The 70,989-nt window shown below is 39.1% G+C and overlaps 7 protein-coding genes across 7 annotated transcripts; 3 read left to right on the forward strand and 4 right to left on the reverse strand.

Annotated features, from left to right (window-relative positions):
- Positions 1-1,623: 1,623 nt before the first annotated feature.
- LOC128744290 (nucleolin-like) lies at positions 1,624-2,926 on the forward strand. Its single transcript, XM_053841157.1, has 2 exons — positions 1,624-1,915; positions 1,980-2,926. The coding sequence occupies exons 1-2, from the start codon at positions 1,624-1,626 to the stop codon at positions 2,924-2,926; spliced, it is 1,239 nt and encodes a 412-aa protein (XP_053697132.1).
- Positions 2,927-3,596: 670 nt separating this feature from the next.
- On the forward strand, positions 3,597-5,722 carry LOC128743864 (uncharacterized). Its single transcript, XM_053840546.1, has 4 exons — positions 3,597-3,770; positions 3,837-3,959; positions 5,089-5,225; positions 5,299-5,722. The coding sequence occupies exons 1-4, from the start codon at positions 3,597-3,599 to the stop codon at positions 5,720-5,722; spliced, it is 858 nt and encodes a 285-aa protein (XP_053696521.1).
- Positions 5,723-5,756: 34 nt separating this feature from the next.
- LOC128743520 (uncharacterized) lies at positions 5,757-7,545 on the reverse strand. The gene is made up of 3 exons (XM_053840116.1): positions 7,425-7,545; positions 6,469-7,361; positions 5,757-6,407 (listed from the first exon to the last, which is right to left on the reverse strand). Exons 1-3 carry the CDS (start codon positions 7,456-7,458, stop codon positions 5,757-5,759), a joined length of 1,578 nt encoding a protein of 525 aa, XP_053696091.1. The 5' UTR covers positions 7,459-7,545.
- Positions 7,546-14,118: 6,573 nt separating this feature from the next.
- On the reverse strand, positions 14,119-15,042 carry LOC128744652 (3-oxoacyl-[acyl-carrier-protein] reductase FabG-like). The gene is made up of 2 exons (XM_053841810.1): positions 14,481-15,042; positions 14,119-14,417 (listed from the first exon to the last, which is right to left on the reverse strand). Exons 1-2 carry the CDS (start codon positions 15,031-15,033, stop codon positions 14,200-14,202), a joined length of 771 nt encoding a protein of 256 aa, XP_053697785.1. The 5' UTR covers positions 15,034-15,042; the 3' UTR covers positions 14,119-14,199.
- A 176-nt stretch (positions 15,043-15,218) lies between these two features.
- On the reverse strand, positions 15,219-16,051 carry LOC128742069 (3-oxoacyl-[acyl-carrier-protein] reductase FabG-like). Its single transcript, XM_053838268.1, has 2 exons — positions 15,496-16,051; positions 15,219-15,436 (listed from the first exon to the last, which is right to left on the reverse strand). The coding sequence occupies exons 1-2, from the start codon at positions 16,046-16,048 to the stop codon at positions 15,219-15,221; spliced, it is 771 nt and encodes a 256-aa protein (XP_053694243.1). The 5' UTR covers positions 16,049-16,051.
- A 6,569-nt stretch (positions 16,052-22,620) lies between these two features.
- LOC128743850 (3-oxoacyl-[acyl-carrier-protein] reductase FabG-like) lies at positions 22,621-23,786 on the forward strand. The gene is made up of 2 exons (XM_053840532.1): positions 22,621-23,182; positions 23,241-23,786. Exons 1-2 carry the CDS (start codon positions 22,630-22,632, stop codon positions 23,456-23,458), a joined length of 771 nt encoding a protein of 256 aa, XP_053696507.1. The 5' UTR covers positions 22,621-22,629; the 3' UTR covers positions 23,459-23,786.
- A 61-nt stretch (positions 23,787-23,847) lies between these two features.
- LOC128743849 (uncharacterized oxidoreductase TM_0325-like) lies at positions 23,848-24,819 on the reverse strand. The gene has a single exon (XM_053840531.1). It carries the CDS (start codon positions 24,784-24,786, stop codon positions 24,016-24,018), a length of 771 nt encoding a protein of 256 aa, XP_053696506.1. The 5' UTR covers positions 24,787-24,819; the 3' UTR covers positions 23,848-24,015.
- Between the last annotated feature and the right edge of the window lie 46,170 nt (positions 24,820-70,989).

The following is a 70,989-nucleotide window of genomic DNA, read 5'->3' on the forward strand; positions in this document are numbered from 1 at the left end:
CAACTACACAATATAGAGCACAGGGTACAGCTCAGAGTGAAAAAACTTCTGAAGCACAAAACAAATTACTGTTATGACGGAACTATCATTTTAATGTACTTAGGTTAAAATGAACCTGCACATAAAATTTGCTAACTATTGAGATAACCGTGGAACTTACTGTTACTAACCATAATTAATCATTCAGTTGCATATTTAAAATTATGTGTCCAGAGCTGAAAAAAATGTAAAACTTGTTTTTCGAAATTTGATCTTCTGTCTCATTCAACAGTTTTCATAGCTAACTGGTTTACAAGTTAGGTACAGATTAGGCACCGCACCATATTAATTTGGGATTATGGAGTACACGTAAAATATGAATTTTTTGCTAATTTAGGTCTTTCAACATAGAATTGGCTATCAGTTTAGCTTGGCAGAATTACCCAAGCTACAATCTGGTCATTAATAGTACAGTATCTGAAGCATTATATTTGAACAGCTTAAGGTTAACCCTACCTGGGAGATTCAAACCCTGCTAATGGTTAGGTTTTTGGTATCAACTCATAGGCTGTAGGTTAACGGATCGAAAAGAACGTTTCAGATAAAAGTGAAATCCCTCTGCCTGTTCAAGGTCGTTCGAAACCTTCTGAACCAACCAAGACGATTCGGGTGCAATGAACTTCGCGCTCGGCGCACTTGCTTAGACGGGTGGAACCTGTTTTTTTAACTTTCCATTTTTCCCTTCATCTGATCGCTTCATCTTCGCTGCCTGCCTTACTAACAACACCTTTTATTGTAGGCCTTGAAATGGCCCTGTACGCGTAACACTTTCTTTTTTTATTTCCCACCCGTGGCTGCTAATCGGTTTAATCTGCATTTTTTACGCCCTTATACAACAAGTTAGTCCACGTGTTGGACACGACTCTGGGTGAAATTTAGTAATTATGAAAGCTGCTGAGCAATGCAAATGCAATAATTACTGTTTAATGATCACACGCCGTGAATGGTCAGCGGCTGTCCATATGTGATACCGAACTAAATGGGGCCAACCAAAGCAAACGAGTCATTTTTGGTGAAAATCCTAAAATAGTCGCTTAAATAAATCATTAATTATGTATTTAAATTTTATTGCTTGAGGTCGGCACCGCCAAACAAGTTACTCGAATATATCTTGCAAACAGGTTTATCTGACTTTTTTTGCGGCAATGGAATGCCATAACGACGACTGCCGGAAAGAAAGTTTACTTTCTTGCAGACAGACGAATAAATATTCGCTATTTGGTTAAATAGGCGGCTTTCTCGGTGCGATTTTTTACGGATTGAGTCGATCTCCTTCTTCTCCTCCCCCTCGTAGTTTATAAGCATGTTAAGAGCTTTGTAATAGTCCGGATGAATGAGCAATTAGCACTTCGCTTTTCACCGATCGTGACGGCATCTACGGCACCTACCGTTTGTGCAGTTTGACCGATGCCACATTTATGATAACAAGTATGGTTGCATGGCGATGCAAGCGTTCCTTGTTTGTTATCTGTTCTTAATGAAGGAGGATTAGCTCTGCAGATGAATGATCTGACCGAAGATGAGATGAGGTAAAATGCGGACTTACAATGTTCTCTCTTGTGTTTTTTCCTCAGATAATTTAAAATGAAAGTCACATTTCTGTTAGAGTTGCTGCTAATTCTGATAATAATTGCATTTGCTGCCTCGAGCCCCGTGCGGAAAGGAACGCTGATCCATCGGCAAGCAGAAGATGAGGTAGCAGATGCAGCAGCAGTAGCAGCAGAAGCCGCCCCAGTACCCGTAGCGCCCGTTTCCGGTGGCGATGATGACGATGACGATGATGATTCTGATGAATTTGATCTGGGAGATGACGACTCAGCCGAGGATGATGATGGCGATGACGATGATGACGATGACGATGACGACGATTTGATTGGTATTGGTGGTAAATCTGTTTAGCAAGCGTGAAACGCTTTTGATGCTATTCTCCGTACTTGCAGGATCTGTTGAAGATGAAATCGATGATGATGACGACGATGACGATGATGACGATGAAGAGGCGGTCGCTCCAGCCGCAGTGGCCCCAGTTGTGCCTTCGGTCGTAGATCAACAGAAACAGTCGGCCGTCAGTCAACCCGCAGTCCCCGTTCCTGCTGTTGAAGAAGAGGAGGACGAAGAAGACGATGATGACGACGAGGATGATGAGGACGATGATGGATTGGGGTTTTTCGGTGAAGACATTCTAGGTGCTTTCGATGACGATGATGATGATGACGATGACGACGATGATGATGATGATGAAGATGAGCCTGTTCCAGTTCCAGTGGAAGCTCCCGTCGCCCCTGTTGCCCCATCGAAGAAGCAGAAGAAAAAACCTGTACCAGTGAAGGAACCAGTGGCCAGCGTACAAAATACCCAGGCTCTTCTAGATTTGGCCGATGCAGCTGCTGCTCAGAATGAGATTGAAGCTCCACCAAAGCCAAAACCGGAAGGTATCGACGTAAATAATGAGGTTAACAAGATTGTTGAATCTCTTGCAGCACAGAAGGCTGATCAGAATGCTCAGCCAGCGACGGAACCAGCGACCGAGGAGGAAGAGGAAGTCAAATACGACGAGAGTTCCCCAGAAAAGGTACAATCCATATCCTCTGATAATAATAAAGTTGACGATGTTGCCGCTCCTGCAGCCGTGACCGCCACCAAGCCGACCAGTGACGATGACGACATCTTTGAAGGTATTACATCGTTAGTGGACGACGACGACGATGACGATGACGACGACGATAGCGATGAGACGACGGCACAGAAAGTTGACCAAACCGGCACGAATAGCGAAACTGAGACGCAAGGCGATGACCCCGAGGACGATGACGAAGACGACGAGGACAGCGATGAGGACCTGATCGACGAAAGTGCCGTGGAAGAAATTGCCGAATCCGACGTGTGAGTGTAGTTATTTTCCTAACCAACTCCCAGCCTAGAGTAGAAGTAAATTAGGAAGAAGAAGGAAAGCAAACAGGATAAAAGCAATTGAGAGTGAAAGAGAGAAAGAAGTATCGCGAAGAGAGAGAAAGACTCTTATGACCAAGGCCAACGAAAATACTTACTCATTTTCATGTGTGGCCGAGCTCCCACCCCTAAAACATTCCAGCATCTTCCTAATCTTCGATTTACGAAGATTTTTCTACAAATGAATCTACACTTCGATTTTTTCAAAGAAAAGAAAGAAAACGGAAAATTTAAATTTTCACGAGCCATTAACAATGAAGATGAAAAGCGAGGAAGGAAGACGACCAACAAAGACTAGAACATGACACAGCGAGACACCTTCAAACCTTACGCCTGACCCTGTAGCGTTAAGTTAATTTATTTATTTATTTATTTAAATTATTTATTTAATTTATTGAGCGTGTAAAAAGACAAACCAGACTAAAAACCAGAAAAATAAACGCAAACAGAAGGGTACGTCTCGACTATGACGAAATTGTGAAAAGAAACGATGGAAAAGTAACTATTATTGCGTGTGTTGTTTGTCTGTTAATTGTTGAATATCACAGCCCATTGTAGGCGGCGTAGTAGGCTCTGCGTAAATTGCTATTTGACAATCAAATCACAGCATGGTCTATCAAAAACGATTGGTTTCTCCGAGAATCGACACAAGGCCGCCGATTCTTTTCGTAGACAATGTTCTACGATCGACCAAGCTGGTGCATGACATCCGACGGCAGCGAGAAGTTGCCAAGGCCAATAAGGAACTATTGAAGCGAATAAATCTAATCAATCGTACCCAGGTGTGATTTAATTTAATTTTGATTTTGCGTTAAAAAGGGAAAAACTAACCGTACCGTAATTCGCAGGGATTTCTTGGTGTGAACTACGATTACAAGGCGAAAAGGTTCCTGAACTGGGAGGCCCGAGCACGCGAAGCAAGAAGAATCCAGCGGGCTAATTTGGTTCTCCTGGAGCGGATAATCGATGTCGTAAGTTACGCTGGGAGTAAGATATTTCACCTTTCGAATGATTAGCATAATGTGCCATTTAGTTTTTGCACTGGTTATTGTGCATAATCTTTGAATATCTCATTAAATTACGAGATCTTAATCGTATGACATGTATGAAGGTTGGGGGGGAGTGGAAACCACCCTCAGTTCAAGGTTCTGCCAGTGAGACTTACTACAGTAGAAAGTTTGGTTGTCAAATGAACTAAAGCTTTTGTAGACGGACTACAAGGGGTTAGACGGACACACAAGTAGAAACACTTGTGCGCATTTCCAAATTATAAGAGTCTCCAGCATCAGTGAAACATAAATATTGTTTCAAACCTGCAGGAGTTTCCTCGTAGTGATTTCGGTTGACTCCATTCCCCAGTCTTCCGATCAAATGATGCCCTTGTATTCTGACCCTCCATTGAATTTATCATATAATGCATATAATGAATTTATAATGAAGTGAAGTAAATATGGATAAAAATAGAACGAGCTCACCAGCAGTCCTTTGAATCGAATATAGTTGCGTCACTCGAGTTTCCATCATTACATCTAATATCCATGTACATTATTAAAAAATGTTACGGTCGATATTGCCACTGTACAGTAGGTTGTTGGAAGAGCTAGAACGGAAAAAAATACCTAATTAAAATATATATTTTATGGTTTTAACAACAAGGCCGAGTGGATTATTAGTCTGCCCAATGCTACAAATTGGATATTAGGCACCTCCTAGCTTGGCTACTCAATTTTAAGGATAGAGCATGATCACGTGGAGGCGCTAGGTAGAAGCTTGGGATGACTAGACTAGAGCTATGTTGATTGCCTTACCCATTTTATACCCTGGAGAGCTCCATGATATCTAACCTATGAATTTTTTGTTTAGAGAAAAACAGAAAACTCAGTTTTAAGGTTTTAAGAGTTAACGCATAGACACATTTGCAAAATTTCTATATGATTTTTACAGTCATAACACTTAGTGGGTATATTTGAAATCAAATCAGAAACGATAGTTTTGGAAAAATTAGTTCTTTTTTTGTCATTTGCCTTACACAATTCTGTTTTTTGAATAAACTTTTCTGATTCCTTTACTGGCCTCAACCTGAAAAAATAAACCCTCTAGCATCCGGCCTATCCCACATTGGACTTTGAGAAATTCTACCGGCAATTTTCTAAGTATGGTAAAATTGTTTCAAAACAAGCCGTGGCAAAACGAGATGAACAGCGCCAGAAGGTCAAAGACTTACCAGATTGCCACAGGTAAGCTGTTTATCTTCAATTCCAACAACACCGTATTTGGTTGACGCGCCGCCATTCTTTCGTTCCTTCGCAGTGTCAGAATTCAATTTTGTGAACGAAACGATCGTAAACTAGGTTCGTTGAAAATCAACATGTTCAAGACCGACGTTCTGAAGTATCTACTCAATGAGGGCATCGTGGCCATTCGTGGTCGAATCTATCGGATTTACAGGGACCAGTATGTTGTCATTCGAGGACACGTAAGCATTCCGGACGCAAGCGGTACACAGAAAAGGCAATTGATTGAGAACGTTGAACGGGGATCGTTGCTTCGTGCGATCATAAACGATCAACCGGCCTTGTTGCTGACTCTGGGTTCGTTCCAACGGTTAGCAAACTGTCAACTCTTAGGACTGGTAGATGCGCCCAATGAAGAAATGTTGAATTTGCTAAATTATTACGGTACAACTTGGGGGAGAATGTTAGAGCCTCTCTGTTTTCGAATTGAAATAAAATAATAACTTATACTGGAAAAGTAAACACTTATATTCTCTAACTATCCTCTGGGTCGGAGTTCTCCGCGAGGACCGGTGCTGCCAGAGCTGCCGTTCGAGGATCGATTGTTTCTTCGAAGCATTTTTGGAATATGTACCTAACTTTGGCTTGTTTTCTTTTGCGTTCGGCAACGGCCTCTGGAGACTCCAGTACAGTCTCGGGAATGCTGATTCTGCTAGGCGAAGCAAACGCATTGGACATTGGGGAAGTTCTAAACATTGCTTCAGATTCAGTTTGACCGAGATTTGAACGTTTTTCTGACGCGTGCACACTCACGCCACTGCAGCCCGGCAATGGGCGTTTGTTGTTGAGTTGTTCGCATTGCAGCTGGGACTGACTTTCTGAGTTGGGATCGTCACTGTTACCGGCGAATACAATATCGTAAGATTCGGCTTCAGGGACTTTTGGTTTGCAAACTTTACTCGTATTTAATTGTCCAGCACGTGGGGATGAGAAGTCACGGGACGTAATCCTATCTATGAATGATTGTTTATCTTTCCTCGCGTTTATCTTTGAATGCGATAAATCTTCGCGAGATTGCGTGCCCGCCTCCAACGATGGAACTAAATCCACTCTCTGACTAGCGTCTACATTTCTTAAATGACCTCTAGTTCGACTAGTTTCCTCCGGTTCCGAAATATCGGTGTCCTAAAATAAATTAAAAAAGAATCAAATTTTTTTGCCATTTGTGATTCATCAAGCAACAAACCGTAGAATCCGGGGTGTAACAAGCCTCTATTCTTTGACTACCCGACTCTTCCAAGGGCGTCGTGTGTTTGTCCGATTCCCAACTACTAGCAAGCTTTCTGTGGGCTCTCTGAACGCTTCGGTTTTGCTTCTCTAGCTTAGGTATCATCGTGCCCATAATTAAATGAATGTGCACAACCGAATCTTTCTGCATTCGAATAACTAACGGTGTTCCCGCGCGGTTGAAGTTAATTTCTACCACAATTTGATTAGCCCGCGCATAATGGGCCATTGCTTTAAATTCTTTGTAGCAAAAGGTCAGTTTCGTAGGCTCTGATACATCGAACTTGTTGAAATAAGAACTTTCGATCACACACTGTGAACGCATTGTTGTGCGATCTTTAGAAGCGTTCTCAATGTAATTAGTGATGATAGTTTTCTCGGGGTTTATGTCAAAAGTAATTTCATGTATCGAAGCATGAAAGTGAACTAGAATATTACTTATTATTTTAAAGTCTCCAACGATTTTGTTCGTAAACTCCTTCGGCAGCCGAAGAGAATTCGTGTTGTCGTGTTCCAGTAAGGATATGGTGTGTGTTTTTGTGATTTGTGACTTACACTTGAATTGAAAAATTATTTTCATTCGACCTATATCTAACCACATCCTACAATCCAATATTGTAGAAAGACTTTTGAATATTCTGAGCAACGGCTTGATTGAAACTTTACAATTATTCTCTTCGAACCGATCGTTTGTACCTTGCCGGAATTTCTTAAAATACTCCATACTGAAGATAGCCACCGCACAAGCCGTACTGGTTGAGTTAATCACTTTCACCGAGAGCCCAGTGGGAAGCGCTTCCAGCTCCAATTCTCGGCCAATTTTCGAGAAAAAGTTAACCGTCCTCGCCAAAACTAAAAGAGCATAAGTTTATGAGTTCGCAAGTTGCACAACACTGTTGCTTTTAAATCAAATACTTCTGACGTTCTTCCCTTCGATGGAGCAATTCATTTTAAAGAGATACTTAAAAACCAATATTCAAATCCGGTTTGAATTATTTAAAGTTGAGAATTTAAACATTTAATGAAAATAAAAACGAATAACTGAGAAGCTCAGACGCTCAGAAATGATAAACACAAATTTGACGATCGAAATCGAAATCCTCCCTCCGGCCGGCTTCTTGACAGATTTCGATATTTTGTCGATATTTTTGACATCGATATATTTTTGCAAAACATCTTATGCACGCTTAAACGTACCCGCTTATGCTTAGGTTTAAACAACCTAAATTCGATCAACGTTACCTAAAAATATACAAAATAAAACTGGGAGAAGACTGAATAAAAATACTGTTTTCTTTTGTGATTTTGGATATTAATATCCAAAAATTTTTTGTTTGCTTGTTGGGATAAACGGAATTCATTCATTCATTCGGGAATGTGCAATCATGGTGTATTTTTCACATGCGTACTTACTTACTTACTTACTTATCCTGGTTCGCTGTCCCTCAGCATTTGAACTGCAAAATAATGTTTCGCCAACTAACTCGGCCCATGGCTGTGCGTCTCCAATTTCTGGAATGCGCCACACTTTCCAGGTCCTGCTTCACTTGGTCTAACCATCGAGCACGCTGCGCACCTCTGCGTCTAGTACCAACCGGATTCGAGGCGAAAACCATTTTTTACGGGGTTGTTGTCCGGCATTCTCACAACATGTCCCGCCCATTGTAACCTTCCCGCTTTAGCAACTTTCTGGATACTGGGTTCGCCGAAGAGTTGCGCCAGCTCGTGGTTCATTCTTCTCCTCCATACACCGCCAAAGATAGTCCTAAGCACACGACGTTCAAAAACGGCCAGTGTTTTCAACAACACACGTAGTCGTAATGCTGGACAGTTTTAACCTGTGCTTCAAACTAAATGCTGTCAGTTTGAACGGGATGAAATCTCGGTTAATTGTGGCTTTAGCTTTCAAAAGGTCGCATACTCGGTTGCATGTCCCATGTAAAAGGGTTTATTAGGCGACCTTTTGGAAACTAATGCTAGAATTTATGAAAGCTGTGAAAGCAGTTCGCTTAAAACCAAGTGCTAATCGACCTGAGTCAGGTAATTTATCAATTTGCTACATGTGTAGCTGTTATATAAACAGAGAGACTTTGAAGTGTGAACAACAGGTTAATAAAAAGTTAGATATAAGCACAAGTTTATGGTAAAAGTGCTTCATTGAGTGCTAACTGTTTACTTGGGTTCTTACAATATAGAAAATTTGGAAATTTGAAAAACAGATCAGTTAAAACACACAAAAATTAAGGTATATAATATTGCTGATTGCAAGGAAATTTGTACCATCCAAAAGGCGAAATCATTTATAAAAGTGCGATCCTGCATTAAATCGTTTCGGTATCTTCGGCGCACTTTTTCGTTACATTCCAAGCAATAAGTGCGCCGAATAGACCGAAACGATTTAAGCCTAAATAGCACTTTTATGAGCGATCGCGCATTTATTGATTGGACAATCTTCCTTGCAATCAGCAATAAATAAAAATAACGAAAATCATCTTCCGGCGAATCATATCGAGTTTTAATGGAAACTAGACTTGAATTTGACGTAAAATTTGGTTCGAAATGATTTGAAATTTGATTTGAAATGGTACTTAAAATTGGAATTGAACTAGAAACAATAGCGTGCCCAGACCGTCCACACATAAACTAATAAACTAATCGGAACAATCGGCAAAGACACAGGCGACGAAAACGGACTAACGATTGGAAATTAGGAACATGGAACTGTCGCTCTCTAAATTTCCTCGGAAGTACCCACGTGCTTTCTAAAGAAGTCATCGTAGCGCTGCAGTAAGTATGCTGGAAAGGAACGATGGTACGTACATATAGAGATGGTCATACCATCTACCAGAGCTGCGGCAATACTCACGAGCTGGGCACAGCTTTTATAGTGATGGGGGAGATGCAGAAGCGGGTGATCGGGTGATGACCGATCAACCCCCGAATGTGCAGATTAAGAATCAAGGACCGATCCTTTTATATTAGCATAATTAACGTGCACAGCCTTCACCTCGGAAGTACCGATGATGACAAAGACGAATTCTACGCGCAGTTGGAGCGTGAATACGACCGCTGCCCAAGACATGATGTCAAAATTAAGACTTGTCGATTTCGCCGCCTCCAAGAACATGGCCATACGTAGTACCTTCTTCCAGCATAACCTCCACCATCGGTATACCTGGAGGTCACCTAACCAGACAGAGTCACAAATCGACCACGTTCTGATAGATGGTCGGCACTTTGCAGACATTATCGACGTCAGAACCTATCCGGGCGCTAACATTGATTCCGATCACTACCTAGTGATGGTAAAGTTACGTCAAAAACTATCTGCTGTAAACAACATACGATACTGGCGCCCGCCATGGTATAATCTAGCGCGACTGAAGCAACCGGAGGTCGCCGAAAACTACACGTTATCTCTCGAAACCGCGCTGCCGAAAGAGGGTGAGCTGGATGAAACCGCTCTTGAGGACTGTTAGAATGTCGTAAGATCAGCCATTAACAGCGTAGCGGAGAACGTCCTAGGCAGTGTGGCACCGAATCGACGTAACGTATGGTTTGACGAGGAATGCCAGTAGATATTGGCTGAGAAGAACGCAGCGCGGGTACAAATGCTGCGTAGAGCCACCCGTCAGAATGTGGAGCGATACAAACAGAAGCGGAGGCAGCAAACTCGACTCTTCAAGGAGAAGAAGCGCCACCAAGAGGAGAAGGAGTGCGAAGAACTCGAACAGCTGTACTGCGTTCACGACACACGGAAGTTCTATCAGAGACTCAACGGAAATCGCAAAGCTTTGTGCCGTGGGCCGAAATGTGCAGAGATAAAGATGGAGGTATCTTGACTGACGACCGCGCGGTGATCGAAAGATGGAAGCAGCACTACGATGAACACCTGAATGGCGTGCAGGCGGAAGATCATGATAGTGGAGGAAGTGGCCACATTGGTGTAGCAAGCAACGAAGGCCACCCCCATCAATAAGGGAAGTTAGAGAAGCCATCCAGCGGCTGAAGAACAACAAAGCAGCGGGAAAGGATCTAGCCTTCGATTGTTTGGAGTCTAGCTTCGATTGTTTGAAACCTTCGATTGTTGATTGTTTGGAGTCTAGCTTCGATTGTTTGAAACCTTTAAAGTGTGTTAGTAACTCTATCTTTCTGAGACCCGCTAGCGTGAACGAAGTCACAATTCTGATAAATCAACTTGATGTGAAAAAAGTAGAGGGCATGATAATCTCCCAGCAGACTTGATAAAAGCCAACGTACGTCCATTTTCCGAGATAATCGCGAAGCTCTTCAACAGAATAAGAGAAACCGGGGCTTATCCTGACATCTTTAAAATTGCAAAAGTCTCGCCTGTATTTAAATCTGGTGATACTTCTGGGGTCACGCTGCTAAATCAAAACTTAAAAAGATTCAAACCTTGCAAAACAGATGTATAAAAATAATTTTCAATTTACCGCATTTATTCTCGACGTATTCGCTTTATACAAGCTTAGATCATAAAATTATACCCATCTTAGGATTGCGCGACTCTCAAACTATCATGTTTGTACATAATGCCTCACATGACCGAACTTTCCGTAGTAATTTACGACCAGGCGAAACTATCCCTATACTAGACATTCGAATGAGTTATTAAGAAGCAGAGCATCTACCAACTTGGGTCTACAACGTATCACTAATTATGGTCCATCAAAGTACAATTTGCTTTCAAATGAAATAAAAACAATAAGAACTAGTGTCCTTATGAAAAGCAAGCTAAAACAGTATATAATAAGGAAGGTAAATGAGTATATTATTTAACGTGTCAACCATTTATACATGTAGGTTTTTTCTGGCTTCTGCTATTTTTTTCCCTGCATCTCGATTGTATAGTAGTTTAAGTAACTTATCTGTCCCACAAACGACTTCACTATAAAGCTATATGCTTTTTTTCTTTTTTTTTGTTTTACAGTTTTACGTGAATCCCTTCGAAGGAACTAAGTTCCATTGGGATCTCACTTTGTTTTTTGTTTAGCTAAATACTTCGCGTTGTTATTTTCCTATATTTTATTTTTTTGTATGTGTCCACTACCAGGGGGTTCTCATTGAGAGCTCTTTGGTGTGGGGGTCAGAGGAGGGTATTAAAAAAAAAAAGAATGGCATTGCAGCGGAACTTATCAAAATGGGCCCGGACAAGTTGGCCGGCTGTCTGCATCAACTGATTGTCAAAATTTGGGATACGGAACGACTACCGGAGGAGTGGAAAGACGGGGTTATCTGCCCTATCTACAAGTCATCTTCCATCGACTATCGCTCAAAGCCAAAAGATTTGTGGGAAGTTACCAGGCCGGCTTCATGGAGGGTCGGTCTACAACGGACCAAATCTTCACCCTGCTGCAGATCCTCCAGAAGTGCCGCGAATTCCGAGTCCCCACGCCCCACCTGTTCATCGATTTCAGTCGCATATGAGAGCTATGGAAAATTTTGGACGAAAACGGCTTTCCGGGTAAGCTTACCGGACTTATCATGGCTACGATGGATGGGATTCAGTACTGTGTGAGAATCTCGGGTGGTTTGTCGGACCCATTCGAATCTCGCAGGGGACTTCGACAAGGAGATGGTCTTTCCTGCATGTTATTCAACATTGCGCTTGAAGGTGTTATAAGACGAGCGGCGATCGAAATGCGGGGCACGATTTTCAATAAATCCAGTCAATTTATCTGCTTTGCTGACGACGTGGATACTGTCCGCAGAACATTTTTGGCGTTGGAAGATCAGTACACCAGACTAAAACGCGAAGCAGAAAAGATTGGATTGAAGATAAATACGTCTAAAACGAAGTATATGCTGGCGGGCGGGATCAAGCGCGACAGGGCGCGCTTGGGCAGTACCGTGGTAATCGACGGGGATGAGTTCAAAGTAGTCCACGAGTTCGTATACCTTGGCTCACTTGCCACAGAGGATACCAATACCAGCCGTGAGATTAAAAGACGTATTATCAGCGGAAGTCGGGCCTACTACGCACTCCACAAACAATTGCGGTCGAACAATTTGAGCCCCCGTACAAAGTGCACACTGTACAAAACGCTAATTAGACCGGTTGTCCTCTACGGGCACGAAACGTGGACACTGATAGAAGAGGACCTACGAGCACTCGGAGTTTTCGAACGGCGGGTACTAAGAATTATCCTGCAAAACTGGTTTTCGCATCAAATCCGGTAGGAACAAGACGAAGAGGGGCACAGCGAGCGAGGTGGCAAGACCAGGTGGAGCGAGATCTGGCGAGCACTGGGTGCCCGCGGAACTGGAGACCAGCTGCCATGGACCGAAATCGATGGAGAAATTATACTGCGCCGGCCTTGTCGTAAGACGTTAAGCCAATTAAGTAAGTAGTAAAATCAAACTTGAAATTAGACCTAAAGCTGTACACCCAATTCTTTTCTTGCACGGTTTCTCGAAATAACACGGTTTATTTTTGCACGGTTTTTTTACACGGTACGTATCCCCTGTGTAAAAGTAGAATTTGGTGTACTTTAAATTACAGTTGAAGTTAGACTTGAAATCGGACGTGGCATCATTGTCGTCGTTGACGTCAGTAGCATAGAGGCGTTCGTGCTGTTCCAAGCAGTCGTCTTCAGTCAAGGCGGTCTTGGTCCTCCCATCGTCAATTTCCCAGTCGTCTTAAATTGATATTTTTATTGTATTTTGTATCCTATTTTGTAGGATTATTGTAACATCCTTGCCTTCGTGTTAGGACTATTTTTTCCGGGTTGATTAGCGAATGATCGTGAGTGAAATCAAGGTCATTGGATGAGTTTGTTCTAAGGCTCCTCACTGCCTTTTCTTCATGCTAAGCTCTATATTACTCCTATAACAATTCTTATAATTTGTGTACCGGACGGAACACCTGTCTAGAGGGGACAAAACCTGAAAAGATCACGCCTGGATCATCTATAACAAGGCGAAGCTGGTTAGTAGAGCAAGCTTCATTGAAGGGTTAAGGGAAGGGTTAAAAACTCTCCTATCACTTAACAAGAAATGAGCAGTCATTTGCCCTTATTCTGCGAGTCACGTGACTCAATACGACAATTGTCACTCGCCGTGACTCGCCACGGCGAGTCGAGTCACCTAGGTGACTCGGTTGTCACCTAGGTAAGAAACCCCTGTCACCTAAGTGACAGACCGTGTCACCTAGGTGACATATGGCACCAGATTCGTGGTAACTCCAAATAGTCACGTCACTCGCCTCGCAGAATAAGGGTGATTAACATTTCGTCGGAGAGCCCAATTTCGGAAGCAGTTTATCAGCCCAAAACGGGGGTTCTATATTTAAAAATGTGTTCACTGCATTCTTCTTGCCAATCTGAACACATCGAATATATTTTTATGAACAGAATTTTTGTTTTGAACAAAAAAAACTATTTTTGGTATGTACAAAATGAATGATGACTCATTTCACCTTAAACACGCATAAAAAGTGATAATAATCAGCATATTACTCCCTGAATAGCGATTGTAGCAAAAAAAAAAAACACTGGCGTACCGTGTTCACTCATTTTTGTCACAATGAGTTTTTGATGCGAGATTTTTTTTTATTTTAACTATGCTTGATGCTGTAGTTGCACGAGTTTTAGATTTTGGATTAGTGATTGGCAATGTGCCATTTTATTTTCCTAGAGCATTTTTATTGTAGTCAAAACAAGGTGCCTATCTAGCGTGGACACATAACGTTTTTTCCACCATCAACACACAGTGTCGTACCAGTGATAAAACTAGCCGTGTCACCGGCCAAAAACGCAATAGCGGATGCAACTTCGCTGGCACGACCCACGCGCCCCAACGCATGCATCTGCGCTGAGTGCTTCAAATATGCATCATAAGCAGCATCATCCATCCCTAGTCGCTTGTGAAAGTCTGTTATGATAACCGCTGTTAAATAGAATTATAATCACTTATTAAATATCAATTCAACATAGCAAAAAATTTGATTACCTGGGTTGACGGAATTAACTCTCACTTGCTTGGGAGCTAACTCCAAGGCGGTACACCTAGTGAATTGATCTAAAGCTGACTTCGAAATACAATACACCAAACTATTAGCAAACGATCTGGTTCCTGCCACACTGGATACGTTTACAATATTGCCTTTGCTTTTGATCAGATGTGGAACCGCCAGCTGGGTTAGGTGGAAAACTGCTCTCACATTTGTGGTCATAATATCGTCGTACTGTTCTAAGGTAGTGTTTTCAATCGATCCTCCGGTTCCTTTGCCCGCATTGTTGACCAAAACATCTAGCTTGCCAAATTTGGCAATCGTAGTCTCGATGACACGCACATTGTCCGCCTCCTTCGTAACATCGGCTACAATCAGCAATGGTTTGGCTTTCCCAACAGCTTCACATTCTGCTCCAATTTGATTTAAATTTTCAGCATTTCTCCCGGTCAATACCGCCGTTGCGCCCAGCTCAGTTAGATACTTTGCAGTCGCTGCACCGATTCCACTACTAGCACCAGTTATAAGAATAACCTTTCCTTTCAAATCCATACCGATTGACTTGAGAAACGTAACTGTGGAGATTACAGACATTACGAGCCTTTTTATCGCTCGTTGATTACGGCTACTGATGAGAGCTGAATGCAATAGATAAAGTCGAGTGAATGGGCATTCTCTTTCAAGAAACAAATACAAACAGAATAGTGCAATTCATAAGTGGAGTTTACTAAATATTCTTATCGCGGGCACATAATATGTTTACCCCCATCAACAAACAGACAAAGACCAGTTATGAAACTAGCTGTATCACCGGCCAAGAAAGCAATTGCCGATGCCACTTCCGAGTCTTGGCCAACTCTTCCCAGTGCATGAGTTTTTTCACATCTTTTCAAAAAAGCTTTATAGGCTTCCTCCTTCATACCAGCTTGCCTATGGAAATTTGTAACAATAACACCTGAAATTGAGGGCTTTTAGCTATTTTGATATTATTGTAGAATAAATTTTTATTCGAACCTGGATTTACGGCATTGACTCGAACTTGATTTGGTGCCAGCTCAAGAGCAGCGCAACGCGTCAATTGATCGATGGCCGCTTTCGAAATACAGTAAGCCAAAAAATCCGGAAATGATCGCCGTCCGGCTACGCTTGACACATTGACGATGTTACCTTTGGTACGGATTAGATGAGGAACCGCCAATTGCGTCAGCTGAAATACCGATCGTACATTGGTCCTCATAATGTCATCGTAATTCGCCAGACTAGTTGAAAGGATGGTTCCGGCCGATCCTTTGCCTGCATTATTAACCAACACATCCAGTTTACCAAAAGTTTTAATCACTTCCGCTATCAGTTGCGTATTGCCCGACTCATCGGTTAAGTCGGTTGCAGTGACCATTGGTTTACTGCCTCCGGCAGTTTCACATTTCGACGCAACCTGTTGCAGCTGGTCAATGTTTAGGCCCACCAAGGCTAGAGTTGCTTTGAGTTTCGAGAAGTACAGCGCTGTAGCCGCTCCTATTCCGGAGCTAGCACCCGTGATTAATACCACTTTGCCACTGAAATTCATGGATCCTAATTTGCCCTTTATTTTTTTGTTTCAGCTGAATGTGTTTTATTAGCTGTTTTTAAGCGAAATTCTACTTGAAAATGTTAACTTTGAAATGTTTCGACGCGGTTTAAAATGACAACCGTGTTTACATGGGAATTCCAGTGCTTACTAGATTTTTATTATGATTTCTAACTTCTAGAATTTATTTGATACGAAATGAGGTTCTGTACTTAGGCTCATATATTATAACTTCAGTTGGAAACCGAATTTCTGGACTAGTAATAATAATCGATTTTTCGTTAGTCCAGAAATTCGGTTTCCAACTGAAGCCATAATGTTAATTCTTTTTTGGCTTCAATTTTCCACCTGGTGGGAAGGCAAAGCCAGGGGCGGACAAGGAGCCAAAGGGCCCCAGTTTGCAACATTCTCATGATAGTAAATTAACACAAAAAACGACATCTACTTAAAAGACATCAGCGTTACAAGGACAGTAAATCGAATGAATATGGGCTCTATTTTGTAAGTCATGTCGGGCAACTCGACTCGCCTCAGGCATTGTCGAGTGTCGAGTATCGGGAGAACGGTTCACGGTACTTTAGTTTGGACGCATTTTTCTTCAACCCAATCTTCGCTACTTTGAGCTTTAGTTTGTTCAGCCACCACCACAGATGCTGTTCTACCGACAATATCTATTTCTTTGGGAAAGCAGACGAACTAACTAGATTTGCTGAAGATTGTGCTAAAGTTACTTGCTAGGAGTTGGCCCTTGGTAAAAATTATGACTCTCGTTTCGGTACCCGTTTGTCGGAGCACCCCCTCAAGAGCGATGTTGAACAGCATTCAGGAGCTCGAAGGATTCAGGAGCTGAGCCTCGAAGGGATTCAAGAGTGCCTCCGAGATGCGCCCGAAACGTGCACTCGATCCATTGTAACGCTGATTAGTTCAGTCAGTTTATACGGAAACCCGTGCTCTTGCATTATCTGCCATATAGGTGGTCTCGATCGACTGTATCGTATGCTGCTTGAAAAACAATAAAGATGTGACTCGTGGGCACGTTGTACTCCCGATATTTCTGAGGCGGCTTTACCAGCGCTATGCCGCCTCTTCTTCCCTCCATTTCCATCGGTTGCTTCTCCTCCTCACAAATCTTGGAAATAACCCAGTGTAGAGCCGTTGCCAGTGTTTCTCGGATACATTTATAAGGCTCTGCCGGTAGACGGTCCTTATCAGTGGCTATATTGGTCTTCAGCAATTCGATTTCTTGTTTGACTTCTTAGAGATCAGGTGCTGGGATGATGCTATCTTCCATGAGTACTCCCAGGTTGACTTCGGTTCCGCCTCCTTTTGTAACTTCGCCTTTGAGGTGTTCACCGAAGAACTGCTCCCACTTGAAGACCATCTCGCGCTCGCTTGTGATTTCCTCCCTCGTCCCTATCATATGTCAGTTTTCGTAATTACAAAGCTGTTGATATTCGTTTGGGTTTTGTGCGAGAAAAATTAATAGGGAACTATTTCTGGAAACATGTACACTGATTTTTTCCGGTTTTCAAATTCCAATGATGGGATTTCTGGAGGGGGCCTGATCCACTAGATGCACCCTCTAGCTACGCAAATGTTCTCTACCGACCTGAACCGTGGCAAATAATTTGTACGTCACTTCTAGCTGCACACAGAAAGCTTCCTTCTCGTCATCGGGTCTACCCCCGACAAAAGGCCCAGACACAACGCGTACGGATTTTACTACGTTGCACAGTGCGTTGAGCCATAGACAAAAATCGTTTTTCACTTTATTTTAATCGGGTATACTAAGTATTTAGAATTGTTTATAGATGCCTTCTGCTATATAAACAAGTATTAGTTTGCTTGGGAAAGCGCCACAACTACTATTACAAGTGTTCAAACTGTCAAGTTGCAGAGTGGATTTTACTTACAAATTTTGCTTTCATTTTTGAAGGTTATTCATCACGCTCGCAAAAATTTCATAGTTTGTGTAACCAAAATCTTTAAAATGGAGAATAACAATCAAGGTTAGTAGAACAAATTTTGGTTATAGAAGGAATTCATTTTGACCTTACTCCTAAAAAATCGCCCCATAGAAACGGCATAGATATTGTCCTTCAAAAAAACAGAACTCCAACTTTGATTACTGATTTAAAAAATGTTCCACCGACTTCAAAGCTGAAATTTACACAGAATAATTGTTCAAAGTGTCCTCTACAAGATCGAACAGATTTCAGCTGCAACTACCTGCAACTCTGCAAGATATGTCAATATTTGTAGATCAACGTCAAGCACTGATAAACCGTCAGATTTCCGTTGATTCTACTATATTATGTTATCCCTGTTAAAAGAAACTACTGTTTATGAAGCTTTGTGCTATTACTGTTCAAAATTAAACTCAAAGCGATTTTATTTCATATAGCGAGTAAATATTTCTTTAAAAAAATTAATAAACTTAATGCCGGCTGCCGTTTTTTCCCGTTTCTCGGGTTAATAATTATGACGAATAATCAATGATAACGATTTTCCTGCTGGAAATTCGTTTCGTGGATCTAATTAAATGGTTTTCAAAAATTGCCCAACAAAAACAAAACGTCGAGCTGCAGACTTTGTCTCAAATTATGCCATGGAAAATTATTATTTACTTTTCCGTTACGGCTGAGAATGGTAAAAACGGCTTAAGTATTACTCAAATACTAGCTCTGTTCACAGATATAGATTTGTTAGTGCAAACGTATATTTTACTTAGAAATGCTCAAACGTCTTCTATAAACATAGCTTTCCAAGCTTTCATGCACTGAAGAAAATTTTTTCGATTACCGAAATTGCAGCCAAGGTTGATCTTCGAGTGCTGCTTAATCTAACACTAGATGGCTTTGCTGAATTTACCAAAGTATTTCTAGTACAAATGCCACTTTCACAAACAACTTTGGTAGTTTTATAACCGACGGCAACCCATATAATGATGAAAAACTTTTACAATGCTTGCGAAAAAATTTGGCGTTTGGGACATTTTTGTCATTATGTAAATATTTTGAGACATTTAAGCAAATACTAGCTTCGATTATCACAAACTACTTTTTTCATTACACTAGCTTGATAAAATGTCTAAAATCAGCAGTTTTGATTTTTGTCCCGCAGTCCCATACGTTCAACGCACTGTGGTTGCGGCAATCTGACAGTTTTTCCATGGGTTTTCTGTCAAATATTTGTAACTAGCGGGTAAAGGACACACACAGTAATGCGGAGACTCCCCTCTTCACTGCCTCAGGGTCGGCATACGCTCTTGGCTACCGGACAAGAAAACACTTGGAATCGATCTCAAGCAAACTCCCTTTTATTCTTCTCTGTCGACACTTTATTCAACCCACTTTCTTACTGTCTATCTCCTACCTCTTAGCTTTCTATCTTTCACTTCGGGGCCCCCTTTCCGTCCGCAGTCGCCTACTTCCGCTTCGCACCTTCCGGACACCGCCGCCGCTTTCCCTTCTGGGTATTGGGAGGATACGTATGGGCGTCGATCACCGTCTCTGATGCCAACGTGCTCACACTTACGGCCGGTATTATAGCGACCGGGCCACGGGATCGGGTTAATCCTTAGTATACGAGGTATACAAAACTATACAATGAGGTCCTGTGAGCACAATGGGGGGAAAGAAAATGGAGGGTGGGCGTCAGTTGGAGGCTTTTTTCCGCTTACATCCGGCTTAACATTTTACCTGAACGACCAGTATATCCGGCACGATCCTCTTCTCCACTCTTTCACCTTTCACCTTTCAGCTGTAACTCTATTCTTTATTTAGCCAACCTTTGTGGCTCTACTGCTTTCTTTTTTGTTGGTTTGCAGTCTTTGATCTTTGCGACCTTTCGCTTTCAGGTTAGCCGGATTATTGGATCGTTCAGGATGGCGGATAACATTTCGCGCTCTCCAACTGCGCTCCCATTAATTCCTTCCCATTTTCCGTCGTTTGCACCGCTTTTCTTCGGTCGTCCGTTGTCTCGCATGAGTCCTCTGGCGGTGAGTAGAAGTACTACGGTTGCTTCTCGTCGTGTCATTTGTGGGATTTGTTAGAGACAATACCTGTGACCAATGGCAACTATTTTCTTGTCTTTTTATTCATTTAATACGAGCTACTCGCGTTTAATCTCGGCATTCTTGGGTTGCCATACGGTCACTGGTTACATATCCGCAACGTAGTAAAATCCGCATGCATTGTGTCTGGGCCTAAACAGTCGGAATGCTACAATTACGAAACTGAATATGTAAAATCGAGCATTGAGATATTTATGAAGGCAAGATAACCTGTTTCGTGAGGGACTGACAATACCATGCGAAAACAGGACTTAAAAATCATTTGTGTTTCAATTTCTTTAGTAATCCTGCGTTACTCATTTTGTAAATCAGGATTTTTCACTGTAAATCAGGACACTAGGACAACAGTATGGACATGCGAAAACAGGACGTGTCCTGGTAAATCAGGATGTGTGGTCACCCTAAGAAATATAGAACAAAAAACGGGAGAATGAGACAGAAAAATGAGAAAAGTGGAAGAGACAAAGACGAAAAGCTGGAGATAAAAAAGAAAAACCGGCGAGGAAATGAAAAAAAAGAGCCGAAACAGATAAAAAGATACAGAAAAGACGGAAGAGCGGGGTATCAAAAAATGAAAACGGCACAGATAAAGACCAAAAACATGAAGGACAGGAGATAAAAAGAGTGAGGAAAACAGGAAATGAAACAAAAGGGTAAACGAGAAGTTACCCTTTACGTTAATTGTCAAATTTCAGGCCCAAATTGAAGTCTAGTTTAATTCCAATTATAGGTTTAGGGTTTTCTAACTCTGATTTCATTTTTAGTCAAATTTTAACTTTAAATTCAAATCCAATTCCAAGTCTAATTCCAATTCATGTAGAGTTTCAAGTTTAATTTCAAATAAAAGCTTCAAATTATTTTTTGAGTCCTATTCCATGTTTAATTCCAAATAAAACTTCCAGTTCAAACTACTTCAAATTTAAGTCTAATTTGAAATCTAATTCTAGGCCCAATTTCCGGTTCTATTTGAAGAGCTTAGCTTGACGCCGAAATTAGTCCAAATTCAAGTCCGATTTCTAGTCAAATTTCAACTTTCAAAATCTATCAGGTAGGGGAACTGTGGGTAAAATGAACAGGGGGGGTAAAATGAACAGGTAGCCAAATTGCCAGTAAACCGCTTAAAATCTGTACCAGACCAATAGGTATCTTCTCCTAGAAGTATTTCAAGCTGTTTGAGACAATACGTGGTGAGCATAAGTTTTCTAATGTGAAAAAAATTGAAAAAGTAAAAAATATTTGTTGAAATCTGACGCTGATGGTAATTTCCACTAATAGTATATAAGCTTTTTTGGCGAAACAAATTAAATTTCGACTATTGGTATCATTTAGTGTTGTTTGCTTATCACTGTCCTGCGGATCTGTCGAAAATTCCAAATATTTTTATCAACTGTTTGTTTATAATAAACACTAGAAAACAATTGGTGTTTTGGGGGCAAAATGAACACTTCACTATGGGGGCAAAATGAACTATGTGTACAATGATGTTTTATTTTCCATATATCAGCAGCCAGAACCTAATTACAATTCAATCAATAAAAATGATCGAGTCTCTCGAAAAATAACGGAAAATGACCGATGAAGCGAGTTGAAAGTCAAGCATTATATGAACGTGGCGAAGATACATTATGTTAACTTTGTGGAGTCCTATTTTAATTTTAGCAGCCTTGTTGAATATCTACAGCTTATGTAGAACAATGATAAGGTAAAATAATGTTTAATTTATCCAAACTGCATGTTAACTTTAGTTTTCTATGACATGTTCATTTTGTCCTCACTGCATGTTCATTTTACCCACACGAAAAAAATCAGGCTCGAATGTGACACTTTCGAAAATAAGGGATTTTTCATGACATATCGTCCTTTTTCAAACATCTTTATATTTTGCTACGTGGAATATGAATCCAGCTTTCAATTCATGTAGTGCGTTCAGCATTTGGTTGGTTCCTGGGGAAGCAAATGGCGACATTGCTAAGGGTGTTCATTTTCCCCCCAGTTCCCCTATCACCTGATACCTGAAAATCTAAGGAAATGAGCTTGACAAAAAACATTTTTCATTATCTGCTATCACCTTACGATTGAATTTTAAAGAATTTGTTATCTCGCTTTTGGCCTACAAATATAGAGATGACAATGCATTTTCTGAACTGTTGAAGCTGTTGAGCTTGAACAGATGATTTTATTTTCGTTTTTTTCGATAGCGGTCACGTTGTGGAGCTAGAAAACACCGGTTGCTGCGTTATTGTGGTTATTTTGGTTGTCAGGTATGTAGTATGTTTATACTTTGGTGTGGGTTACTGCGCATGCCACAAATACGCTGCTGCTAGTCTCGTCGGTCTGATGGCAGACACATATTTTACGTCACGTTAGTTGTCGTTGCTGACAGTTGTGTAATTTTTATCAGTTTGTGCTATCTGCTATACCAAACCGATTGTCGTTTAAAGCTTTCCATCCAGTATTATAATTGCCATTGATTAAGATTGTTTGTCATTTTTTACAAAACTAGAGGATGGATTTTACGGGTAAGGTTGTACTGATTACCGGCGCCTCGTCCGGGATTGGTGAAGGAACGGCAAAGCATTTAGCAAAGTATGGCGCTACTTTGGTGCTGACCGGGCGCAACAAAGACAACTTGAATAAGGTTGGTGCGGCTTGTGAAGCCCTATCGAAGCAGAAGCCACTACTATTGGAAGCTGATGTTACCAAAGTGGAGGATAACAAAAAGGTAATAGATGAAATTACAGCTAAACTGGGACGCTTGGACGTCCTGGTCAATAATGCCGGTATCATTGCAAATGGGTCAATTGAAAATACAAGCTTGGAACAGTATGATGAGGTCATGAACACAAACGTCCGGGCAGTATATCATCTGACAATGTTGGCCGTTCCGTTGCTGATTGAAAATAAAGGTAATATCGTGAATGTGAGCAGCGTAGCTGGGAATAGATCTTTTCCAGGAATTTTGGCATACGGAATTTCGAAAGCAGCAATTGACCAATTTACTAGATGTGTTGCTTTGGAGTTAGCAGCAAAACAAGTCCGTGTTAATGCAGTGAATCCTGGTTGGTGTTGAAATTGCTCAGGATATCGTACAGGATTATAATTGTGTTTTGCTTGCAGGAGTGATTGTTACCGACATCCATAAACGCGGTGGAATGGACGAGAAAGCCTATGCTGAGTTTCTGGAAAAATGTAAACAAACCCACGCCTTGGGTCGTCCAGGGGAACCGGGGGAAGTTGCTGCTACTATAGCATTTTTGGCTTCGGATGCGGCGAGTTTCATAACGGGCGTAACGCTTAATGTTGACGGTGGGCGTCACGCCATGTGTCCAAGATAGAACATAATGTTCGAGAGAACCGTGCCTTAGAATTTTTCAAGAATATCATGTTTTTCAAGCATTTTGTGGTGTAGAAAAAATAAATATTTTGGTCCTGTTGTACTATTTTATTAGACTGCCAAATAAACAGTAAATTATGATTCACTTTAAAATATATTGCTCCGTACTTTCATAGGAAGTGGTTAAGATATTCATAAGATGTAAAGGAATATCTCAATACTGGACAAAAATGGAAGGTATTCTCCATGCTGCCAGCAAAATCAAATGGATAAAACAACTCGTTCGAAATAAGTCGAACAAAATTAAGATCTGCCGAAATACAGAATGTAAGTGAATAATAAGGGTCATTAATTATGATGTCAATCAAAATTAACACAGACAAACCTTGCAAATTCAAACATTTATTAGCTTATTGCATCAATGCGTACTGTAATTGACAAATTATTCACGCACATATGCTCTAATAATAACAAAATGCAATGTAAATGCAAGTAGAAAATCAATATCATTCAAACTCCAAAATTCGCCAATTTCGCATCATCGTTGTTTGTTTTTCCTTATCTCGGGCACATGGCATGCCGTCCGCCGTCGACCGGCAGACTCGCTCCGGTGATAAACGATGCCGATTCACTCGCCAGAAATACGATTGCGTCGGCCACTTCCGTAGCCTGCCCTGGCCGTCCCATGGCATGAGTAGTTTTGGAGTGCTCCAAAAATTTCCCGTACGTTTCCTCGTCCATTCCGCCGCGTTTGTGCAGATTCGTTACCGTCACCCCCGGGTTGACGCAATTGACTCGAACGTTTTTGGCAGCCAACTCTAGAGCGACGCAACGCGTAAACTGATCAACGGCCATTTTAGATATGTTGTACGCCAAAACTCCCGGGAACGAACGGATTCCGTTGACACTGGACACGTTGACTACGTTGCCCTGGGATTTGATCAGATGTGGCACCGCCAGCATAGTCAAATGATAGATCGCTCGGATGTTGGTGTTCATCACTCTATCGAACTGTTCTAGGCTGGTCGTTTCGATCGTACCGGTTTCAATAATTCCCGCATTATTTACCAACACATCGAGTCTGCCGAACTTTTCGATGGTGGCCTTGAGAATTTTTTCCGTATCGGCCTCTTTACTGATATCGCCGGACACTACGAATGGTGCCGAACTTCCACTGGATGAGCATTTTGCTGCAATATCATTCAGATTTTCTAGTTTGCGACCGGTCAGGGCAAGGGAGGCGCCCAGTTTGGATAATTTCACGGCCGTGGCAGCTCCGATTCCGCTGCTTGCCCCGGTAATAAGAACCACTTTGCCGGCGAAGTTCATTGCTGTATTACGTAAAACCGGTAAATAACACAATGCGACTGAACCGAACCGTCACTGATAAACAAGTTAATTGAGAGCTGGCTTGGCTGGCCACTATTTTGATGTTGCTAATGGGCCCTTTCATTGGTGTGAGTGGAAACGAAAAGCATCCGTTAGGGTAATTGGCCCTGGGGTTATATTATTGCATTGGAATAACATACTGTTTAGAGCTTAGACAAACGATGAAAAACTCATCCATTTAAGTGTAAAGTAATTGTTTCTATTCTTCCGTATGGCACAGGAAAAATTAGGTCCATTTACCTTAGTGCTACGAAGCTACATTTAGGCGCAAACCTAATTAGACTCTAAAGTAGAGGTTTGTCGTAAAAATCTGATTACCGGATTTCTATACCGTGGTTTTGTATTAAGCAAAAAAAGTAATACACGTTGCATACATTTAGGCTTTCTATAAGGTGAGGTTAGGACAAATTTTTGTGCGAGATTTTCAGTGAAATACACCTATTGATCTAAGTTCCGAGCTCTAAAAGCTACAATAACAATATTCTCATAAAGAAAATAACAAAAATGAATGATTCATCAGATGCAAAATCCACAAACTAGCGGCTAAACTATCGCTAACAAGCAACACTACTGGTTGTTGGTCAAAATATTTTTTAATTGAAGCGCTTAATTTTGTGCTGCTAAGACTCTGCTCAAGGACGAGTTCATTAAAACTTCTTGAGGCACCAAGAGAAGAAAAAAGTCATAATCGCGGGACGAAGCAGTCGGCTACAGAATATGATTTGACCGCTCCTTTATTATGGGAGGTTGAGAAGAAGGAAAAATTATTGCTAATTGCTACAAAAAGGGTATACACTGAGCTTTGAGACGATTGATGATACAAGCGAAGCTGTCTTTAATTTCAGCTCTGCCTAATGGAACCGCAAAAACGTTCAGTATACATTCCCGCTGGCAATTATTAAAAAAAGGACCAAATCCTTAAGCTATAATGCAATTTGAAATAAATATTAGAGCTGTTGAAGACATAAAGGCAATTAAGTGTTTTTTGATGAAAATATGACTCAGATTTACTAATCAAAGGATAGAAGGAAATGTTGAAAAAGAAATTTAATATTATGGTTGAAACAACGTCCAACAAACAAGGGAATGTTTGAAAAGCAAACATCTCTTTTCGCATATTTTAAGTTACAGTCTATAATAACCTGAATACATGTTTTCAAGTTTGCCCCAAGCCATTGAATTTATAGTGCAATTCAACAGAATCTACAGAAACGTTACCGGCTGGAATTAAACGTTGCCCTCTGGTGGGAATTGCATTTCCCATGCCCACTCCAACAAATGCCAATTATTGCCGAACCAACACGATTTCGAAGTCCGAGCTTCAATATGTGGTGAATCGAAATTACATTCCAACTAAATATTATACCTTCAAAATAACGAGTTGACTTAATCCACCGGGCAATCGCTTGATGAATATATAATCAAAAATTGCATGGGCGGACCAGTCAGTGTCGCACCGCACGAGTGCGTGATCGAATATGAATATCCCTACGTGATCCTGTGTGTAGAATACACTGTTTTGCAATTGCACAGGGAACAAAATCCAATTTGAATTAAAACGTTGCATTCAGCGTCAGCGCAGAGAACGCAACGAATGAAGTGCCATTAGCTTCCCAAACAAATTTTCTGGCGTTTGGTTGTATTAAATGGGAAAACAAGTTTTCCATTTAAAATAAGTTTGCAAGAAAATTTAATTATTATAAAACGAGAAAACTAAAGCAAATGCTTGTAATAGAAATAATTGCCACCAAACGCAGGGAAACACATGACAGCGAGAAGCTATTTTGAATAGAAGTCTGTTCGATTTCCTTAATAAGTAAGACATACTCGTTCGTTAGCATTGATGTGATGTGACAGCAAAAGCTCATTAGAGTCATTAAATAGATGCGGGATATCTTTTGTGTGACAGATTTTTATCCGCAGGAAGTTCAATGTCGTCCCAGCAGGCTATGGAATGATGTATTTTGATTCACAGCATAGTCTATGTATAGGTACAGTTTATAGTTACTATATATATAGTTCGGCGGATAGAAAATCGGGAGCCAAATAAACGTCAAAAGCGGAGCCAAAAGCTTTTCAAAATCCAAAATGCAGGAGTAATGGTAAAAAAATACACTTTATTTTCATAGAACTAGTCATTTTCAACACCCGCCAGTGATTATTTTTCGTATAAACCTGCACATTTCACCATAATTTCAAATTTAATTTCATAAATCAGGGATGCCAATTCGCCTGGTTTTCTATCCGCCGAACTATATATATAGTAACTATAGTACAGTTGCCTTTTTTCTTGTTTCTTAGAAAAAAAGCTGAAAATGCTTTGAATGAAATGACATATGACATATTATTGTGTGACCTAACTCAAATACATTCTAAATAAAAGTTCTGGAGGCTTCCAAGAGAACTAAGAAAACGTAGTGTTAGTTAAATAGCAGAGAAACTACAATTTAGTTAGGAGATAATTCATGGAAATAGCTTTTAATCAGAAATTACATACCGTCGATATGATACCGTCTGTGTGCTGCTACTCCGTTACTGACCAGGACTGAGAGAATTGCAGATACTTGGGTGGCACAGATACGATATTAGGTAACCGTATCAAGTCCCTGATTAATACCGATGCCGGCCACGTCCGAATGCGGGTCCTTGTGGGATGGGAAGGAATGTTAGTTCAATACTCTTATTACCACTAAAGACCAAAAATCTTTTGCATTTTTACAAGTATTTCAGGGAAGGAATTGCTGTTAGTAGAAGGCGAAATAGATTTATACACTTCCAAAAAATATTTTACTTTTCATGTCTTGTTTCATTCATGTCATGGATGTTTTCATGCCTTGTTTCTTGAATTCGATTATTTTTGCAGATTTTGGTACAAGTTTGATAAGTACCTAACTACCAGTACCAGTATCATTTGGTAAGCCAAATGACCAAAACATGCAAAAATAATGGAATATTTGGAGTTTCCATTGTTAGTGGTACTATCACAACTGTTGGAGCATCTACCCAAATGAAGATAAATTGTAAGAATAAACACTAGCATGCTCAACCACAAACAACTGGTGCACGCTATGTCCGAAGGCACTTATTATTTAACTTTCATGCACCTCAGATTTTTCTTCACAGAAGGTTAGTATTGGTCAAAAAGATTAATTTAAAAAGATGTTAAAATATTTTATCTTGAGTTTTTTGAAAAATTCAATTTTTAAGTTTACATAGGAGTCATTTCCTCTCAAGTGATCTCACCCGTTGTAATCGACCATCTCTCCTTTTTCCGTTTATACTTTTTAATACTTTTCAACCATCCGATGCTCTCTAGCCAGGAAGAGGAAGTGCGGAGACTACTTATAATTTGCCCTTGGACAAGAGACTCTATTCGTACTTCGAGCAAGTACCATTCTTATAACTAGCCCCGTCTAGAGGCTTCAAGGTCGCAGAGTTAGGCATAAGCATAAGCATAAGCATAGGATACCGCCCGTGTGCTGCTACTCCGTTATTGACCATGGTTTCATGGTCGCAGAGTTCAGCACAAAGTGAGGGTGTACGTGTGTATGTTTTTGTCTTACTACTCTGCATGGAACAAGTTATAATTTACCCTTGGACAAGAGGCTTTCGCACCTCAAGCAAGCACCACCAGGGACGTAAAATGTACTGGTTGGTGACCAAAATCTGAAGACATTTGACATTATTTCTTGTGACCAGTCATGCGGCAGATTTCTGGTACACACGCACTGATAAGAAATACCAGAAAAACGAAAACATCGCATGCTCGTCGTGTCGTACACACTTCGGAGCGGCAGAGACACGCTTCAACATTCTAGCACCATGCATGACCAAAGGTGTAGTGGTTTTTGGTATTCTCGTTTGCTGCTTCATTCGTATGCCTACAGCTTTTCTCCAAATAATGCGGATTCAAAGAAGAACGTTCCAAAAATTGAAAACGAACTCTACTGCATGTATTCTTACAAGATCTTTAAAGTAGTGATCAACCACAAAACCGTGCAAAAATTCAACAATTTTCATTACATAAATTTCGGGTGAAAAACGCATCAATAATTACACCTTATTCTCTATCGCTTGTCCATACTATTCCAGCTAGAACTGTAAGTAAAGCGGCGAATGCCTGTCACTTCTATACTGTGACATCTTTTTTGACTGGTCACAGTGAAATAAGAATGTTTGCTTATTATCATGTACGTATTCCAGCTAGTTTCAACACATCAAGAGATAGGCTCTCTCGATACAGAAACAATACGAAGCGACGGTATTGGCATGGCACTGCATACTGGCAAATGTATAGAAAAAATGTAACCGTTTCGGTCCCTGAGCACCACTCTTATAACTAGCCCTGGTAAGAGACTTCGTTATTGGTAAATGTAGGAAGGAAGAATTTGGAAGGGCTGAGTTGGAGCTGCCTGGCAGCTTGATTTTCAAGGCTCAACCCAAAAGAAGAATAAATTTTATAGCTTCTATCTTGCAGCAGTACTCCAGACGGACTAGCCTATGCTGGTCGATTGAACACTGGTTGGCCAGTACTGTCTTTAGATAGGCTTCGAAAATAAAACAAATTGACTCTAGTGCAATGTGGTTGTTCATGGTGGCTGAGTATGTGTCTGAACACGTGTGATAAGGTCGGAGTTCTTCTTAGTTGAAAAACAATTCGGGAAACAAATTTGAACTTGGTAATGCTTTATCGATTTTAAGATACTTTATAAGATTTTAGAATTTTCAAACTTTGTCATTGCCTTTTTGAGTCTTTTTTTTCAGCGAGTTGAAGGACTGTAGCGTATTGCTGATTGGGTCTCGGTCCGCAAGCTGAGTAGGTATTAGCCGACCGGACTGACACACTTCGGTCAATTGAGCGCCGTTCCTCGGACCAAGAGGACCAATATCACCCAGGATTGCTCAGTGAGGTCTTTGTGTCATAGTTTGTCATGTGTTGTCGTGCTGTACCATACTCGTCTCTCACTTTCATTTTTCATTTCAGCGCATAAGGGGGTCCAGGAGACCAGGTCGCCAGTAAGAAATATCTATAGCAAATGCAAATTAAAAATTTAGTAAATCGTAGGCAAAAGGCAAACAAATTTAAAAAAACAAGAAAGTCCAGATGTCCTGGTAATTCGGAAAACTATTTGAATATATGCAATCAGCTTAAGCTGGCCATAAATACCGCAATTAGGGAGTACAATATTAAGACGGAATATGAAATCAAAGCTCGCCAGTAAGAAATATCTATGTCCTCCATGCTGCGCCAAGGCAGAGAGAGACCCGGCATCTGAGAACAATAATCGTGCCGATTAACCGAATCCTGGTTCTCGGTGCTAGCTGACCGATCGAAAAGCAGTGGATAGCTGATAGCTCAGAACAGTGTTGAACACAAAAAAATATAATGAGACTGCAACGTATAGATGATGCAACCGCCGTGCACTTCTCTAATCGAAACGCTGTTGGGGACACATATCCTACCTTGTACCCACATACCTGGTGTCACAGTTTGCCGGTCCCACCATGTATTTTGCATCTGTTCCTATCAAACCTCCTTTCTGTCTTTCTTGGACCATTCTTCTTTCATCTAGTTCTAGTTTCTAGATTCTTCGTCATCAGCGTCTTCTATCCTCGGTGATTACCTGAAATACCCTCGTTGCCTCTCACACACATTAATGCATTGTGGAAGATGAGGTTGAAAAGAAAAAATAAGAAGAAACGGGATTTTTAGTCAGTTTTGGTTCACGGTGCGAAAAAGCTCCAGTTTGTTTCAAACAAAATGATTGTTGTTTTAAGTCTCAATAAAATATTTTTATAACAACCTGAAAATATTGTTGTTTCCAAACGAGATTCTGTTTGAATCAAGAAAATAACAGTTTTGAATTAAAAGTAAAATATTTTCAAATTTGAAGTTGACATTGATGTAACAATAAATATTTTCATTTCAATCATACATTTCAGTTTGAAACAAAACGAAATTTTTGTTTGTGCGTAAAACAACCATAAATATGGTTGAAACTACATTTTTATTCTCCGTGTTGGTATATTATTCGAAAAAAAAAAGATAAGACGGTTTGGTCGGCGTGTGAGACAGTGTTCTTCAAATCTAGATAGATCCCAAGAATCACAAGTCAACTGGAAGTGGAAGTAGCATCGTAAAACTCCGCCCACATAAGATACTAAATAGGAGACAGACTCAAACAAAAACAAAAATCAAAAAACATAAAAACTCTGACTCTTTTTAGCTTTCGCTCCCATTCGTCACCCGGAAGTACGCCCCCAAAGGCTGAACCACCAAGCCCAGGGAGCCTCGGACTGGAACTTAAAATTGAAATTTAATATTGGACATAAATTAGATTTAAATTAGACTCGCACTTGAGATTAGACATGGTACTATCATTAACTTGAAATTAGAATTCAAATTGTAATTCAAATTGGACTTGAAATCAGAGTTTAAATTTGACTTCAACTTGAAACTAAAATTAAATTCTACTAATTTAGACTAATTTGAACTAGAAGTTTTACTTCAAACCGGACGTGGACGAAATTAGACAAGAAGTTTTATTTGAAATTAGGATTGACATTTTTCGTTTAATTCTCTTATATTTTTTACTTTATTTATGTTTTATTTTTCTCTTTGCCAGTTCCGTTTTTCTTCTTTGGACCATTTTCTTCCTCTTTTTCTTTCGTTTTATTTTCTTCTGTTCGGTGTTTTATGTTTCATTGTTCCGTTTTTCTCAACTTTCTTTCCAATTTGTTCTAGTTTTCAGTTAAGCGTGTAGGGCGCTATATCTCTGCATATTAGCGTTGGTAAGAGGAAATGCTTATCAACTTAGGGACTATATTAACTCGTTTCATTATCCCTGATTTCCCTGATCGCGGATAAGTTCAAGTTGTTACGTGGTTTTTGAGCCGTAAATCTCGCATGTGCATAGTATTTTTCGATATAAATTAAATTATGGTTTTATATGAGCACCATTGGCATTATATTAAATTTATTAAAAAGGTATTTTTTATATCTTAATTTTCGTAGTTACTGGCTTTACAAGAAAATTTTCGAATATCCAGGTAGGTCTCATATGACTGATGCTTACATACTTACATTATCCATGTAGCTCCGCCCATCTACTAACAACAATTCCTTTCCCGAAATACTTGTGAAGATGCAGAGGATTCTCTGGTCTTTAGTAGCAACAAGTATTGGACTAACATTCCTTTCCATCCCACCAGGACCCGCATTCGGACGTGGCCGGCGTCGGTATTGATCAGCATGCAGGGACCTGATAATGTTGCATAATGAAAAATAGCCTGCTGTCCCAAGTATGCTTTTTCCAACCATCATTTTGCAATTTTCATCGGTCCTGGTCAATAACGGAGTAGCAGCACATGGGCGGTATCCTATGCTTATGCTTATGCTTAATTTGTTCTAGTTTTCAGTCCTATTTTTCCCACGTATTTTGAGATTTTACTCATATTCCGACACTTTTACTTTGATTCTCCTTTTTTTCATTTCCAGTTTTAGTCTTTTTCTAAATCCTGTTATCTTCTCTCATTCTCGTAGTTGTTTTTCATATGTTCCGTTTTGCCTCTTTTTAATGCCGTATTTTTTCTTCTTTTCTTTTCACGTGGATTCGGTTTTTGGCTCTCTTTTCCCCTTACCTTTTTGGTTTTTTTTTATTTCCGGTTTTGTGCCTTGTTTTCTTTCGCTTTACCTTTTTCTTTAACCTGGAATTAAATGAAAAGAAAACTTATCCAATTTAATTCTACTATGTATATTTTATTCTTGACAGATACGTATTTCGCATACGACTTGCAGGCTTCCTCAGTGTCTGTTTTCGAACTTTTTCTTTAATCCATTTTCCTGTTTTTCTTTTCTTCTCTTTCTGTCCTATTTCCAGATTTTTTGTCCCATCTTTTCTTCTTTCATACTCCGTTTGACCTCTTTTTCTCGTTATCATCGTTTCCTCTATCGCTTTTTTTCTCTCCCGCGATACCCTCTGATTTCTCTTATTTGATGCTCCGTATTCCTTTTCCCTCTTGTTTTTCCTTTTTTCCGCTGTTTCCTCTTTCTGTTCAGTTGCCCGTTTCTTTGCTCTCATGTGTTCAGATTTTCCTCTATTCCGTTTTTCTGCTATTTTCTTCTGTTTTCGATTTTCTCTGCATTTTGATCCTTTCTGTCTCTTTTCTTCTTATTCTGTTCATGTTTCTCGATTTTTCTACTCCCGTATTTCCTCATTGTTTTTCCTTCTTTTGTAACCCATTTTTACTCCTTTTCTGTCCAGTTTATCATCATTTTATTTCTCGTTCCTCGTTTTCTTGATACTTTTTCCTTCTTTTCTCCTCCGTTCTTCATATTTTGCTGTAAAGTGTCCTCGTTTTCCCTCTTTTTCTTTTTACCACCTTTTTCCCATAAACATAAAAAGGACCTGTTTTATTTGCCAGTGTCATATATTTTCTTTCCCTTTTCTTTTTTCGTGTAAGATTTTATTCTCTTTATCTCTTGCGGTTTTCCTCTTTTTCTATCCCGGTTGTCCAGTTTTGGTCACGTTTTCCTTCGTGTTCATTTTTACTTTTTTGATTTTGTTGAAATGAATTAGTTTTATATTGGACTTGAAACTAGACTTAAAATTGGATTTGAAATAGGATTTGAAATTATACCTGAGTTGCTCTTAAGGTCAAAATTGAAATAAGACTTGGCTTGAGGGGCTTAAAATTAACATAAGCATAAGCATAAGCATAGGATACCGCCTGTGCGCTGCTACTACTTTATTGACCAGAACCGATGCAAATTGCAAAATGATATGTAAATGGAAAAGCATACTTGGGATAGTACACTATTCCTCATTGTGCAACCTTATCAGCTCTCTGCATGCTGATCAATACTGATGCCGGCCACGTCCGAATGCGGGTCCTGGTGGGATGGGAAGGAATGTTAGTCCAATACTTGTTGCTACTAAAGACCAGGGAATCCTCTGCATCTTCACAAGCTTTTCTGGGAAGGAATTATTGTTAGTAGAAGGGGGAGCTTGATAAAGATCCAACTAAATGGATAATGTAATCTGGATAATCAATGCAATACCCAAACAACAATGTGAGTTTTATTGTACTCTTATGGCGGTTTTCATGACCAATTTTGTTCTTAAATGCCATCATAAGACTGTAATAAAACCCAAATTGTTACTTGGGTAATGATAATCTAGTAGATAATAGAATAATGATAATGTAATTAAGGATTATGTAATTGACCCGAAAGTAGGAAATGAATTTGGAAATCAGTTGGATTTGAATTGCACGTGAAACTGTATTTGGAATTGCAATCTGAAATTGGGCATGAAATATAATTAAATTTGAGTTTAAATTAGGCTTGAAACTAAACTTGAAATTTAATTTACAAGTCGACTTGAAATGGAACTTGAAACTGGAACTATTTTCACGCAATTAATTTTTACTAACTGCACAAATTAAAAACTGTGGACTTCTGACTGAGTTACAGAAATTATTTGGCTTTATATTAAATTTTACTGTGAATGTGGGCACGTGTGCCTCAGCCAAGGTACGCCAGTGAGAATAAAATAAATCAATCGAGTAGAGTTAATTATTCGGGTGTTCGTGACTCGGGTGTTTAATTTTTATGTGCGATCCTCAGCGTTAGGATAAGATTTTCGGAAAAAACGATGAATGAAAGCTACCACTAAATCTTTCTCGCGATATTCGATTGATACATTATTCGCTGTGTGATGATCTCGCTGGGAGCTCAGCGCGCTGGTGGTATTTTTCTATCTTCCCGCAGTCAACACACCAATCATGCTTGGCACAGCAATTTATTAAAAGCAAGTGATGAAGATGAACAGTGTTTAAAGTATAGGTAAAGGGAGGCAGGGGTGGCTGGGAGGACCGATTCCAGCCCACACGAGCTAGCATCCTTGCGAGTCTAGCGAGCGATGCTTTGTGCTTTTCCGTTGTGCATAGCGAGAGCTTGTGCTGGTGATAACGATGAAAAATTGTGTTAGCCCGAAATTTTGTCTAGCCTTATTATATTTGCGGTGGCAAAAAAAAACCCGCAAATAGGCTAGACCATCAGAGGAATCGCCGAATAACCTCTGACGTTTGGGTTTCTGAAACGGGGGCTTTCGCTTGTGTATGTTTATTTAAAGTTTTTTTTCGTTGCTCGCATGAATGTGCTGGAAATGGTAATTTTTTGCAATTTGTTTTTTGTTCAACAGTATTGAAATTACTTTTCCGTTTGATGGCATTCAACAGTGCTTGAAGATTTGCTCACAACAAGTAATAGAATTATAATTTACGGTACGTTATATTGGACATGGACAAATGTGTGAGATCATATTCGAAATTAAGCTGTTCTGTAAATTTATATCATTCAAAGTTAATTATGAATTTTAAATTAAAGGACGCCGAAATGATAAAAAATGTTATAAATTGGTCTGGTGCCGCGACAGACTTTAAATCATAGCATTTTATCCAACAAAGATTTTGTCTAAAGTAGTATTGTTGGCCATCTTAATAGAATCTGGAAATAGTGTATTGGTATAGGTATAGGTATTAAGCCGGAGGAGAAATCTGTATCTGTCAAAAAATGGCAGAATTAAAAGGAAAAATTTGAAAGTTCCTATCTTATGTCACAAGTAGCAGCTGTGGCGATAAACTGCCTCCAGCTCGGTGTACCTACATGCATGGGATTGGGAAATAAATGAAAATATAACCAACAGACTTCATTAAAAGCAGTTCAGTAGTTTTTTGCTTGACGTGAGCGCAATCAGCAAGCCACGCTGCGGCACTTTACAAAAAAACGAATCAGTGTGGCAGCTGGTCTTGTAGAACCACTGCGGAGAGCACGATGCAGCACTATTTTTGCCGTGCGCGTTGTCAGCTTCCTGCACTGGCGGCCTGGCTGGTGACAAGGTATGTGTACGGACTGCATTGCTACAGTGAATTAAAATTGATAGAATTTCCGAATCGCCTTATCGCATCTACCGAGCTGGATTGCTTTGATCACTTATTACGACCGGTAGTTGACCGCTAGTTCAAGATTACTCAGAATGTTTGAGATGTTTTGGTCTGGTTTAGCGTGGAAGCCTAACCAATGTACCCACCATAACGGTTATTTTGTCACACATCAAATTACTTTTTCTTCCTCTGTTGCAGTCATGTAGACACAGCTTTGTTTTCTATACAACTTACAAGTGAAAATTTTGTGGTCTAAATAATATAGGTACAAACATTTCAAATCCACCGGATTTGTTTTAAACTTGTATCTTAAAGTTGCTGCTGCCTGCATCCAGCAGAAGTTGTTGATCTACCCAGAAGGACCCAGAAGGACTGCTGGCTCTAGTGTGAGTAAAAATAAAGGTGCTCAAGTTTACCTGCATTTTTTATCACAGATAATTCCCTTTGGGTTCAAGATAAGAGGAATGAAATATAATTTTTTTTATGATGCTGGTGGGGCTGTTGCTACTGGCTCGAGCTGCTATTATCTAGGTCTCTTGTATCTAGCAACATTGAGGTGGTTAAAATGTAAGTATTTTTTTCTGCAACATAGCTGGCACATGCTACACACAATTCATTGCGGAGTGCGCTGGATGTTAGTTTTATTTTTTAATGCCCTCATCTCATCGCATCCTGCCGGGACCGACTCGCAAATATTCTAATGGATGATATTAATATTCAACTTTATTATGTGATAATGTTTATTTTGTTTTTGTAGGAAATGGAGCTACCCTAAAAGCTTAAGTCATTGAAGAGTCGTAAAAACTAAACTAGCGACGATCTTATGCATTAATGCAAATAGAAGATATAAGTGCAGAGATGTAGACAGCTAATCATCAAATATCGTTAGGTAGTATACTCAGAACGATATAAATTTATTTTAACTATAAAACTTCTTCAAAAGTCATTTGATGGGTTTCAGTTCCTTCCTTCCTTCCCAACGTCATAAAGAGTGCTTAACTTAATGGCAAATCGATTTAAAATTAAATTCGCTGAAATTGATTTCCCCTTCATTTAGGAAGCTCATTGCAGTTACGGATTCCACTCAGCGTGCACTCCGTATAGTTCGTGCTAGCACTTTAAGCGACAGCCGTTTTTACAATCGCTTCGCTCGAGTGAAGCCCAACTATTTGTTCCTCCCACAATTGCTCAGTGGCACAGGTTTTTGGTTTATAGCCGCCATGAAACACATTAAAAGTTTACCAACCGAATGTCATGCGAGAGTATCAGCTTGCCGCAAAAACGACTCCTCCAATGTTTGTCGCCTTTTGACTCCGAAAAAAATAAAATTAAAAGCTTTTGCCAAGTTTTTTTCTTCCTTTCAGATGCTGGTATTAGTATCACACCGACCGATACTGTCGTTGCGTTGCAAAAGTCAGCACTGAGGTTTTGTGGTACCTACGTATGTACGTTGAGTTGCTTTATGTTTACGTCCGTGGCCAGTCCTATCCTAGGTGTGGCAATGCGAGGTGAAGCTGTTCTTGTGGTTGACTTTGTTTTGCTCGTTGCTGGACTGAAAAAATACCCAGAGGATATGTTCACTGACCGACTGACTGTTACATAAAGTGATTGCTGCGCTAAATGCTCGTTTTATTATTTATTTTCTTTTCAGCGTCTTACGGACTGGTTCGCTGGGTGAGATAGCAATCTAAAAATGCGACCGTTGACCAGTTTCGAGCGTTTCTAACAAACGGCTCAGAAATTGTTCGAATACTAGTGTATAAGTAAAAGTAAAGTAAAAGATTCTTTCAATAATAAATCAAAATTTCTTCAAAGTATCTTTTTTTGTTCAAAATTTTTGTTTAATTTTATATAACAGACCATTCGTTCTAGAATTGAACATGTTAATATAATATGTATAATGTTTTATAACGGCAACGAGCTAAAATGGGGTTTCGCACGGGATCCAGAGTTTATGGACCGAATATCATGGTCCAAAATTCGATCGCGTTGACCACACCACACTGTTAGCCGAATTGAAGCATGTCGGTGCTTCTGCTGCTTTTGTTCGATGGTTGAAATCCTTCCTTGAAAACCGCTGTCTTTCTGTGAAACTGAGGAACACTGAGTCTAGCGACCTTGCGGAGTACCTCAGGCGTTCCTCAGGGCAGCAACGTCAGAGCCTTGCTATTTTCGCTGTATTACAACGATATCTGCATGACCAGGACCAGGACCAGGACCAGGACCAGGACCACTACAGCGGTATCATTTCCAAAGCAAATAAAAACCGGGGATTCATAATGAGAATTGCAAAGTAGTTTCGTGATCCATAGCTTTGTATTACGCACTTGTACGCTCATCACTGGAGACCGCAGAGGTTGTTTAAACTAGCTTTTGAACTGCACGGTTCGAATCTCGGTTCGGATCGGAACGCAAACTCCAAAACCAAAACGATGCAAATGAGATGCAAAATCTGAAGATTGCTTTCTAGCAACCAGCTACGGCCATGCGATCATTATGTGAGGGATAACATTTCAAGTCTACGGACGGAATGGTCTCTCATGCGGGATGGATTCACCAAGATGGAATTCAGGCGACTGTATGGGTGATAACACTCCTAGTCCACGGACGGAGGGGCCGCAAGAGTACAAGAAAACTTTTTACTACACTACGACATTGCAGCTTGCAGCTGTAAGCAGTATCAATAATACAAGATACAACCATGGTTGCAAAAGCCCGAATTCTAGTTTCGTTCTTTTTCCTCTAGCTTTGAAAGGCCCAACCAATATAGAGAAGCTGGATTTTTACGTGAAGGTGGGACGAAGCAAGTAGTGCGCGCGGTGGTCGTTTAAAAATATTTTTTATAAAATTTGTTGGTAAATATTGTTATTTTTGTACAGTGAAAAAAAGAATTGTTAGTTCTCTGATAGGGAAACAAATATCCTGAAGTGAACTCAGCAGTGAATAAAGACCAAGAATCTAGTGAAACAAAAGGTCCTTGAGGAGCCTGTTTGTTCTTAGTTCCGGTCAGTCCGGAGGTTCTATTCTACAGCCAGTTAAAAGTTGAGGGAGTATCAACTACCATTCATGCCTGCTGTTCACGGTACGTAACCTTATTTTAAACCTTAAGCCAATTCAGTATCACCAAGAACCGTTACCTATGGTAGCTGAATTCCTGGTCAACCATGCCGGTGGATGGGACATTGCTTAGTGTGGCGAAAAGCTGTACCGTTCGACGTCGATCAAGGAAACCAGAAATCAGTCTAGTGCGCCAGCATGGAACGTACAAATGCGCAAGTAGACTAGATAAGAATTCAGAAACTGTTAGGTTCAGAGTACAATAAAACAGAAATTTTTGATGGTGGGGATTTTTACATCAGTTTAGACTGTATCTGCTTGATCAGCTTCAATCCCTCCCAAATCCTCACAGAGCAGTTTGAGGCTTACAGCTATATCTAGTAGAATTTCTAACATATCGTCCACTGTCTTGAAAGTTATTAGGGTATAAGTAAATGAGCATACCCCATCTCTGAGGGTCTGAAGTATTACCTAACTTATACTAGGCCAATACTCCCAACGAAAATAGCATTACCAATAATCAGAAGCGGTTGGTACGGAACATCCCCGTTTCTTCTGTTGATTTAGAAATGCATGTTTTACGAATTTTATATTTGGGCAATGCTTCACAGTTGGTCTGGTCGATTTATTGCATTTACCTAAGTGACTGTGAGAAAACAGGAGCCCAAGTAACACTTGCAACATGTCTTTTAGAAAAATATTCAGAAAATAGTTGCATTTATATTATTTTACAACTGAGTATTCGAAACTACGAAAGTAAAAGAGATTTTTAAACCTATTCGCACTCACACGAAAGTCTATGCCGAATTGTCAAAACTTGCGTGACAACAAAAGCAAACATACTTCCTTCCCTTTTTTCTAACACAAAAATCCAACAAATATCAGCAACTTTGTAGTCGCGAATTGCCGGCATTGAATACCGGGTGAAGCCGACGATGACTACCGCGCAGATCAATAACTTTGACATGGAATAATGCTCAATGTAATTCTAACGGAAAAATTATTTTTAATGATTGCTCATCTGGATACTTTTCGATTTTATGTCCAAATGGGCCTACATGTTTTTCTTTAATTTTAAAAATTAAAGAATTTTTTCTACAATTGATTTGGTTCTAACCGACCAAAGTGCAGCGAGTTAATTACTCATGCTGATCTTGATTTGGATCATCTCCCAATCACTTTTTCTTTATCGCATGAGACAATATTAAACCTAATTAAATCTGTGTTTAATTATCACAAGGCCAATTTTTTTTTAATATTTAGTGTGTTTTTATTTACATAAAAGAATATTTACAAATTTCTAGTATTCACAGCTTAAATAGAAGGAAAGGGCATCAATATCAATTCTATTGCTAGCTTCATTGAGAAAGATACAGGTTTCATATTGCTATTATTGAAGCCAGGGATAATTCTTTTCCGAAGGTCCAAATGAAATTAGATACTCCAATTGTTGATGACAATCCTCAATTGCTTATTAGGCTGAAAAATGTACGTAGGCGTCAATATCAACGAACTCGAGACCCTGCTATGAAAATTATTTATAAAGATTTACAAAAAGAGATAAAACAGAAATTTACTGCTTTGAGGAATGAAAAGTTTGCGAATAAGATTGAGCAGTTGAAACCTTATTCAAAACCTTTCTGGAAATTGCCAAAAATTCCATCACCAAACAAAATCAACCATCAAAACCTATTCCAGCAATAAAAGATGGTGATCATATTCTATTAACAAATGGATAAAAGGATCAAAGACTTGCTCAGCAGTTTGAAAATGTTCATAATTTTGATTTGAACGTGGTGAGCTCAGTTGAGAACGATGTCTCACAAAAATATAATCAAATTTCTACTTATAACGTCTCACGTAACGAAATATTTGAAACTGACTTGGATGAGGTTCGTTCAATTATCAAAAAATTCAAGAATATGAAAGCTCCTGGTGACGATGGGATATTTTACATTTTAATTAAAAAACTCCCTGAAATCACTTATCAATTTTTGGTTAAAATATTTAATAACTGTTTTAAATTAGCATATTTTCCTAACTTATGGAAAACTGCTAAGATTACACTTCACACCTATTTTGAAGCCAAATAAAAATCCAGCGGAGGCTTCAAGCTATAGGCAAATTAGTTTGCTTCCATCCATAAGTAAATTATTTGAGAGAATAATTCTTTACAGAATGATGTCACATATTACTGAAAATTCCATTTTTGCAGATGAACAATTTGGTTTTCGACATGGGCAATTGCTCAGAGTTACTAATATGATGCGAGCTAATAGAGCCGACGGCTATTCTACTGGAGTTGCTCTTCTAGACATAGAAAAAGCATTCGACAGTGTTTGGCATAAAGGCTTAATCACGAAATTGCTAAATTTTAACTTTCCGATTTACATTGTAAAAATTTGACAAAATTATTTAACTGATCGATTTTTACAGGTTGTCTATCAGAATTCTAAATCTGATAAATTTCCTGTTAAAGCAGGTGTGCCTCAAGGCTCGATCTTGGGCCCAATCCTGTATAACATATACATATCTGATCTTCCAGAATTACCGGCTGGCTGCACTAAGTCGTTATTCTGCGACGATAAAAGCATTTCCGTAAAAGAAAAAAGTCCTCGTGTCATATGTAGTCGACTGCAGAAAAGCTTGGATATTTTCTCCAAATACTTGCAAAAGTGGAAAATTTCTCCCAATGCTTCTAAAACTCAATTAATTATTTTTCCTCATAAGCCTAGAACTTCTTCCCTTAAGCCAAATAGCAATCACATTATCAAGATGAATGGAGTTGCTTTGTGTTGGTCGGACTAAGTTAAATATTTGGGATTAATTTATGATAAAAAACTTACTTTTAAAGACCACATCGAAAGTATTGAAGGAAAATGTAATAAATATATGAAATGTTTATATCCTCTCATTAACAGAAAGTCTAGACTTTGTCAGAAAAATAAACTATCGATTTACAAACAAATTTTTAGACCGGCGATGTTTATGCCGTTCCGATATGGTCAAGTTGTTATATTACGAGGAAGAAGAGCCTTTAGAGGATTCAAAACAAAATTTTAAAAATGATTTTGAAGCGTCCTCCTTGGTTTAGTATATTAGAATTACATAGACTTACTGGTGTTGAAACCCTAGAAGCTATGTCAAACAAAATTATTTCAAATTTCCAACAAAAATCGTTGCAATCCTCTATTGCGATGATTAGGTCTCTTTATAGATCATAAGTTAGCTAGGTTAGATCTTAGGTTAAGATTTATATTTATTTTCCTTACATGTAGGTTTTAATCCCTACTGTTAAATAATCTTAATTGTCGTAACAAATCATAAGAAATCATAATGATAGTATATAATGCAATTCTAATAGTGTTGTAAAGTCACCACTTGTGATTGAACACACAATATGTTATAGCAAAGTTACTCTTAAGTATTTTATGTAATCGAATATTTGTCCCAATAACAAAAAAAAATTAACTGTGAATCAGTTGTAAGCTAACGCTAACAAAATTCATACAGTAAAGCTTTTCATTGGTTTCGGATTTTTCGGCTATCGGTGTGTTCATTTGTACGCAATCTTGAAGAAACATGACCGATGACCGCACCAAAATATAGTGAAATAGATCATTATTTTTGTGTCGTAGAATGATTTTATGTATAAAAGCATTGGCGGAACTAGCGCTCATTTTTAGGGGGGGAGGGGGGCTACAGCCCCTGGCATTTTTTCGTCCATTTTATTTCCTTGGCATATTAAAATTAAATGTAGTTGTGATGCATATAAAAATTACTCTCAAGTTTTGATTATGTAAAGTTATCTAACTATAGTTTTTTCTTAAATTTAAAAATCCACCTTAATTTTTCTAGGGAGCGCTAAATGTCTCCTAGGGGGGGCTTAGACCCCCCTAGTTACGCCAATGTATAGAAGGGACATATAACATAATTAATATGAAATATTTCACAGGTTTTCAAAGAGATTAGTATGTTTTGTGAGATTGTCAAAGATGATATTTATTTCGACTTCACTCAACTTTTGCTAATGGAAGTATATCTTGAGCGCACCAATTTTTCGGTAGTAGAATGGCAAAGTTCACGATAAATTTAAATCGCACTTTAGTTTGAATTATTTGAAGGCTACAATGTTGCTTTGAGTGATTGATGATTTACCAAAATATATTTTAGCCATTTTATCTGGCGAAAAATCTATATATGGGTCATTCCATGACAAGTGACCGAGAAAAGGTTCAAACGTGTAATCGACCTTCACGGATTTGAACCAAATTTTGCCAGATTGTTCGTTTTCGCTTAGAAAGTAGAAATCCAATGTTTGGTACGGATCGAACATTCCCTCGATTAATGAGAGCGTCTCCATTTTTAAGGAAAATACCCGATTTTGTTAAAACCTCTTTTTTTTCTTTTGATTATATCTCCGGGAACTTAGTTTAGAAAGATACTAGTTTCATATTTTCAAAGGAAATCATCCAAGGAATTCGAAAAAGATGTTATTTTTGAGCACCAGTGCTGCCAAACATTTTTAAACTCAATTTGAAAACTAAATTTACATTTCTCTCTCAATGAAGACAATTTATCTCAAAAATTTCAACTTCATCGTATTCCGCAGATTTTTTTTACATACGAATCACTCATCGCCCCGAGGTATTCTATGCCGATCCCGAGATACAGCGTCTTAAAGCAAGCAATTTCCCATTTTTAATGTAAAACTAAGTGCAAAATAACTTTTTTTTGAAGCAGTAATTCTCTACCCAATGTAAAAATACTTTGGCATACAGGAAAAGCATTTATACAGTATATAAAAGGTTTTTCCTAACAGTGTTGCCAACTTTTCAGTTTCCCGCATAATTAGTTACATTAATTAAGGGATTATTAGTCTCCTAGCAACAATAAACGCAATAAACAAGCAAGGTAAGAGCTCATGTCTATTAGCGAGATGAAAAACAGTTTACAAGGCTATGACCAAACAACTAACGTATATTTTACGCCTTTTTGAAGTAAATTTCCTCATCTAGTGCTATAAATTAAACGAAAAACTGAAAAGCTGGCAACACTGTTACGAAAAACTTTGCTATATATTGTATAAATGCTTTCCCGATATGGCAAAGTAGTTTTACATTGCGAAGAGAATCCCTGCTTAAAATAAAAGTTATTTTGCTTATAGTTTACATAAGAAATGGGGTTTTGCTTGCTTTAGAACGCTGTATCTCGGGATAGGCAAAGAATACCTCGGGACACTTCGCGTGGAACGACCCATATATGAAAGTGAGCGTGAGTTTGTATGTTGCACCATAACTCCAGAACGCCTTGACCGATCGCACCAAGCTTGGCACACATATAGGTAATAACTCTCAAATGCCTGGACGGTTCTTCACCAAACTTGGCATACATGTTCCTTGACATAAGGGAATCAGAACTGAGATAGTTGATAAAAGGGGAGGGGGTTCATAACAGGGTGTGGCTCCGAAATGTTTGCACGGTTCTCCCTTAAGCGTGGGTGGGACAAACGGGGGAGTTGATGACCGGAGGTTGCTGACAGGAAGGGGGAGTAACGCCTTCATGACTGAAATAATCTATTCGTACAACAGAAAAAAACACAATACGAAACACTAAACTGCAATTCTCGGAGCTGTAGGTTTGTCAAGTGTAATTATGCACCGAATCAAAGTGACCCGTATATAAAAGTGTTCGATCATTAGTGCAAAGTGTTGTTGGCCGACTCTATTTGAGTTACAGGGACAATGATTCAAATAGTGTGGAGTTGATCTGAGAACACAATGTTTTTCTCATGGTCAGCTTTATATGGCATGTTTCAGATTTCAGGATAGGATGCAGTACTAAACTAATAAATAAATAAAAAGCTGTGTTCAAAAAAGTACAATAACAAAACTATTCATTTCCTATGGGTGGGGTGACCGTTGTTAAAAGCCAAAATGTCAAAATGTCAAAATGTCATTTCACATTACCGTCTCATCCGAGCAAAATTTGACAAAATTGTTCATGGGACATTTGTAGAACTAGTTATTATCTACAATTATGCTGAATAAAGTGTTGCTGCAGCTTTTGTAGTTACGGTGCTACAATGCTAGTACCGCATTAGTGACTAAATTCACTTTTGCTTAGTTACAAATGAGGTACTACACGTGTGCCAAGTTTGGTGGAGAATGGTCAAGGTATTCTGGAGTTAGGGTGGAACATACCCACAAACTCATGTTCACTTTTATATATTTAGATTATTTTAAGGAGTTCTTTATTCTGATTGTGATGGTATTAAAAGAATTAGATAAATATAAGAGAATTGATGATAGAAGCAATAATTTCGGGTTCGTCCGTTAAGCCCCCAAATAAAATATTGTGAAGATATAAATATAATTGTGTACTCATAACAAGATGGTTGTTGCTTTTCCATTAAAATAAATTAACGCAATAGTAAACAACACGCGATGCCGTTATGGGTCGAAAAAAGATTGTAGGACGGATTACTTTTTTGATGCAGTAGTAAAAAATTGCCATTTTCGCCTGGTCTTTTATATGTAAATTTCCGATAGTAGTAAGCTATTTCAACTGGTATACCTAGATACACATTCAGTGAACAAGCGACACGCATGCAAATTTTATTTTCTGTTTGACTCCGCCGCCATTGGGTATGAGCTGCATTCGTGAGTGCAAACGAAATTGTACAACAGTGTATTATATAGGTACATAGTAGGTGAACAGTGGAGAATTACATTGAGTGCAGGACGCATTTTGGTTAGCCTGAATGATGTTGGCGCAGTTCATGATTTTACCCAAAAAGCGTTCGGTACCGAAATGAACTGAACGAATATGATAAACCGATTGCCAAGGCAGTGAGTGCATTTGCTGCTAATGGAATCGCGGTGTTGTGGTTTGCGAACTTGCGAAAGTGCTAGAAAAACAGGGAAAATTAGCAGGTTTTAAATTCAGAGTGGAATTACTAGGAACCGCTGCATTGAATATGTGTAAGGGGAATTCTAAAACATTTATATTACGACGGGAATGTGAAAGCCACTGAGTAAGCTGAATGTAAGCTAGGCGTATTAAGCCGACGACGGTAGTGTAGCAATTTGGCTCATGCAGGCTTATGTTTGGTGGTGTTGCATTCAAGCAAATTTATTAACTTTTAAAATAGTTTACCAAAGGGATTCGGTTATCAAACCCATTACAAGTGTCTAAAAATGTATGAAAGACGAATGACCTACTTTATACATGACCTGCTTTAATACATGACTTTGTAGCTTTATGGATGCAATCAAAAATTGGTAAAATGTAAAGTGAAAATATGGTGAGTTTCGATTAAAGACTTGAAAAAGTAATTTCTTCGTATCTCAATGTTTTCATTGTATTAAAAACTAACGCCTTTAATTCCTGTAGCTGTATATTGTGTTGTAGTAAACATAAACGAGAGTGTAGCTTTAATCTTTTCAATCGATTTTCTCATCCTCAGTGATGTTGGATGTGGGCAGTTTCATATTGAAACCGATATCATTGTTTTGCTCGCACCGCAACGCAAAAAGAGTTTTTTTATATCGACAAGATGCTCTTTTGCATTCAAGCGAGGGCGGCGGTAGAAGATTTTTCAGATTTTCTTCCATTGCACTACATGCATGCAAAGACATTGTGTAAGTTATGAAGATTGCTTCTTGATTGCACCATTTGCTTTTATCCCTCCGCCGTAACTTTCGAATCATCTCATATACTGAATAGCGTTTCAATAACACGCTTGAAATGTGAGTATGTGAGTAGCCTGAAAAGGCCTGGATTCTAGCACATGTATGCTGGAACAAAAACGAAGCGAAAAGAAAAACAATCAAATCTCGGAAAAGTGTTCAAACATGATCATCTCTAAGCCTTAGTTTTCCTCACAGCAGTTTCTCCTTTTCAATTGAATCAATTGCGCGTATGCTTTGAATCTTGGATGCATGCTAATAAATGAATGTAAGAGGATTTCTATGGCCAACCTTGTAAACAATATAATCTCACAGAGAAAAGATTTGATTTCTTCATCTACTGGGAAAAATAAATATTCATATACATAATTGTGTTCTTTGAGAAGGGATTGGTGCTATCACTAGTATGAACAGTATTAACAATAAATACTACGAATACCGGTGTGTAATTAACCTTTTAATAATGTGTTATGATATGACAGATTTGATTTCATATTGTAACGCAGAGTAAATAGCACGGCGTCTCCATCGATTTCAAAGCAAAGGAGACGAACGGTGGTTTTCATATTGAAGGCTGTATTAAAGCTACATTTTTTTCTTTACTCTAAATTATATTAACTTGAAAGGGAAAAAGCTTTTCTACACGCGATTCAAACTAACAACCATTCAGGTGATATTTTATTTATTTTAAAAGAAATTGAACGATAATGAAGCGGGCAGCGAAACCGGCTTTGAAAGGTTTCCTAAAATAGAAAGCACCAAACAGGTGCCGACTTAATGAATGAGCTCAAAAATTGACGGTGACAGTGTGTATGACTGTAGCTGACTAACTAACATTCCACATTCATACCAGTCAGTGTGTCATAAGGAAAACCACAAGAGTCTACCCTTACCTGTTTGTTGTGTAGAATGAGATCAACTCATTTCGCGGTAGTTTCTTCCATTTGACTTTACAGCTCCGACTGCGACTGTTTACGTTTAAATTCTCTTCCACGCTTCATTACCGCGAGCAGGTTCGTTTGCATGCGAGCTGGCAGCCAGGCGGGAAAACTGTGCCACATAAATGATTCTTGTCGTACAGCGCACGTAAGCTAGGTATGTGTTCTGCGGCAGCATTAGCATTAGCATTGCCGGGGAACACTAACGATCTTGCCCGAAGGGCGGATGCCGGAAGGAATTTACACCTTTTCTAGTGCAAATTTTCCTGCTCTCCATCGTCGGTAGCCGGACGAGCGAACTGAGGAGGATGACTGGCGGGCTTCCGGACCATATCGGACCGCTGCATTCCGTTTGATATTTCATTATCATTTACCCGACGTGAGGTTTTTCGACCCGCTTACGGCGTTTGGCATGTGGTTATTTTGCACTCGAATAAAATGGCTTAGAACAATATATTGTTACATTGCTCAGCACATAGTTTTTCGATAGCAAATAGTACTGAGGAAGATTCGGAATTGTTGAAAATTTGCTCTCTTGCAGGCTTTCCGAATGAATGCCCTTATCCTTTTGAACAATTTAATTAGACGAACAGCTTTCTGTTTACACTATACAAAGTTTTACTTCAGCCGAGCAGCTGGAAGAGAATAGCGAAATTCCACCGCACTCTGTAGGCACTCCGAAAGCACGATAAGCAAAATAGAGTAACTTAGTCGTCGTAGAACTGCAACATTTCATTACCCAGCAGCTGCTACGTACCACAAGCTGATAAGCAGTGGACAAGTTAGCTGGAGAATATTTTAGTTCGCTTTATTTTGAACTATTTCGTAGAAGCACAAAGTAATAGCATATTTTCATAGAAATTAACGCTGGACCGCGCTGCTGGCCTCGATGTAGGTGCAAAACCAGAGACTTCTAGGCCAGAGCAGAAGTTGTACGTGTTCAGTCGACACAGATTATCCTTAGAATGTGCTCAAATAACTCATCAACTAAATTTGGTTTACGAACCCGGTTGAATAGTTGATGGATAGTGTTTCCTCAGAAGGGTTCTTTGTACAAATTGTTTTGTAAAGTTATGTTATCGAAATTTGTTTAAATTTTATACCATAAACTCGTCACCCCTAAGTCTTAACGAAGTTTTAATCATCGTCTCTTCCAAAGGGTTAAATTTGTGGTAAGTAGAACTTGCAGACATAATTAAATTTGTTGAAGTAATGAAATTTTTTATCGTTCTACACTATACGATAATGACAGAAAGGGCTTGTGCGTGCCGGTTCTAGATGGAAACCTGCCCTTTTCCACTTCCTACTTTCACTTATGCAAGTGATGTTGGATGATAGTTACCAAATCCACACGGCTTTTGTCACCTACAATGTAATTACCGACATTCTCATCAAAATTGCAAAGTGCAGAACCTAATGCTAGCGACACTGGTAGCTTCTGGTGGAGTTTGTCGTTCGTTAATTGCATTCTTCAAGTGCTGGGAATTTGCGGCCAAAATTCAATGTGGCACCTATGAAGGTATCTTGATATTACCAACTGCACTTTATAATTATTACACGTTTTCAGTAGGCACAAGTTTTGGCTCTAGTTAAAAATTGACTTTGATCCTGTTTAACATGAAACGTCATCATTTGGCAAAGTGAAACCGGAACATATGCGACTGTGATTGCAGCAATAAACATTGCGTTAAAATTATAGTTGCGTGCACAGTTCACTGTCATGATGTTATAGATGCAACCTCTCCGTTTTCGCTTTGGATATTTTAGTCGTGAAATCGTTTAAATACTCAGTGCCCAGATAATTTTTTTAACCTAAAACAGGCTAACAATGTGCTATCAGAATGATTAAAATGAACAAAGGAAAGTGTGGTGAAAGGAACAATGCTGAGCCTTCTTCAATTACAAAAGATTTCATTTTACAAAGGCATGCCAGACTATTGAGTGGGATGCAAAGATCAACTCTCAGGCTTGGCTTGTTTACATTCACAGAAAAGGCCTATCCAAACATTAGGTTAGAAGATGTACGTAGTTGGAAATACCTACACTTGCTCAAAGGCAAAATGAAGCAGTTTGTGATTACTGAGTGTTATGAAGTATTAAGCATGGTATGGCATTGAAGTTATGGTGTAGAAAATACCTCCTTGACTATGATGAGGGTCTTATCTGTTATATCAAGGGTTAAAGAAATGAACGTTTGTATTAAAAGCTACGCAGTGTCATTATTCACCCTTGTTTATACAGTTGCGCAGTACTCAAAGAATGCTTCCAGCTGGATAATTTGACAAACACTTTGAGATGGATAGTTTCTATCAATTGATCTTATGGAAGTTGAATGCTTTTCTCAATTTCTTCATTCTTAGTAGATTTCATTAAGTCAGTTAGATAATCGTAAACAATTGGATGATGAAAAAAATGAATTTCCGTATCAACTTTCTTCGATTTTCCTAAAAATTCCTATATTTTACCAAAGTTTTCAAAAATACGTACACTCAAGTCTTTTTTTACACGGTTTGTTTTTTTCGATTACGCAAGAACGGTGCAACTTATAGCCCATTTACAAACTACGTAACGAATGTCGGGCCGCTCCCAAATATATTGAGAAATAAATGAATGGTCCCTAAGTTGTCCCGATCTTGATAATCGAAAAAACAAACCGTGTAAAAAAAGTACTTGAGTGTATTCAAAACCGGGAATAAAAAAATTAATGCGTAAGTTTTGCGTTCTACGTAAGGCACTTTGACTCAATTCACATTCATTTAACAGTACCGTCTCAGTCATGCAGAATTTGAAAAAGTTATGTATTATGGTATTCAGTCAATCTGCCGCTAGCGAGACTCCATATGTGGTCTCTCAAGAGAATTTAACAGTCGTTGTCCCGGTTTGCGTTCATATTGAAGAGTGTAAACTGCAAACTGACTGGGAGCATAGGGTGACGTATTTTTTCTTTTCTTTTCTTGTCTCCAAATTGGCAAGCCAAATGCCCGACTGACTTCTTCCATGCACATGTAGTGATTGTTTTTTTGTGGAATAAAATATACGATAGTGCGGTTCCTTTTTCGTTAGTGTGGCAACTGCCAGTCAATTGACCGTTTTGCATTCGCTGCTCCAAACGGTAGAGGAAACTTGATCGAAACGAAAACGAAAAGATCATTCACACATTCGTTCTGCTGTACAATCAGAGTTATGACTGAACGAAGTTTGGCGGTACTGTGCATAGCGTTCGAGTTCCAGCACAAGACAGACACTATGAAATTGAATGAACGGTGGGACTGACTGTAGAAAAAAGGATCGGCAAAAGCCCTGTCCACAGTACGATTGCATTGCATGGAATCCCAGAGGTTGTGTGCGAATCTTCTTGGTTCGTCCGGGGAGAATGACGCGCGAATATGAGGCATTGCCTGCTTCCGAGGAGTTAGGTGCTTCAACCTTCGAAGACGGTAGAATACGCTAGTCGATCGTAGAGGCCGCTGCCACGGTACTAGGTGAAGATCCCCCGAGTGTACGAAATGATGGGGACACCGCTTGTTGGTGATGAAGAGAAAAAAAAAATCACAAGCGAGCTCGTGGTGATCGATAGGTGCAAGCAGTTCTTCAATAAACTCCGCAATAGCGAAGTTGCATAAGGATCCCGTTACGCCGGCTGTCACCGATAGCACAAGGTTTCCTAGAGAACTGATAGGTGGCGCCACTGCGGACCAAATTTTTTCCATGTGACATTTCTGCAAAAATTGTGGAAGTACAACATGCACGAGAACAGTTTACGGACAAACTGACGCGGTTGATCAAAATTACCCCTGAGCGAGTGATGCGCTACATGCGTGTTTCGGGTCGTCAATCAAATGTATGATGAAACCAGGTGTATGAAGAGGCTCCAGAGAAAATAACGTTCTCCTCTGACGGATAATGACTATTGATGGCAAAAAACTGAAACTGGTTGAAGAGCTCATATATGTGGGGTTTCTAGTCACCGCTGATAGTAATACGAGTAAGAAGACTCAACGACGCATTCAAGCTGGGAGTCGGGTCTGCTCTTCCCTGTTCCCTGTTCCTGTCCCCTGGGTCTGTATTTAATCTAATTAAACCCTTCAGACTTGCAAGCAACTATTAAAAATGAGAAAAATGATGGCTTGAATAATCGTTTGAATTTAACGTTCAAAGCTAGAGAAGCACTTCTTAGCCGCTTTCCAACAAAAACATAAACATCACGGTGTCGTGTTTATTCGATAATTAATTAAAATATTATCGGACACGTCTTGTCTGACAACCGTTTCTCATCAAGTGAAAATCAAATTCGTCTAGCAGTGGACGGTGATTTGACAGCCTGACCACGTGCCGGCTCTCCACAGCACAGCTTGCCCGCATCGCATCGTCGGGAATCGGGATGGAACGCTGCTGTCCTCTGTCGTGTGGCTGTGTCCGACGACATCGCCATCGCCCTGTTCGGCAGCAGCGAAGCACAGCGAAGACACTTTCGACTGAATGGTTCACCGCTCGATGAATAATAAATTTGTGATTTTTAAACTATTCGGTTCAATGAGTTTGCACCGAGAGCGAGCACATCGGTCAACCCGTTCGCTTCCAGTTAAGCGATCGATGCGAGAAGCAATGGAAAAGTTTGATTTCGATTACATTCCTTTTTTGTTTCATTTATTTTAAACATTCGAATTCAGTTTGATCGGAAGAAAAGTCAATATTTATGGTTTATGTTTTTTAGAAATTATCAATGATGAATAAACAGAACGGAATTTGCAGATTTACTACAGATTACAGATATTAGCCATTTCGATGCGGGCGCATGGTTATTTGTACAGAATCACGGCACAAGCCATATATGATGTGGCTCCTCCATGTTGCCAGTGATTCTCTAAATGCGAAGCAACAAGTGGGTAGAAAGCGAAATGTTTATCTTCCTATAACATTCGGTGCGGTTGTTTACCGTGGGCAATTATTTGTTTTCACTCCGAAAACAACCGCCAGGTAAAAGTATACGACATTTCAGAGGGCTTTTTCCACTCTTTTCAAATTTTATTATTATTTGTGATTTGTAGTGAATGTGTAAAATATAGTGTAAAGTGAAGTTTAAGTGGTGGGTAGAATGCTTAAGAGGTGTTTGAGTTTCCAAAGGATTCAACAAGTCAATCAATTCGTACCACAAGAGGAAACAGAAAGATAGTGTTTGTCATAAAATACCAATCTCGATTGGTTCGTACTTTAACGAGCAACCTTGAGATGAGAGTATTTGCCAAGAAAATATATACTATTCAAGAGTCAAAGTATGAAGCTGACGAGCTAAGCGTAGGATGCAAAGTGATGAAATCTCGGACCGGTTTTCCTCCTCGGCACTGCTGGCTGATGATGCTGGCTGATGGTGTAACAATTTGCTTTTTCCGTGCCTTCACTGTGGTTTTACGGCGTAACCAGTCTTCGATAAGTGTGGCAATCAAACTTTACGTTTTCATTTCCCGCAGAGTATCTGTCATTTCCCGGGGCATGATTGATTGATACAATCCAGAGCTGCTTCTCAGCCCGCTTATGGTTTTCTTATATCGTTTTTTTATGCTAAAGATGCTCAATTTAAAAAGCAGTAAAGCTTGTATTATTCATTCTGTGGTGGTGAAAAAGTGCCGATAGAAAACCCGGTACGTTGTGTCACATGGAGGCGGTAAAGTGATACCATTCAATTTAAAACAAATGATTAAAGTTTATATTATTCCATTTTCATTTTTTAAAATAGTGCTGGAAATGGTTAGACCTGAATCTCATTTTAGATCCACTTGTGCTTTCTTTCCTTTTGAGTTGAAGGATTATGTTTTCGGGGAAGGGAATGCCTCGCAATGTGTTGTTTTCCTAAAGAACAAGATTTCTATATGCGATAGTAAGTCGAACGGTAATCCGTTTATCCTATTTAGTCAATGTGTAGAAAGAAGAGCATAATCTGCCATGGAGCAGCCGCTTTTAACAATTCCGTAGGTCAGCCGAACACATTGCAATCATGGTAGGCTTAGAGATATTGTTTTCGGGCGATTTGTTTTCCATTTCGCTGAGCAAAAAGAAAGCAAACTTACAGAAGCCGGGACCGTTAAGAGGATTCATTCATAACATTTTGCGTTAAGTTAATTATATTGACGACAATGACAATGCTGAATCGTTCGGAATCGGATTAAGTGACTGCTTACAAGATGCTCATTTCTGTGCTCAGTTTTTTACGTGCCACAATGGAGGATACTTTAATGAAGGTTTGTTTACGTCATCTTGACAATCATACGCTTTACATGCGTTTTAGGCAAAATGGATGAAATTCTGTTAGAAAAATTAAAACTCCCAGTATTTTGGCTAGTCAAATAAAGGCCAAGCTAGAGGCTGTTGTAAAAGCGAGTGGCCTGTACAACGGTTCAAGTTGCACGTTGAACGAGGTTGAACTCGAGCTCTATTGACGATACAAAACAGAGGTCAGCCATATTGCGCATAACTATAGCCATCATCGGTGCTTGGCAAATATAATTGGCTTCGACCGTCTGTCAAAAGAGAAGGGTCTGTTTATCTGTTCACGTTTGTCCTATCCCATTCAATGGCGGCTCCATTGATGACGGAGAATGTTTGGCTGTGGCATCGTTGGCGTGGTAGCGTTCAGCCTTAGAAGCGCTCTTGTCCGGGTGTCAATTCAAATGTGAAGTGGCACAATGATTGCCCGGTCTGAAGAAAGGATTGGTTTTTGCAGTCTATTTATTCCATTAAAGAAATTCGTCATAAAAAATCCCTATCTTTAGAAGTAAATGCCTTGATCATTAACATTATACTTTAGGCTTACTAAAGGGTGATCCACTGTGAGTTGATACAATTTAAAATTTGACATATTCTTTACAGTACACAGTAATCACATTTTATTGTTTACGTTTTTTATGATTTTTCTCATCTTTAGAAATTCTCACTTTTACAAAACTATGCTCTGCAGAAGTCACAAAAACGTTAACTAATTAACCTTTCAGAATGAGCACTGAACAGACTAACAAAGGTTGCCACAAAATATCCAAATACCGACATAGTAGCCTTCGACTTCGACTTGCAGGTGGAATACAAAGCAGATTCCGGCGGCAGTTTCATGAACGGTGAATTTCATCCCTCAATTTGCTTTTAGCTGAATTCCACTGCGGCATGGCCGGCTTTGTCCTTTACCCCTGGCGGCGGAAACTCACCGGAGAAGCAACTTTCCGTTCATCCTCATCATTTGACTGCCACAACAGCATGCCAAATTGTCGGCGAATTTTTCGGTACGCTGCGAATCACAAGTAAGTATCGCTCACATTTTTTACGGCAAATCATGGGACAAACTTTTCAACTGATGACATAATGGGCGAAAGGAAAACAAAAAGTACGACGTTCGTTTCGTGTTTCCGTGCGAACTTTAGCTGACCCGAAACGTGGAAAAAACGGAAAAACTGTGTAAGCCCCGGCTCTTCGCGCAGTTGTAATGATTTATATAGCATGACGTGGAAAAATAGATGTCAGCAGAATCGACGATGAAAAGTTGTATTGTCAGTATTGTGCGATCGTTACTTTTGGTATTTCGTATTTATAAACTTGGTTGAGGATTTTGCTAAAAAAGAAACATTGATAGAATCAAATTCCCCCTCCAAAAATCCAATTGAAGTCATTGTGATTATCAATAAAGTCCATATCAATATCATAGATTTCAATTCATTTGTCCAGTCTATACTTTATGACATGGTGACACAATTGACTGACATAAACTTTATCCGCTTTGATTTGTTTGATATTTTCGTTTTAATAAAATTGCAAGTTGTATTGTCCAGACATAATCAGAGGGTGGGGCACCGACCTTTCCAAAGCATGTTTGGGGTGAAAAGTATCAAATAGTCGTACCGAATTGTAAATCTTTTTATGGTATTTTGGTTTTCTGCTCTATAAATATATAGTAAAAAGGTATAGGAATCACTGAAAACACTAAGGCCGAACACTAGGTACCTTCCAGGATTCAGTTTCGAGGCTTTTGGCATATTTATTTTACTCAACTTTAATACCGTAACCGGATGCTCGCACCTTATGCTCCACCCTACTCATAAAATTCTGTACAGCATTTGACTACAGCTTCCTCTGCATGGAAACCCACATTTTCATCAGGTTTTTCTAAGATTTGACATCCTTAGGATGCTCCCGTAGTGCCTGTTTCATAATAGCCCAGTATTTTTCAATGGACCTTAGTTCCGATGCGTAGGGGGGGGGGATTCATGTACTTGGATACGAAAGTAACTCCGTTGGCTTCGTACCACTCCCGAACATCCTTTGAATGGTAGCACGAAGCTAGATCCGGCCAGAGATCGCAGGGTCCTCGTGTTGCTTCAACAGAGGAAGCAGACGCTTCTGTAGACACTTCTTGAAGTAGATCTGCTCGTTTATAGTCCCGGTAGTCACGAACGGCGCACTCCGTTTGCCACATGAGCAGATCGCTTGTCAAATCATATATTTCTTAGCAAACTTTGAAAGTTTCTGCTTCTTCCTTTGCCGGAACATCAAACTTGGGCTGAGCGGTGAAGAGCAGTAGCCTCGGAAGCTACCGGAAGTCCGCCTTGAAGTAAGTCTCGTCATCCATGATGAGACAATGAGCCTTCTATTTGAGGCCATGATGACACTGACGATATTTTGCCGTTCGTCATGATTTAGAGCCTTCTGCACTTTGTACGTGTACTCCCTTATCGTGTTCTGCAGATTGAGACCGTTAGCGGAGTCCTTTGTCGGCGAGTACCAAGCTGGTTTTCGTGAGAGTCGCTCCACGACGGATCAGATGTTTACCCTGCGTCCGTTACTGGACAAGCTCCGGGAGTATAACTTGCAGACACATCATCTGTTTGTGGACTTTAAGGCGGCGTACGTTTCAGTCAAACGAAATGAACTGTTGCAGGTAATGCTAGAACATGGTTTTCCGACGAAACTAGTTACGCTGATTCGTGCGACGCTGGATGGGCTCAAAACATGCGTTAGATTAGCCGGTGAGACCTCAGCCGTTCTCGTGACGTTGGATAGACTGAAGTAAGGGGACGCACTCTCTAACCTGCTATTCAATATCGCCTTGGAAGGTGCAATACGAAGAGCAAACGTGGAAAGGAATGGAACTATCATCATGAAATCTTACATACTTCTTGGCTTTCCGGATGACGTCGATATCATCGGAATCAACCGTAGAGCGGTAGAAGAGGCCTTCAGGCCTTTTAAAAGGGAAGCGGCGAGATAGGGGCTTACCATTAACACCGTCAAAACAAAGTGCATGATTGTTGGCAGGCAACGTGGGACACCAACTATTTGTTGGTGCCGAGGTAAAGTTAGATGGGGAACGATATGGAGCAGTGGAGGAATTTATATACTTTGGTACACTCGTGACATGTGACAACGATGCAAGTCGCAAAGTGAAACGACAAGTTGCAGCCGCGAATCGGGCTTTCTACGGATTACGTAACCAGCTGAAGTCCCGTAATTTGCAAATTCGCACAAAACTGGCGCTCTATAGAACACTAATCCTCCCGGTGCACAGTGGGGAATCGCTGGCCAGCAGCCAAAAAATGAAAGTTCATTTCGACTCTCCATTGTATTTTTCCTGTGATTCTATACTATTGAAGTGTTCAAATCCAAAATTTTAGATCAATATGATAAAATTTGAATTTTCTATGAATCTTGAAAGTATGCTATCTCAGCATGTTTTAGCGTTTTTTTGAAAAATAACCCAATATTTCAAAACATGCTAGAGGTCTAATGGTAGCCCGGATTTCAACGGAGTCTAAGGAAAAGTTCTTCAAAAAATAGTGCTGAATAAAGCCCATTAATTGAGTATGCAGTAATTTTATCATAGTATGCCACAATTTTAATTTTCATTAAAAAAGTGCCATATTTTCGCGTAAAACACGCTTAAAAGTTTTGAAGCCAAGGTTCGCCACTATTGACACTACCGGTAAAAGTTAGCGTAAAATATGAGCTTTCAAATGGATATAGTCTCATTTAGCGCAGAGTAGCGCAGAGCACAAATGTTACGCTTGTAAGACTACTATATCAGAATTCAACAATATAGACAAAATGCAAACACTCAAAGCAAACGGTGGATATCTTAATTATGGGATATCTCCTTTACATTGTTGGATAGGCTGTTTCGAATGTATGATCCATATTGCATATTGACTAGATTTTAGAGGCTGGAGGAAATCTCGAGGATACAGCGATAGTAATGACGGAAATTCAGCTCGAAGATCTTATGCCAATCCTGGTATTAGTTCTGAAATCACGGGTATTGATATGAAGTTAATTAAAATTTTGAGAAATTTTCTAATAACAAGTTTTTGAACACATTATTTTAGAAAAAATCGAAACTTATTGTTTGTATACCAAAAACCTTTACGTCAGGGTATAGTCCTCATATAATACGTCCACTGCAATGCAAAGAATTTGAATTCGCGGTCGTAAGTGAATCTAGACAACTATATTGCTGATAGGACGAATGACAGAAGAAGCACAAAAATAAGTTTTTTTGTTTAATTATAGTCACTTTAACAACTCGGGTCATTCGTGACTTCTGCGGGGTTGGGAATTGAACCACGGTCGTCGGTGTGAGAGGCGTCAGGCGTGAATGCTAGCCACTGCACCGGTATTGACCCTCACGAAAATAAGGTTATTGCCTTATAAGACAATATTTTACATGCAAAGATAAGTGTGAAAATACAAATCGTGATAGAATTATTCGTCTTCTTATTTCTCCGGATAAAGCTTATAGCTTCTTCGAAACGGAAAAATGTAATTAGAAAAATCTTTCTGAGAACGCTATATTACTATTCTGCAGAAGGAGAAGAAGAAGAAGAAGAATAAGAAGAAGAATAAGAAGAAGAAGAATAATAAGAAGAAGAATAAGAAGAAGATGGAGATAAAGAAGATTAAGAAAACTAAAAGGGGAAAAGTTCAGATTTTTGATTAATATTAACTTATATGGATTTTGTGTTGATTATTAAAGCTCATACTTGCTTTGAATTGTTTTATATAATGTTTTATCCTATAAAAATCCATCTGCAATAGTTTTCCAAATGACCCTCATTTCTTATACGTCATTATACTTAAAAAATACTTGAAAAATAGTTGAAAATTCCCCCTAACACAAAAAATATACGTTCTAAAGCAAAATAAACCTGAAATTCGGGCTCAGCACCCCAAAATTACTTAAGAACCACATATTATCCTTGATTTAAAGAGATTTTTATGCTTGGCCAGCGTTTGTATGGAGTCGCCCCACTGTGCGGTGGCCCTTTACGGACACGAATCATGGACGCTAATAGAAGCTGATCGGCGAGTGCTTGGTACTTTTGCGCGTAAAAGTCTGTGATCTATACTTGGTGGCAAAATGGAAATTGGAGTGTGGCTGGAGCTGTACCAAGTATACAAATATGCTGATATAGTGAAGGTAGTGCAATGTGGCAGGCTGCGGTGGGCTGGGCACGTTGCCAGAATGCCCGACGAAAGAGTAGCCAAAACTATTCGGGAGTGCGAGCCATCGGGAGTTATCGGTATTAGCACTTGTTGCAGTGCATGAAGAAATAAGAGCGGGAGGCCGAAAGGGATGCTTATGGCGGCGTGTTCGTTAGAATGAATACGCGTGTGCGAGAAAATTAGACCACACGAGTGTGGCCTTCGCAACACTGTTTGGAACGATAGCAGTTGTAAAAGTGGCTGGATTTCTGAAATATAGGAATAGGGTGGCCATTAACGAGGGGGAGGTTCAAAAACATAAAAAAGGCTTTGTGTCGATTTATAGGGATTACCGAGATTTACAAGTGGCTGGGGTACAACAGAAGAGGAACTGGCAAAGTGAGTAGACGCATTCAAATGAAGAAAAAGGGTTTTTTGTATTATGAGAATTTACGTTACAATAATAGATGTATAAGTGACCGAGAGATGAAGGGGCCCGAGTAAGATCGGGCAATCAGGTAGTTTTATATAAAATCAAACTGAAAATTGGATTGAATCGAACATGAGTTGAAATTCAATTAGACTAGAAATTGGGCGAAAAAGAGGAGCCTGCCCCAACGATAGGCGAAGTTAAGGAGGCCATCATGCAGCTAAAGAACAACAAGTCAGCTGGGAAAGATGGCACCGGAGCATAGCTTATTAATTATTAATTCCCAATTGATAATTTCCCGCATGGTCTAACTCTAAACTTAAACATTTAAAGCGACTAAAAAGGGCTGCCCTTGGAAATACTGCAAATATCGCACCGTACGTACAAAAGTTGATTACGCACATGGTAACGCAAACTACAAGTAGCAGCGTTTTCTCCGATAAGATCGCCAATACTCACGACAATTTGCTGACTTGGTTTCGCTCCTACCTTACTGGCAGAGCTGTGTCTGTCAAAATCGGTGAATACGCTTCGTCGCCCTTCACTGTTCCATCCGGTGTTCTCCAAGGCAGTCATTTGGGACCGTTTCTATTTCAGTTGTATATGATGTGAACATAATCCTCAAATGATTGAGATTATTATATGCTGATGACTAAAAAATGTACTGTACAGTAATAAGCCCTAATAAGGACTAACGTTCGGATCACATTTTCTTCGTTGTGTCCAGGGCTTCCTCGCAACTAGAATTCCTGTTCCGCTTTGCTAAAAACTTCAATTAAAATTTTTATATTACTCACTGGTTCGTTCTATATTGGAGTACTCCACCATTGTTTGGTCTCTGTTTGGTTTGGACCAAATACAATTCATCGGATCGAAGCAGTTCTGCGGAAATTTGTTCGATTTACTTTGCGACACCTACGCTGCACAGTGGCGCCAGTCAGAACAAAACTGAGACAAAACTAATAAAATTGGTAAAGTAGCATGGAACTTGCATACAGTTATACACTGTGAACCAAATTGACTACTAAAACTTAAAGTTTTCAAATATTTAAAAAAATCAATAATTAGGGTGTCTCTAAAATAATTTTCTAAGAAAAGTTTTATAACTATTTGAGCTATTATTTTTATTTTGAGTTTTATTGCATTGGGATAATTAGGAGAAGTAGTAATGGCCTTGTAACACTCAGCAATCCATAACGTTGAGCCACACTTGAAAATTTTTTTGAATTTTAAAAATATCACTTTCTTCAGCCAATAACCATGTTTATTCACTAAAATATGAATATCAAAGTGTCACTGCTGCTCTGCTGGCCTGGTACTAACCATTAGCTGCTAAATGCTCAAAGATTTACTTTAAAACTATCTGTAATAGTATTGCTAGAAGTAATTACAAAGCGGAATTGCCTAAAAACACATGGTTCTATAAAATTCAACATTTTTAGTCTTTGCGCAAATCTGCGCAAAATGCGGATATGATTTTTGGAAAGTAGACTAAATTCTACATAAAATATGAAAAAATGACGGTTACCTTCCGTTCCCAAAAAAAGATGCTTAACTTTGAAAATGCGAAGTCACATGTGTGTTACTATTTTGATGTTTGAAGCAAACATATTTTAGAGTGTTCTTGATTTTCGTCAATTTGCAAAATAAGGTGCTAATCTATAACCATTTCAAAACCAAATCACGTTTTATTTGTATGCAAATACCTAACAGGGTACGATTAAAAACAGTTTTTTGAAACTTGCGTTAAATGAAAAATATGGGAAGTTGTCACACAAATCTCAGATTCAAAAAATTCTACAAAAAGCTGTATCATTCCCAGTGCTCTGAAATTTTGGAATATAGTTATTTAGTCTGTCTACTTTAATAGAAAAATACTATTTCATGAAAAACTTCAACTCCGTTTTGGGTGTTTTGTCCCAGTATTTTCCACTGTGCGCTGGCGTGACCCACCCAATCTACTGAGCTAAGAAAGTCACTGCAAGCTCATTAACAGCCTTCTAAATATCTTCAGCATGAAGTTGGTTGACGCCTATATCCATTGAGGATACCGATTAAAATGCAAAATAGACGATGCAGATTATTTTGCATACGTATTAACAGAAATAAACAAAATATTCTTTTTTTATTTATCATCCTCGCACATTTAATGTCTATTATATGACTACCGTTTAATTCTTCATTCGAAAACAAACCGAATGGTATGTTCCTTTGGTGCACAATCTAAGATTCCACAAATTTGTGATTGCATTTGAAGCAGATAGAAACAGTTTTTCTTTCTCCGAGATAAAAAACGAAAAGATAAAAACCGCCATATAAATTTTGAAACGAATGTTTAAACTCTGCTTATGACACAACGCTCCGACCGGCGGCTGGGTACAGCGCAAAAACTTCGCCCATAAATCAAAACTGTCGTCGCCGGGAATTTCACGGGTCGCGCACAAATTATCAACATTTATCCATCTTCATTTGCTTTTTAAGCTGCCTTCTTATTGCTGCTAGAGCTAGGGCATTAGCATGCCCTTGCTCGAAGAAATCAGAGTGGTCGAATTTAATGGTACGATAGATTCGAATTTTCTGTTCAAAGTTCGATTTGATTTTATATGGAAGATTGTTTAGCACTTTTTTTAGTTCAGCTTAAACTAATTGGAAGTATCTAGTTGGTCATTGATTCTTCGTTTGGCTGTAGATGGAAGAATGGAATACGTCAAAAATTGAAAAATAAATTGCTACATATTATTTTTCGACCTACTATCAAACCAAGAATTTGTTAACTTCCAATTAGTCAAAAGTATTTTCACAATCACACAGTATTTCAAACAATGAAAGCAGTGAGTGGAAGCAGAAAGTTAAACAAATATAACACAACCAAACAATGCAGATGAATACCATCCAGCCGAACAGGTGGCATTATCTCTGGATAGAATCCGCCAGCCAATTGCTTATGTAAACTACGGCTAGTCAATGACTATCTTTCTGCGAATGAGCTCTGCAAATTGTCGCTAAACCCATTTAAATCACCCCTAAGTAAGCTGTGTTACAGCGATCAACTTATTCAAATATATTAATTAATCGTCCATCAAGATCAATTCCCTATATAAATAGGACACAATGTACCTACTGTATTGAAATGAACTCGAAAAATCTGTGTTGTTTCAGAGCAACCTATTTAATCTTAGTTTCTCATATAAGTTCAATGAGTGATTTCTAATTGATGAACCGGAAAATTCAAAAACCAAAAACCTAAAATCAATATTCGTGAATCAATCAATAAAATTGAAAATAAAAACTTTTAAATCAAAAATTTAGCGGTTTGAAATGAAAAGTCAAAAGTTCATAAACAAAAATTGAAAATCGGAAATCCGAAATCAAAGATCCAAAACCTTAAGAATCAAAGATTGACCGGTGAAATTCTGCAACTGATAATTTTTTTTAACCAAATCGTGTTTTAATTGGTTGAAATAATTTCAAACATTATTTTCTATGAACAGAATAACTTTAATTATATTCCCAGTACTAAGGCTATAAATTGCCGGAACCTAAGTCTAACTAATTGAAATTGACAGTTTTCATTGCGAATCATTGCAATAAAAATTTAAACTGCGCAATAAAAACGATAAAAATTATTGCCCTAACAGAGCACTTAGCAAAACGGCTAAATCAAAGGCAGAGGCAAGGAAACGAGCACTTTAAACGGTCACTCGCAAACACGAGGAAGGGTTGCGGGTTGTCACGCTGATAACCATTTTTCTGCCATGCCGGCCGTGCCAGCCGTGACTGTCCGTTCTGTAGTGCCAATAAAATTTTATCGACACTAAGCGCGAACTTTCGAAGGGGTTCGTCTTCGTGACTGGAATCGTTTAATAACAAAAGAAATGGGATGCGTCTTATAAAAATTTTGCTATTTGAGGTTTCTGCGATATCATCGTTTTATGGCAAAACAAGCCGTGACTCAATTTAATTTTCACACATTTATCTTAGTTTGTAGGGCTTCGTACACAAATTACGTAACACTCAAAAGCGAGAAAGGGACGAGTGATGGAGAGTCATAAGAATAATCACGTAACGAAATTACAAATACCAAAAAGGTTGTTAATATTTTTTTGAAACGATGATTCTACAATTGATGAAGGGACGGTACGGGAAAGTAATGAAGAAGGATTTTTTTTCCGGGAATGAAGGGGAAGGGTGGAAAGGAAGGGGGGGGGGGGGGGTAATAGGTAGCTATGCTTAACAAGTTGTCGTTGTGACTCCTATCTTTTGTCCAATGCTGGAAGGTGCATGGGTCGAACCAAGCTGTAATCAGAGATTATAATTTTTACTTGAAGTTTAATCGTAAAACCCGAATCTATATTTGCTTTTATTATATATGTTATTTCCATGCAAAAACCTTCGAAAAAAGAGTTAAGGGGACATAAACGACTAAAACTTTTGAAAATTTCATTATTTTTTTATTTCAGATTTTCATTCTGCAGTCTTTTCCGCTTATTTTGATACTAATTTTGTTATGATCCGACCATGGGAAGTGGCTGAAAAACGATCATACACCTAAGCGTTCCAGTGCGGCGTGAAACAACCTAACGGAATGAAACGCCGCTCCTGAAAAACCACGATTTTAAAAATTCATGTACCTTTTTCTCAGAAACTACACAACGTATTGGAACCAACTTTTTTTTGTTTTGTTGATACGGAAAAGAAGAAGAAAAAATGGCTGCAAAAACAAAATGTTGTCTTCTTTTTCTTTTTTTCTGGCTGTGTTTCATTGACAAAGCTCAAAAGTTATAAAAGTCTTTACCTAGCTCCTACCAACAAAACAAAAAAGAATTTTTACTCAAGTTTAACAATTTTTTTATTGCCCCCTGATTTTTAGAGCCAATTTTAAAGGGTGGGGGGACAAAAACTTTAAAAATAATTTGTAATAGCCCAACTAGCACAATTGAAGAATAGAACTATAAAAATTTGTACGAATTTGTTAACTTTATTTAAATATACAGAAAAGTATCCAGAACATGAAAATTTATTACGTTGATTCTGTGTTGAAAATGCATCTTTTCAACTTCAGTTAATCTTTTTTCATTAAAATACATTATTTAGTCATGATAATGGCCGGAAGCTTCAGGTAGACGTGTTGAAACATACTTTCACCAACAATTCAGATAGAATTACGTATGCCCCAGATATTCAAAACGCCATATCTCCCAAACTACCGATATTGTTTTTCCTAGTTAAGTGATTCTTATGTAGAATTTTCTGGCGAACATTTTTGAGATATTCGCGTTTTTCATTTTAAATTGCAAAAAAAAGTATGATGGTAACAAATTGGATAAAAACTAATACCATCATTCGATTGCGCGGCCAAAAACCCATAGAAAAAGTATGTTGGCATGTCTTCACATCAAACTTTTTCAGAGATATTTAAATCAGAAAAATAACTTTTTTTGAAAATCTGTAAAAAAGGAAGTAGCGCCACGGCTAGGGGGATTGATCAATCGGTATAATACTTTGGGAATTTGGTTGTGGGATCGGAATGAACAATTATGCCAACTTTGGTTGAAATTGCTGATGGTCGAATTCAAACCTTGTGTACGTTTGAGATGGAATGATCCGTATAATAAATGGCAAGTTCGTCAATGAAAATTGTCTTGACGCGTATAAGTTAGACATTATTTCTATACTTTTATATTAATTAGTTTTTTTTATTCATATTTTATCTTGTGAGAAGAGGAGAGATGTGGGGGTCAAATGCCCCTGTGTTACAGAATATCACATATCCCAGCGCCAGCATCAAAACATGCCTTGCGCGTAATATACCATCTCGGTAGAGCAGCGATACATTGTGCTACCGTTACGACGAACGATGTGAACAGTTCGGTGCGCCATCGTGTTGGCATAACCTTCGGTATCGTCTAGATTCCGACCGCGTTCAAAGAGGTGACTGCTGAGCACAGTCAGTCGTATTCTGTTGGTTAAACAATAAAGACGTGGGCGATTCTTTGCTAGGTATTATTAAACACTTTAGCTAGAGTTTTTTGGATCCGTATACAATCAAGATTCGCTATATTGCCTATATGAGGTCAATAATGGAATACTGCAGCAAGAATAGAATCAGTACAAAAACAATTTCTCTTATATGCTCTTCGTAAAGTAGGTTGGACAACATTTCCTCTTCCTTCATTCGAAGCACGCTGCATGCTTGTGTACATACAATCATTAAAAGAGCGTTGTAAATATGCGATGGTTCTCGTATGCAAACGATTTCGTTTTGCATCGTATTGGCTCAGTAACACTTTTAATAACCACCATCGCACATATTATGCAAAATTCGGTCCATTAAGTCGTCCTTTAATGGTCTCGTACAATCGATACTGCGAAACCATTGAATTTGCAATGTCTCGGCATAGACTAAAACATCACTTAAACATCGTAAACAAAACAAAAGAATAAAGAACTGTATATATTAAACTAGTCTATACTGGTTGGTGAAATAAATAGATAAATTTTACTAGCTATTAGTACCGGAAATTAGCTTTAGTACTAGATACTAGCTATAGATAGTAATTACATACCATTGCTTCTACTGACTAGGGAAGGTAAGATAATAATTTGTTTAAATGAGTAGTGAAATGCGTAAGAAAAATCTGCTTATTTTAATTACTGCATGATAATTTAAACCTGAGATAGGTACTTTGCAACACTATGTTGGGAATTATCAGTCATGTATGTAATTATTTTAAAACATGTGATTGTGACCCTCTTAGTTCATCATCATTTCAGCAAAAAATTATGTTGACGTGCTTTAATTATTTCTATAACAGCAACTTGCGCTGGCTTCAGTCCCGTAGCTAGACAGAGAAAAAATAAAGCATTAAAAATAGAATAAAACATGGTAATACTCAGAGGTTGAATTGGGTGCAAAATCTTAGATTATGTATAAAAACGGTGTGCATATTCTAAGTTGAGTTTTCCACTTTAGCACTAGCAGCTTTTTGCAATTTTTACGGAAAATGAACGTCCCATTTCAATTCTCAGAAACGGGTTCAAATTTTCTGAAGGGGCAACAAAACAATTTAAAGAAGGCGTTATGCCCTGCCTGATTACGGCACTGCTACTGTCGGTACGATTTAATACAAACATGATGTGAAATGTTTTACTTTTTTGTTGCCACACATTCTGTGGTTTTGTTTAAATCCATCATTCATATATCAACCAACCAGGCTGACTGGCTGGCTGACTTGCCTCGCTCGCTTGAATGGATGCTGATGCTGAGTGAAAAATGTGCCATTAATGGTAGTTATGTATTTATTTTGCGTGATTGGCTGTGCTTTGTTCACCGATGAATGGTTATAATTCCACTTTTTAATTAATGCTTACAACATAATATGGGGTAGGTACCATTCGGTTCGGGTTTTAGAAATTGAACAAATTCTTTCTGTGTCTGTTAGTTTGTAACGTTATCTTAAAAAAAGTGTAAAAAGTCAATGAATCATCGTTAGAGTGATATAAATACAAACAAAACAGCAGCTTTGCGTTGGATTAAATTTCCGCTTTTCTCTGTGAAACGCTACTAAGTATGAACTATCGTAACTTATATCGAACCATTTTGCTCCAAATCCTTGCGGGCGTGTGCCTCAAACAGGATAGCACAGAGCAGTATGACAATATTGAATTTATTTACTGCGGTGATTATAGCAATATATGCTGATTCGTTTATCGAAGTGATACGTAGATGATGACTGTGCGTAGGTTTCATACGGCAATTGTCCCCCCCCCCCCGCCTTTGTTAGAATTTTCGACTTTCTTAGACGCCTCCCGTATCGCGTTTCATAATAAATTTCGAACCCATCGATAAGATTGCTTTTTTGATGACGAGACAACACCAGACACCGTCTGGTGGAATTGATTCTTCTGAGAGGGAGAACAGATGGTGGCATAGATAAAAGCAACCACCGTTTTTTGATATCGTCGTAAAAAAGTAGCTAACGAATAAGAGTATTGTCTTTTGTTCTTCCTTGGTCGGTGCTATTCAGGGCTTATTTGTATGGTGTCATAAAACTGATTCTTGCATCGATGAGCAGAAATGATTTGTAAATCAAGTAGGCTTTAGATCTAGTTATTGACGGACCATTGCGTACTTTGATCGTTTGTAGGCTTTGCCGTGACAGAGCCTACTTTTATTTAACAAGCATGAAGAAAATGTTTAGGAGCATTTAATATTTTCAGAGTGTACGCTTTTGCTCTGCCAGTGTCAGGATACTAGAACATTATTTGTGTCGATTGGATTGGATACTCTAGATAGACAAGGTAGTCTATGAAATTTTATATTCCATTAAATTTATTGCCTTAGAAAAAACTCAATTGAAAAGTTTATTCAATAGATCAAACAAGTCGACCAACCGATAGAAATCGCATTCTATCACAAGAATGAAAGGACGTTTTATTGATCGGAAAACTTCATCGTATGATGGCTCTATTTTATTAGTAAACAACACACATCAAAATGCTCCATCGACCAGCGATCAGTCTTCATGAAATATGGCGGCGACCTGCTGTTTTCGGTTGCCGGAATTAATCGAAATCGGCGGCGAGACTGGTGGTCATAAATCACGATTAGTGGCGTTTGGCCGTCGTGTTTTCGGATCTCCACTTATCGAAGGAACGTTTGCGACCCACACGTGTAGTGAAAGCCGAACGAATTGATTGCACCTGTTCATATGCCTGCAGCATGCTCACGCTTGCTGGTTTCGCTTTGCCTACTGAGCGATATAAACAATGAACTATTGATAGTACGGTGCAAGTGGCAGACCTAGCGAGCAACGACGGCTTCCTTTGATTTATGGCGTGGTCACGTCATCGTTTAGTCTATTGGAAGCACGTGTGAAATGTCGACTTGTCGATCAATCATACATGCGAAGTGGCATGACTCCTGAAATAGAAAAACCATCAAAGCGAGCTTCTAGTGCGGAAAATATGTCCATTCATATTTCCTCTCGAGCACGGGGGGCATAAAGCAGCCTGGTAATTCATGTTTCGATGACACAGCAAGCCGTTAAAAAAGGGATTAGGATAAAACATCGTGTAACGAAAAGCAATCGGAAGAGCTCTTAGAATTAGTTCATATTTTGCTTTATAACCTGCGATGAAATCATTGTCATTGAGTTGACACTTTTAACGCATGGTAAAACTAGATGTGTTCAATTATGATGGGAAATATTTTTGAATACAGTTTGGTTGTACGTGTCAAAATTTAAAATAGAAATTATTACGCGATAAAATCGTTGTTTCTGAGAAAAACATGAACATTTATTTGAAAATAGTATATCTATTGCTATAAAGTTGAGCCGCACAACTGTATTCGAAGCCTACTTTAATACATTTGGCAGATTTAAAGAGGCCGCCTGGCGTCTTTGTCGGTGAGTTCAATGGAGACGCATGGCAGACGGTTATGATCGTTTCGTGGAAATTTCCTCATCATCGACTGAATGATTAATGTTGTGTGAGTGTTATATACCTACCCACCAGCTTGAACTTGAATCGCTCCTCATAGCAGCATCCCTTCAACTGCGGTTTATCACGATGCGTAGACAGCGACCGATGAAAAATGGCCATCGTTTGCCGGGCCCACACTCGACGCACAATCCTTTATACGTCTACGTGGCACAATATATTGAGGATTCATCGTCGATAGAAAATGTTGAAGCTATTGAAGGACGAAATAAACAACATCTCATTGCACAGCACCAAGGATGTAAAGGGGATTTTCAACAAATAGAAATAGTACTATTTAAATTTCCTTGCATTGCCAAAACATGTAATCAACCCAGTCATAAACCTGACCCCAGATTATCCTTGATCCCATAAATAAACCGAAATTTCCCACAAAGAAGCAACATCTGCCGTACTGTAATCACGCCCTGCGTTACTCAGGCAACGGTTTCTCGAACATTTAATATTGCTTTAGCAGTAAAGCAGCCTTCTATGATCGAAGCAAACAATTTCCTGAATGTTCGCGAATAAAAAAAAAACATTTTCATAGCCGTCGAGCCGAGCCGAGCCGAGCCGTGTGCAACATATTTGCTATACAAAATATGCCACGTTAGGAAACCTAAAGAATTAGAGCCAATATTATGCCCAACTCGTCTATGTATTCTTGTTTTCCGATTTGCTGCTGTTGCTGCTTGCTTCTCAACGATGCTGACCCGTTTCGGTAATGAATACTTTGTTAGCCTGTTCGAATTTGTTTAGCCGGCAGCTGGTTATCGAAAAAAAAAGAAAACCATAAAGCCAAAGAGGTCTTTCCATTTTTGCAGGCTGGCAGCTGTTGCCGGGATTCAATGGCATTAAGATAGATGATTGAGACAACTTTGTGCTTAGTTTACATTTAGTGAAAACATGACGTGGTAAGAGTGGACAAGCAGCGTATATCTTCAAACCTCCTATAGGTTCATCATTGTTCAGCAAGTATCATAAGAGCTGATATTTATGTTGCACCAAGTTTGATTTATAATGTTGGACGATGGCTGGCTAAGTTTCCTTCGAATTTAAAATTATTACTCCCCAAGGAAACGAAAACATTCGGTTCTTGAATTGAAATTTATGTACCCAATATATTTGGAAAAAATATCCCCTCCATAGAAAAGAGTTCGATCATAAATTGATCTAAGAAATTCAATAACTAGAACCGAAGGGACGTACGAGCAAGCCATGACAATAATTTATTTTCTGTCTAAAATAATTTCATCGCGCCTTTTTCTCCTTCACTCTTAGCCTTAGCACTTCGTGCGGAGGAGACAAACGACTGATGTCATGATAACGGTTAGTCATTTTGTTGGCTTTCTAACTTTTGACGCTTGAGACATCACCAATTTTTTTGCGCTCCTATGTAGGTCAATCCATTTGTCTTCGTATAAACATACTAAATTATAAAGCTCATTTTTTTCTCGTTTGCTTTGTTTGCGGTGAAATAAATATTTCCTTTGTGCGTGTGCTTTGTTGAGCGATGGGGTAATATTTACGGACTGCTTTTTGTCTTTGTAATTTTATCTTATTTTATCTTTTACCGTCTTCGACAAAATATTATACACTGAATATGCTTATAAACTATGTTACTATAATGCTATGGTGTACGTTGATGGTGTAGAGCATTGTTTCTTAGAGTAAAGATCACTTTTTTATATTTTTTTGTAATTTATGCGCATGCCGTTATTGTGACACCAAATTACTGGATTATCTGAAATCACTTGCAGTGCCATGACTGCGAACCCGACAGTATTTAACTCGAAAATTGTCAAATCATCGGCTAACGAAAGTACGGGAGATGATATAAGTGCACCCCATGGCGCTTACAAAAATATAGAAGAGCAATGGCCCGAGTATGCTTCCTTGTGGTACATCGGAGCGAGAGCGAGCGAAGTTCATTACAATGTTAAAATAAAGGTTTCGCCATACTATCAGCACCGTCTTTTAGTTAGAAGCACTGGAGGAATGTCTTCTGTACCTGGTCCTTTGTCGGTACCTAGGCCTTTGAGAGCGTCGATTATAGCGTTTGTGGAAATTTGGATAGCGAGGAGAGACAGTCATGTGCTTGTCCATAGGCAAAACAGTTGAGAGTCTGCACCAGTGCCACTGT

The sequence above is a fragment of the Sabethes cyaneus genome, chromosome 3 (assembly GCF_943734655.1).
Source record: "Sabethes cyaneus chromosome 3, idSabCyanKW18_F2, whole genome shotgun sequence".
Lineage (NCBI taxonomy): Eukaryota > Metazoa > Arthropoda > Insecta > Diptera > Culicidae > Sabethes > Sabethes cyaneus.

What these genes read in the sequence shown, in the direction of transcription:
- LOC128744290 (XM_053841157.1), top strand. Translation starts at nt 1,624, where the DNA reads ATGAAAGTCACATTTCTGTTAGAGTTGCTGCTAATTCTGATAATAATT. An exon ending in CGATGACGACGATTTGATTG is followed by an intron (nt 1,916 to 1,979) that starts GTATTGGTGGTA and finishes CCGTACTTGCAG; the next exon opens with GATCTGTTGAAGATGAAATC.
- LOC128743864 (XM_053840546.1), top strand. Translation starts at nt 3,597, where the DNA reads ATGGTCTATCAAAAACGATTGGTTTCTCCGAGAATCGACACAAGGCCG. An exon ending in ATCTAATCAATCGTACCCAG is followed by an intron (nt 3,771 to 3,836) that starts GTGTGATTTAAT and finishes CGTAATTCGCAG; the next exon opens with GGATTTCTTGGTGTGAACTA. An exon ending in TGGAGCGGATAATCGATGTC is followed by an intron (nt 3,960 to 5,088) that starts GTAAGTTACGCT and finishes TAAACCCTCTAG; the next exon opens with CATCCGGCCTATCCCACATT.
- LOC128743520 (XM_053840116.1), bottom strand. Translation starts at nt 7,458, where the DNA reads ATGAATTGCTCCATCGAAGGGAAGAACGTCAGAA. An exon ending in CGAAGGGAAGAACGTCAGAA is followed by an intron (nt 7,362 to 7,424) that starts GTATTTGATTTA and finishes ATGCTCTTTTAG; the next exon opens with TTTTGGCGAGGACGGTTAAC. An exon ending in GTTACACCCCGGATTCTACG is followed by an intron (nt 6,408 to 6,468) that starts GTTTGTTGCTTG and finishes AATTTATTTTAG; the next exon opens with GACACCGATATTTCGGAACC.
- LOC128744652 (XM_053841810.1), bottom strand. Translation starts at nt 15,033, where the DNA reads ATGGATTTGAAAGGAAAGGTTATTCTTATAACTGGTGCTAGTAGTGGA. An exon ending in AGTTAATTCCGTCAACCCAG is followed by an intron (nt 14,418 to 14,480) that starts GTAATCAAATTT and finishes TCTATTTAACAG; the next exon opens with CGGTTATCATAACAGACTTT.
- LOC128742069 (XM_053838268.1), bottom strand. Translation starts at nt 16,048, where the DNA reads ATGAATTTCAGTGGCAAAGTGGTATTAATCACGGGTGCTAGCTCCGGA. An exon ending in AGTCAATGCCGTAAATCCAG is followed by an intron (nt 15,437 to 15,495) that starts GTTCGAATAAAA and finishes CCTCAATTTCAG; the next exon opens with GTGTTATTGTTACAAATTTC.
- LOC128743850 (XM_053840532.1), top strand. Translation starts at nt 22,630, where the DNA reads ATGGATTTTACGGGTAAGGTTGTACTGATTACCGGCGCCTCGTCCGGG. An exon ending in TGTTAATGCAGTGAATCCTG is followed by an intron (nt 23,183 to 23,240) that starts GTTGGTGTTGAA and finishes TTTTGCTTGCAG; the next exon opens with GAGTGATTGTTACCGACATC.
- LOC128743849 (XM_053840531.1), bottom strand. Translation starts at nt 24,786, where the DNA reads ATGAACTTCGCCGGCAAAGTGGTTCTTATTACCGGGGCAAGCAGCGGA.